A 72089-nucleotide genomic window follows, 5' to 3' on the forward strand; every position below is an offset into this window, starting at 1 on the left:
AAAAGAAAAGTTTCAGCACGGACTACATCCACCATCCATTGTTTTCAAACTCTGCACCTTTGTTTTCAAACAGCAGTAAAAGAAAAGTTTCAGCAAAACGGGAGAAGAGATTGACCGTGTAGATCAAAAACGGGAGAAGAGTTCAATACAGGAGCTGCTTCAAACTGCATTTCACAGAAACTTCGAATTCAGAGAAAGTGATTCAATCCAGTTAGTGTTCAGAAACTGATTCACAGAAACTATAATTTCTATATTTTTTTAGATGTTTGTTGATGTTCATTGTCTGCTTAGATGTATTTTTTTAGATGTTTGTGTTCATTCTCTATTTAGTTTGAATGAAAGTGATTGAATGTATAACTTTCGTGTTCATTCTCTGTTCAGTTTCCGGTTAGATGTTTGTTTATGTATAATAAATTTGTTATAATTATTTTTTTTGAGTTAATTAGTGAAGTAATAATTGCTTTTATAATTAATTGAGTTAACAATGTTGAATAATTGAAATTTATTTAATTTAACTTTCACTAAATAAAAAAAAAATAATGGATAATAATACTATTATTCATTATTATTAACGATAATAATAATATGAACAATTAACACTACTTATATATTTATGAATTATTATTAATGATAATAATACTATTATTCAGTCCGAATTAACAAGTATCATTATTATCAGTAATTATTAGTAGTAATTAATTATAAGTAATTATTATCAATAGTTAATTATTACCAGTAATTAATTATTATCAGTAATTAATTATTGCTGTTAAATAATGTGGGTAAAAACATTAATATTTGGGTCAGCAAACATTAATATTTTGGTACTTACAAATTTCTTTAATAATATTTGGGTCAGCAAACTTTAATTATCGTTGTTAATTAATTATAAGTAATTATTGTTAGTTACTCAGTTCGCTCAGCAAATCATTAATATTTGGGTGTCTTGGGAATTTGAATCGGTTTAAACCAAACCAAAAACAATATAAATCGAACCAAAAGCAATATAAACCAAACAAAAAACTGGAGCAATATAAACAAATTTAATCCGGGCATACCCGACTCGACCCGATCTAGATTCCATCACCATCCTTACCCGCATCTAAACAAAGTTTCACTCGACAGAAACCCAAAAACAAAAAATATAGATATAGGGGCCTTCGAGAGGCCAAATAAATCACCCTTTTCAACAAATAAATTTATTAAATATTTGAATAAACAGAAGAAAATATAATGAAATAAGAAAAAAATAAAAACAGAATCGGTGGTGATAACAGCCGCCTGTGAATGCTCCTGAGCAGCAATACATGGCTAGTATGATCTGAACCTACGGACACTGGCGGTCGAGAAAAAATGATCGCCAGTGGTCGGCGATCTATTCAAACTCAAAAGCAGTTATTACTTCATTAATTAACTCAAAAAAAAATTAATTATAACAAATTTATTATACACAAATTAAGTACTTACATAATAACAATATATTATTACTTAATAATAATAATAATAATAATAATAATAAAAGCAATTATTACTTAATAATAATAAACACGGTACTCCTACTGTTGTCTTGCAGTATCCTAAGTTTTTTTGACAATTGATTAGCTCTTCCCCTGCCGTTAATATCCCTTGATACCATCCCTCTCAGCGGCAAGTACAATGAACCACTCTACAACCATTCCACTCCCTGTTTCTCCGCCACCATTGCCACCACTGCGTCGTCTGTATCCGACCACTTTCGCCAGTGATTTCTTCTTCAATTTTTCAAAATAGAAGAGAGAAAAGGGAAAGAGATGCTGGTTCAATAAAACCCCAACCTTTCAAAACCAGAAGCTTCACTCTGTGGTGAAGACAATGCAAAGAAGCAAAAGAAGAGCAAGAACAGAGGAGCTATGGAAATGGAGGTAAAAATGTTCTTTTCCACCATTGTTGAGCTCAGCTAAAAGCTCATCTGAACTGAACTTCCCTTGAGTTCAAAAGGATCTGAACTGAACTCCACTAAATTCAATGGTTTTGAGCGACTGCTAGCAGCACCGCCAACACCTGCCATAGAGATCGTTTGGATTTTCCAGTGACAAAAAAAAAGAAAAATTATAAAAATATCAAATCGAAGCTAGTGGACGGTGGAGTAAGAACTCTGTCTCTCATGACAAGTTTGTTGCTGTTGGTTTCCACCGATTGTCTCTTCGATGACTAATCCAACGTAGACTTGAAGAGAGGAAAGCAGAACCCATGCAACATATAAACGGGGTCTGGTGACTGACTCGTTCAGTGAGGGGAATCGGCCGGTGAGGCCATGCAGAACGGCAGATACAGAAACAACAGAAATAAGAAGTTGAACAAGAGGATTGATGGCATACAGGAAGAGAGAGGAGAGGGTGGAAGTGGGAGAAGAGGTGAAGCTGGGGATATATCGTTCAGTGGAGAGTCTGGCTAGTAGGAGGAATGAGAGAGGAAGAAGGAGGCTTAAGATGGTCAGGGTGAAGATGTGGAAGGGTTCTGCCAAGATTGATAATGCGTCGAAGTTGAAGAGCTTCTCGCTGTCCATAGAGAGCATACTCAAGAGCCAGATAGCCATGTGTTCCAGTAACTCTGGTGGTGAGATGAGACTCCCCTTCTCTGCTCTGCTTGGCCAGAAACAAAGTCTGCCACCCTTGCTCTCATATCTGCATTCAACAGTATGTTGGTGGCCTTGACGTCTCTATGATATATTGCAGGATTCACCCCATAGTGCAGCTAGGCAAGCCCCTTGGCCACATCCAAGGTTATGCTCTTTCTTTGAGGCCAACTGAGAGATTGCCGGCTACTATTGCTATGATCATTGAATGGGTAGAAGAGGTGATCATCAAGGTTCCCATTGGGCATGAATTCATACACATGATACCTCTGTTTTCCTCTCTCTTCATCAGTCTTATCAGTCACACAGAAGCCTTTGAGGGGGACCAGATTCCGGTGCTTCAAATTGCTAATGATCTCAACTTCATTGCAGAACTCTGCATCCCCTTGAAAATCTGATTCTATGATCTTCTTCACAGCAACAGGAGTTCCATTTGATAAGGTCCTCCTTGTAAACAATACCGAACCCACTACGTCCAATCAAATTCTTCTGTGATAAATTATCTGTAGCCTTCTCAAGCTCCCCGATCTTGAACCAAATTGACACAGTGTTGGGTTGCAACCGGCGCTTGGAGCTGGTCTCCTCCAAATTAGCTGCGTTCCTCCTCCACCGCTGAAGCAGACTGAGGCGAGACCAGAAGGGAGAGACAAAGGCGAGATCAAAAGGGAGAGACAGAGAATCCAGCTTGGACTGGGGATGTCGGGGAGAGGTAGAGGAAGTGGGGATGTCGGGGAGTTGGAAGAGGGAGGTCTCCTTGAGGCGTACAACCAGACGATGCCGAAGAGGCTGAGCAGAGTCTGGCAGCAGTTGGTGTTGTTCCTTGGGAAGCTCGAGCACGATGAGGAGTCCCATGGGACTCTTTCCACATAGCCCATGTCCATGGGGCATGTAGAGGTGTTGCCGGCGGCTGACACTGCACTGTAATTAGCTGCAGAGCACAGAAACACCATTGTTAGAAGCAACAGTTCAAACCCCATCTCTCTCTCTCTGTAATTTCTGTGGACACCGTTGTCGTTGTCGTTGCCGTTGCCGTTGCCGCTGCCGCTACCGGTGCCGGCACCGGTCTCGGTGGAAATGAAACAGACCTGCTCGATTGAAGAGGAAGCAGAGGACAAATTTGACATTTCGTTTCCTTCCGTTAGAAATTTAACGGCAATGAAAATTGTGAGAAAGCTTAAGGATACCGCAAGAAAATAGCTAAACAGTAAGGATACCACGTTTCATTACGCTAAACACTAGGATAGTTTAAGAGATTTATCCTTATTATTATTATTTATTTATTTATTTATTTATTTTATTATTATTATTAGTACTGATTTTATAATTATTAATATATTAATAGTACTGATTATCATCAGTAATTATAATTAATAATATTATTATTTTCCATTAATTATTCGATGTAGTAATAGTTAATTTATTAAACTTTTAATCATTCGACATTGTTAACTTAATTAATTATAAAAGCAATTATTATTTCATTATTTAACAAAAAAACAATAATTATAATAAATTATTACTTAATATATACATATTAAGTACTTACAATAAATTTATTACTTAATAATTATTACTTCATTAATTAACTAAAATATTTAATTACAGCAAATTAATTACTTAATAATAACAATAATAATATAATTATTTCTGATTTTATAATCATTATATAATTATTATTATTACTTATATAATAATTATATAAGTAGCAAAATTATATTATTACTATTAATATTATAATGATTATATAATAATTATTATTATTACTATTATGATTGTAATCTTATAATTATTTCTGATTTTATAATCATTATAATATTAATAGTATTTTAATAATACTGATTATTATTAAAAAAAATTGTAAGTAGCAAATTTTAGTTACTTAAAATTAATTGCCAAAAATACTGGTATCAGTAATAATAATGATATTATTATTAATAGATTTGTAATTATAATGATATTTACTTATAATTAGAAAAATTTTGATAAAAAATAGGTAAAGATCATTAATTTCTTTTAATAATAATAACAACAACAAAAATAATAATAGTAATAATAAAATTTTGCTACTTATAATATAATGATAATAATTACTTATAATTAATTACCAATAATAATTAAATATAATTAATTAATAACGATTTTAATCATGATAATTATTATTTTGTGTATATTCATTTAATATTTATACTAGTTCATAATAATTATTACATAAATATATAAGTAATGTTAATTATTAATATAATTATTATCAGTAATTATAATTAATAATATTATTATTTTTCATTAATTATTTGATGTAGTGATTGTTAATTTATTAAGCTTTTAATCATTCGACATTGTTAACTTAATTAATTATAAATGCAATTATTTTTTCTTTATTTAACAAAAAAATAATAATTATAATAAATTTATTACTTATAAATATTTATACTAAATGTCTATTATAAATAAGTAAAAATTTTGAAATAATTCAGATTAAATCAAATAATTACTTGCTGAATTACTGAATTAAATAAATAATAATAACAATCAGTTATTTATAGAATAATTAATAATAATAAAAATCATCAAGTGTTAGCCGGTCCCCTTACAACTCGTCATAACTACCCATCATATTAACATATACCCAGCTTCACAATATAAAAAACCGTTGACTCACTCTGGTTTTCTGTACCTGAGATCAGTCAAAGACGGTTCAATTTTTCTTCTTCAACATATCTCACAAGTCGAAAAAACCGAAGACCAGGCAAAACCCCAATTTTCAACTCTCTTTATTTCTCTAAAATCTCCACCGATCTCATCGACCAACAATGGATTCAACCTTCCAGGCCGCGCTTGCCGCCACTGCGAGCTTCTTCCTGGTAACCCTTTTCTTCGCCATAGCCATTGCAATCTGCAAAGCAACCAAGAGATCAGACCCTCGAACCCGAGCTCGGGCCGTACCAAACGTCAATCAACCTCTGTCCTCTATCGCCATCGACGAGAGCGCATCGTTCGATCCTTACCTGAGTCGAATTTCCATGAATGAACTCGTCATCGCCACTCGAAATTTCGCCAGCGATGGTATTATCGGGGACGGAAGCTTCGGGCTCGTCTACAAGGCTCGCCTATCAGACAACGTCACCGTCGCCGTTAAGAAGCTCTCCAAGGACGCCTTTCAGGGGTTTCGCGAGTTCCAGGCGGAGATGGAAACTCTGGGTAAGATTCGCCACCCAAACCTCGTCAAAATCCTCGGATACTGTGTTGCCGGCGATGATCGGATATTAATCTACGAGTTCATCGAGAAGGGTAGTCTCGACCAGTGGCTACACGATACATCATCATCACAAGAAGCGGGGCCATGGTCTTCGTCCGTGGTACGCGCGCCTCTGTCTTGGGAGACCAGGATTAGGATCATCAGAGGAGTGGCGAATGGTCTCCATTTCCTGCATACCTTGGACACCCCAATCATTCACAGAGACATTAAAGCGAGCAATGTGTTGTTGGACTCTGAATTCGAGGCCCACATTGCAGACTTTGGGCTTGCAAGGAAGATTGAGGCATTGAATTCCCATGTGTCGACGCAGGTGGCCGGAACGATGGGGTATATGCCGCCGGAGTACAAGGACGGGGTCACGGTGGCCACAGTGAAGGCCGATGTCTACAGCTTTGGCATATTAATGGTGGAGGTCGCCACCGGGAAGCGCCCCAGTTGGCCGATCAAGATTGAGGACGAGCACAACGAGCGAAAGGAGTATGGACTAATTGAGTGGACTAGGAAAAGGGTGGCTGAGGAGCGGCACCTGGAGATTCTCGACCCGTTGATGTCCAAGGAAGGGTTGAGGAAATCGGAAGTCGGGGAGTTCTTCAGAATTGCGTGTTTGTGCACTAGTGAGAGGTCTCGGGATAGGTCTTCCATGGAAGAAGTTGTTGAATTGTTGAAGCAATTAACGTCGTAGCTTGCACAGGTCTTACAGATCTCTGCTACTCGATTGGCTCAACAATTTTCGCCTGCAATTGTATCCCCGTCTCCGATGTAAATTCTTGAAGCGTAAATTTGAGTTAAGAAGCGGAGAATGAGAAAAGTAATAGGTTATTTCCAGATTCGATGTATACGAATTGTAAATGAAATAGTACAGCTTCAATGCTGTTGAATTGATGCTTTTAAAATGTGTATAAGTTTATTCGATATGAAAGAACAATTCAGTAATGGAATCGTGGCCATTGAGAGAAATTGAGCTTAATTTCGGGGGATCTTTTTTCGGATTTTGAGAGGGGAAACCAAGAATTCTATGTTCTTTTTTCAGATTTATGTGGGGATCAGGTAAAGTTTATTTTTCTGAGTTCTTATCATTGCCTTATTTACATGAGAAAATAAAAGAACATGGATAAATGCACTTACTTGGTAAGTGTTTCCCAGAAAAAAATTATCTAATATCTGCATTTACCCGGATAAATAACTTACCGAAAAGCGAACATAGTCTTATAGTTACTAGTTACCACTTCACTGGGTTCTGGGATAGGCATGGCCAAGTGGACAACCACTGTTGTAAGACTTGGATCAGACCAGATGGTTATACCCTTAAAACTACGGATGGGTGGCCTTTTCAGGTCCTGATTAAGTGACGATTTTTACGAGTTGAATGGTGTGTTAACCGCCTAGTTTTGTTTTTTTTCTCTCTTTTATTTATCAACACCTCCACCTATGATTCATTACTTCCTTAATTTTGATTTATTCTCCCACTTGTTATATTGTTCTAATTGTACAAAGTATACTAAACTTATGGGTAGAATATAGTGTTTTAGAACCACCATTGACCTAGATTGGTCAGATCTTTCCACTAAGAACTGTCTAGGCAATTGATTTTGTTTCACCCTTAACTCGGTCTTTGGCCAAAAACCATTGATTTGGTCAGTGATTCATTGACCTGGATGGTCAAACTGTCAATCTGCTCAATCGTTTTTTGGTTGCTTTTCATTTCAATTGCTTTTTTTCTATTTTTTGGGCCCTTTTATTTTTTAAGTTGGAATGGGGCATCCATTCGAATAAGACGGCCAAACCGATGGCCAAAATAGTTTCAGTTCTGAGTCAGTTTTTAAAACCTTGGCTGATAGAACAATACAATCCCCAAGAATGGAATTCATACCCCTTGCCAAATAGTGCAAATCTACCCTTATAGAGCCTACTTAGTTTTAATCATGGTTTTCGAATTGCCATTGACCCGGACGGTCAGACCGTTCAGCCCAGGAAACGTCCAAGCAACCGGTTTCGTTTTACCCCAAACCCGGTCCCTGGCCAAAAACCATTGAATCAGTCAACGACCCATTGACTCGGGCATTCAAACCATTGACCTGTTCAACCCATTTAACCGTTTTTTAACATTTTTAAATTTTAATTATTTTTTTATTTTTTAATTTATTTTGTCCAAACGGATTGTCCATTTGGACCAAATGGTCGAACCGTTGACCCAAAAACTGATGATCAGAATGATTCCGATTCCAAGTTAGTTTTAACAGCCAACCCAGAAAGGGAATTAGAATCGCTTTAGCCTATGGTTTTGGGTCATATGGTCAGCCTCTGATGTTTTAAGAGGGTAAATTATAAATTACTACCTTGTACTTTAGGGGTAGTAGCAATTATTCTCATTAACTTTTATTTGCAATAAAGACCCCTGAACTTTTAGATTCAACAAAGACTCTCTTTTCTTTAATTTGCATGAAGAAAAAGTTAATTACCAAATATAAAATAGAAATTGCAACAAAAAAACTAAGAAACCTCTATGAAAACCTAGAATCTCAACACAATATGCAATTAATATCAATCAAATTGGTAACAAATGGAAATCGAAAAACACTAAAAAAACATTAAAAAAGGGTAATTTAGGGATTTAGAAAATTTTAAATAGTTACATGAGAATTTTTTCAAAGTTAATTGATGAACAACTGAGGGATGGGTTGGTTGGAACATTAACAAGGCTTTTCCAAGAGAACTAAATACCAAAAAAAAAGTTAATTGGTGGAATAGTAAGTCTTTGTTGGAATTCAAAAGTTTAGGGGGTCTTTGTTGCAAATAAAAGTTCAGGGGCTAATTGATACTACCCCCAGAATTCAGGATATTAATATGTAATTTATCCTTTTAAAATTAAAAAAAAAAAACTAAAAATGACCTTAAAAACTGCTCTCCAAGTAAATCAATGGTTTATTGACCAATCGATTCAATAGTTTTTTGGAAAAATCTTGCTCAAATAAAAACAAAACCGGATAAATATCTGATATCCAGGTCTCATTCATAACAATTGGACGTTGAAATGCTTTGCCATGAAAATGCCCTATAGGGATTATTGCCTTTCTTCGAGTGTTCATTTTATTTTTGAAAATGGCAAATTTTTTAAACTATCCTTATAGTTTACCTAATTGACAAACTCTACCTTTATTGTTTCCATATTATCTTAAAGTATTCATATTATTTCTTACAATTGTCTAAAAACTCCCATATCATTAATTTTTCCTTAGGTTCTGTTGGCATGTGACATTACCTTACTGGTAGTTTTTTTTATGTCCTAAAATACCCTTTTAGTAAATTGTGAAACCAGATAAAAAGAAAGGTCGTCATCTAGAAAGAATAGTTTCCAAAGAAATTGAAAATTCCACTGAAGTCTTTTTGGCAACTATTCCTTAGAAACCCGAGACAAACCAAGCGGATGCTATGGAAGATGTCATTCGCAAATTGCTAACAGACGTTTAAGGTGGTGGTTGAGGAAGAGTAATTCCAAGGGATTTACAGAAGCCATGGTTCTTAGGCGGACATGTATTCTCTAAAGTCCCTAATGGTTCTCTCGCCTATACGTTACGGCTCAATATTAGGCATGGCTTTGCTGGGATCAAACTAAAATTATAGAACAGAACTAGGTTAAAAGCCAAAAGGATCCAGCGGCAAAACAACAAAGATGTGCCATGAGAAGTATGCGACATAGAAAGCTTCAATCTCACTGGTTTGAACATGTTGATGGTGACGGCGTGATGGCAATGAAAACAGAAATTGCTGAACAATACAGAGAAAAGCTTCACTGGTCTGTGTTTTTTCATATTTGCACATTCTTTTTAAGTTTTCTTTTCCTGAGATATAGATATACCCATTTCGTTGTTTCGGCCTCTGTTATGTTATTTACGATGGGCTATATCACATACCCTGATAAACTTTCTTATCGGCGATCAGTCTTAACTTTTTCCTTGTATTTTGCAGAAGATGTCATCACAAGCCTATCCGTTAGAAAACTGGGCTTCTATTCCTGACGAGGATCAAAATTGACCACAAGGGTGTCACTTCGTCTCGGAGTGTCACCTTGGCTCAGTACCTCATCTCGGTACCTTGGCTATTAAGAAAGACTTGCAATCATAAGAGACATCGTGGCCCCAAGTCATCCCAGGGGCGTGAACCCCGACGGTTAAGTCAGTAATCGCCAAGGAAAAATAAAGTGAACTTAAAGCTTTGTGAGTTGAGGTGAGAGCTTGTGTGGAGAGCTAGAAAGCTCGTGAGAAGAGCTAGTGAGCTCTACGTGATGAGCTGGAGAACTCATAGGGAGAGCTGGAGAATTCCACGTGATGAACTAAAGAACTTGTAGGGAGAGTTGGAGAGCTCCATACGATGAGTTGAAGAACTCATAGGGAGAGCTTGAGAGCTCGTAGGGAGAGCTAGAGTGCTCCATGTGATGAGTTGAAGAACTCGTAGGGGGAGCTTGAGAGCTCCATGTGCCAAGGTGTCTGGCATGCCTTGTTCATAGTAGCATACTCCCATGTTTAGTTGTGTCCAAATGAATGGAGGACTCATCTCTTTATAGGAGAGGGGCTTCATCCAAGAGCTGATACGTCTCTCACACGTGGTTGAAACTCAGTCCACTTGTCGCACCCTTTGTTGACACATTGTGTGCACATGGTAGATAGTGGGCTTGCATGAAGTGCATTGGCACTAATATTCTAATCAGCTCAGCCACGTGTTACTTGTGAATGTTATGAGTTGGTGTTAGATCAGCTCGTAGTTCGTTAGGGCCATGTCAGCTCATAGCTCGTTAGGACCAGGTCAGCTCGTTAATTGACAATCTTACCCCCTTAACATGCTGCCACTTGACGGTTTCTAACTGTTGGTTGGTTTTGGCCTTATTAATTCCCATGGCAGGTTTGTAGTTCCGGCTTAAATGGAGTCTATTAATCTTTTGTTAATTTGTCCCCCTTCTATACACCGGTCTACTTCCTTGGATTATGCCGATAGAACATAGTGTTCAAGAGCAAACCTAGTCAGGCAAAACCCATAAATGACGCACAGATACAGATAGGAACATGTACAAAGCAAAGAAAGGAATGAGGGAGATAAACAGCAAACGAAGTATGTATAGGCAAAACTACAGAACAAAGAAAGGATGTACAGACAAAACCCATAAACCTGTTGGCTTCTGCTTTTTCTCCACTCCCAAAAACTTGAATTTCCAGCAGCGATGCCATTATAGATCGGCGTCTCCTCCGTCATCATCGACAATGTGGATCTTCTTCCACCACGGCTCTTTGTGACCTCTAGATTGTCGAAGAATGGTGCACGTCTGTCCATGAACATAAGCCCTACAGTGTGGAATGCAAGATGGAAGAGGAGAGCAAAATTTTCATTAATTGGTTTTATTTTGAAATTTTGAGTAATGGAAGGGAATTTTGAGATTTTGTTTCTTTCTGTTAGCAATTGCCGACGATGTCAATTGTCAGAAATAATAAGGGTATTTTTAAGACAATATGGAAATAATAAAGATAGAATTGGTCAACTAACTACACCATAAGAGTAGTTTAAGAAATTTGCCCTTCTAAAAAAGCCTTCTTTGAAAGTTAAAAACGTTGAGATGATTGGAACATTTTACAGAGGCAAAATCTATGATACCGGAACTATCATAGTCAAACCCCTTTAGAGAATGTGATTGATAGAAGAAAATGGATTTTAGGCCCTAGATTTACACCATTCCATAAGGGTTTCAAGAGGCAGATTGGTTGGGTGAATGCTTGAGAATTAATTACTAGCTTCCGCACTTTTCATACTTGTTATATGTCAATGTTTTCATAAATATTGTCACAAGGACTACTCTTTGGTGGTTGCTTTGCTTTGTGATGTCTCACAAAACTTCGAGGAAGGTTCGACATTTAGATGTGTTGTGATGACTCTTGGGCTAAACTTTTGAACCAATAGTTTCAAGCATCCTTTTTGAGTGAATTTAATTGTGTTGTTATCATTAAGCTAAGCTAAAGTATATCATTTTCTGTGTGGAAATATCAAACACTATAAAACTTGGCGAGTGAGAAACTCGTTTTTCTTTTTGACTCTTTGGCTTTGTTTGGTATGAGAGAATATAATAGAATAACAGAAAGTTGTTAATAGACTGTAGGCGTGTGGACTCCACAGAGGTGGTGGTTGAGTCTCTAAAGTTCCAAGGAGATGGAAAATGGTTAGACCTCCAAGGGTAGCCTGCTGTTTGCCACCAGCGCAGCCCACAGTTGTTTAATTTAAGACTTGGCTTGGATCGGGCTGGTTCAAGTTGGATTAAGTGGGTCTATTCCCTTTTATACGTCTATGCCCTTAGGCCCCTTATACAGATTTTGTGAAATTTCTTAAGAATTTTTTCTGTTTTTCTGATCCTCTCTTATGTTATGTTTGATTTGAAGGAAAAAGTAGCGAAAAGAAAGGAAAGGGAGCGAAACCTCTTGTATAGATTTCTTTACCTTATCTTTCCTTTCTTTTCCGTACATTTTCCTTCAAACCAATCATGACATTAGTTTCTACCATACCAAAAGCAGCCTTAAAAGTTCCGAGGTGGGATGGACTTATTTCGTAATTGTGAAGTATTGAGTTTGAATGGGTCCGAGATGGGATGGACTTATTTCGTAATTGTGACAGCTTAATCAATAATTCGTTGACTCATCTTTGTGGTTGTGGAATAAAAAAACGCGTTGAAACTGAAACTGAACCAAGTGAAGACGAGTCTGGATCTTCCGATAAAAAATTGTTCCAACAAATTCCAACGCTCCATGGCCGTTTATCTCATTCACATATGGTGAATCCCAGTCTAATGGTGACTGGTGAGATGTGTGGACTCTGGTTATGTTGGAAAGGTTTTTTGTCGGGAGGAGATCTTGTGTCGTGTTTTGTGTGTAACCGGGGTGGGGGGAGAGACTAGATAAAGGTGCACTGGAGGTCTATTGTAGAGCTGCAAACAGGAGATTTAAACTCTCTCTATTATTTACGAAATTGACAAACTGTATCTTTACTTTTTATGTATTACCTTAAAGTATTTTTTATTTTTTAATTGATTGTCTAAAACCTCCCGTTAATTTTGTATCACACTCCATCCAATATATGACATTATATGAATAATATTTATTTTAAAATTATTAAAATACCCTTATTATTCACAATTGCAGCGGTGGCAGTAGTTTTAGTATCATTGTCGTAGAAACGGCGGCCACTGCGATTTCCAAATGGCAAATTGCACTGTCGATGCCAGTGCTTTGGGGAAGCTTTACGATCCCGTTCTCCACTAGTTCTCATCTCATCCCTCACCCCTCACCCCATTGTGATCAGCTCGACATCCCTTGCATTGTCCTCTCTACTTCAGAAGACCGTTTATCGCAATCGACGGGGATTTTAGCATTTAGCAGTGCTGGATGCAGCTACTGGATCACTTGGGTCTTCTCAAAAGCCTGAGATTTATCCGACACTTAGTGCAATATCATAATCAAGTCTATGGGTCGGGTGTAACTTTTCTAGTTTTTCCATTAATCTCCAAGGTTCAAGGCAATGCTAGAAATCTGGTCCAGTTCAAAGATTCAATTAATCCTACACTGAATGTGCCTAGGGTCTCACCCTGGCAGCTGAGACAGGCCACCCCAACCGACTTGGTGGCACAATAGTGTCAACCTTATCAAGATAGATCTCCCTAGACCAACCCACTGGCTGTGAACATTCTAAACTAACACGAGTCTCATTAAGTGTCCAGTTTAAGGGTATTACACAGAAACATACCAAAGGAACATGAATCAAATATGCACTTTTATTCATTTATAATAAACTCATAAAGTACATCCTTCTGATTGAAGCTAAGGGCATACAAAACTGTCCAACAACTCCCACTTGCACTTAGGTCCAATTAGGAACAAGTCGGAGTCCCATGCTTTCCACGTGTTTCTCAAACACTTTCTGTGATAGTGGTTTCGTCAATGGGTCTGCTACATTTTCCGTTGATGCTACCTTCTGAATCAGGACGTCCCCTCTACCAACAGTCTCCCGCAATACGTGGTACTTCCTCTCGATGTGCTTCGACTTCGAGTGGGCTTGTGGCTCCTTAGCCTGAGCAATGGCTCCATTGTTGTCACACAACAACGGGATGGGTGATGTGCTGGACGGAACTACTCCCAACTCATGAACGAACACCCACACGGCTTCTTTGGCAGCCCCACTGGCCTCGGTCATGGAGTCTACAGTGGTCCGTTGTTTGCTACTTTTCCAGCAAACAGCACACGATCCTATCGTGAAAACATATCCAGATGTAGACTTTCTATCATCTGGATCCGACTGGAAATCGGCATATGTATACCCTTGGATCTGTAGTGAGCTACCGTCGAATACTAGACAAAGCTCTTTTGTCCTTCGAAGGTACTTAAGTATGTTTTTCGTAGTAGTCCAATGCTCCTGCCCTAGGTTGGCTTGAAATCTGCTTACTATACTCACTGCCTGAGCAATGTCAAGATGAGTGCATAACATGACATACATGATGCTCCCTATGGCAGAGGCATAGGGAACGTCTTTCATGCCATCAATCTCCTCAGAAGTCTTGGGAGACATCTTCTTGGAGAGAGTGACTCTGTGCCTAAAAGGAACATTTCCTTTCTTGGAGTTTTTCATGCTATATCTTTTGACTATTTTGTCAATGTAAGCAGATTGGGATAATCCTATTATTCGCTTCGATCTATCTCTATGGAGTCGAAGACCCAGTATATAGGAGGCTTTTCCAAGATCTTTCATGGAGAATTGCTGTGAAAGCCATACTTTCACCGTAGTTAACATTCCTACATCATTCCCAATGAGTAGAATGTCATCTACATACAGAACCAAGAAGGTAACCTTATCTCCACTATACTTCATGTAAACACAGGGTTCATCCGGATTCTACTTAAAGTCAAACGATTTGACAGAAGAGTCAAAACGGATGTTCCAACTTCTAGAAGCTTGCTTAAGTCCATAAATGGATCTATTAAGTTTATATACCATGTTTTCCTGACCTGTAGCAATGAAGCCTTGCGGCTGCTGCATATAGATATCTTCAGTAAAATCTCCATTCAGGAATGCAGTTTTGACATCCATCTACCAAATCTCATAATCATGGTATGCTGCTACAACTAGCAGGATCCTAATGGATTTAAGCATGGCCACAAGCGAAAAGGTTTTCCCCTAATCGATGCCCTCTTTCTGAGTGTACCCTTTTGCCACCAGATGAGCTTTGAAGGTCTCAACCCTACCATTGGGGCCCTTCTTCCTCTTGTAAATCCATTTGCAACCGATTGCTTTTACCTCGGAGGGATCTACCAGAGTCCAGACTCCATTGGTCTCCATTGAGTTCATCTCTGCTCTCATAGCCTCCACCCACTTCTGGGAGTCTATATCCAACATAGCTTCCGCATAAGTCACAAGATCCTCCTCACTAGTCAAGGTTTCCACCAGGTAACTATCCTAGTCATAACCATAACGAACTGGTGGCTTGGATACCCGAGTGAATCTTCTAGGTTGGTCACTACCTGGAACTTGTGGAACATCTCCCAGTGCTCCTGAGCTCTCCTCATCAAGAACTATTTCCTGACGATTGGTGTCCAGGATGTAATCAGTTTCCAAGAATTGTGCATTTTGGCTGTAGAACACTTTCTACTCACTTGGGTCATAGAATAGGTAACCCACAGAGCCTTTTGGGTAGCCTACAAATAGGCAACAACTGGTCTTAAATTCCAACTTGTCTGCACTTGTTCTTTTAACATGAGCTGGACAACCTCAAATCTTCAAGTGTCTGATACTTGGTTTCTTTCTGGTCCAAAGTTCATATGGAGTGTTCGGAACTGATTTGCTTGGAACCCGATTCAGCACATAAATCACAGCCTCTAATGCGTAACCCCAAAAGGATGTGGGTAACTCTGAGTGTATGAGAAGTGACCGGACCATATCCAATAAGGTCCTATTCCTCCTCTCTGAAACACCGTTAAGTTGTGGTGTAGCAAGAGGAGCTAACTGTAATACTATCCCATTGTCTTTTAAGTAGTCCCTGAATTCGTTAGAGAGATACTTGCCACATCGATCTGATCGAAGGGCTTTAATTTCTCTCCCTAAATGTTTCTCGACCTCTTGTTTGAACTCTTTGAACTTTTCAAAGGATTCAGACTTGTGTCTCATTATGTACACGTAACCATACCATGAAAAATCATCGGTGAAGGTGATGAAATACACGTGTTGATTCTGTGTCCTAACACTTAGGGGACCACACACATCACTATGTATAAGCTCAAGTGTGCCTGTACATCTTTCAGGCATACCGTTAAATGGTCGTTTTGTCATCTTGCTTTGCAGGCAAGTCTCACAAGTGGGAAGATCTTCTACAGTTAGAAAATCCAAATGACCATCCTTTACCAACCTTGTGATTCGGTCAACTCCGATATGGCCAAGTCGGTAATGCCATAGGCACGTGAGATTAATTGTATCACGGACTCTCTTCTTGGGGATTTCAGCTGACGTAGTTTCGGTTATGTTAGTTTCTAGAGAAGGATATAGAACATAGAGACCGTTCTCTAGTTCCCCGTGTATGATGAATCTGTTATTTCTTTTAATAGTAATCGTATTACTAAAGAAGACAGAATAACCATCTGCACACAGTTTTGAGACAGAAATCAAAGTTCTCTTTAAATTTTGCACATAAAGACAATCTTTCAGTACAATAGTTTCTTCTCTAAAAAGTAACTCCACGGTTCCTATGGCCCTGGCTGCAACAGTTGTAGTAGTCCCCAAGTAGAGTGTGACTCCTCCTTCACTCAGCCTTCTGCTTACCTTGAACCCCTACAGTGAGTTACACACATGAGTTGAAGCCCTAGAGTCAATACACTAGGATGCAGAAGCTACCAATAAGTTGGTTTCTATAACACAAGTTTCAAGATTACTTTTCTTGGATTCCAGGTAGGTAGGACAGTTCCTTTTCTAGTGGCCGGTCTTCTTGCAGAAGTGATAGGCATCCGATGCCTTGTCCTTCCTCTGCTTCTTGGGTTTGGCAGACTTCTTTTGGGGCTTTCTCTTAGCTTTCCTTTTCTTGCCCGATCTGCCAGTTTCAACAAGCATGGCAATGGGCTCATCCTTTTTAATCAATTCTTCGACCCTTTGCAACATATTGCTGAGTTCCTACAAGCTGACGTTCAGCTTGTTCATGTTGTAATTCATGATGAATGGATTAAATGATGGAGGCAGAGAGTTGAGAATAGCATTGATCTGTGTTACTAGATCCAGCCCAGATCCAAGAGCCTCCAGTTCGTTGATATAACCCATCATCCGGAGACAATGGTCATGAACTTGTTGGCCCTTGAACATCTGCGCGGTCATGAACTGTTTCAAGACCTTCTGCCGAGTATAATGATTATGCTCTTCACACATTGTCTTGAGACTGTCCAATACGTCCTTAGCAAGTTTGATCTGATCGAACGCCTCTGAATTGGATTGTCTAAGGAGGCAATGATATAGCAGCAGGCAAGGGAGTTTTTCTCCTCCCATTCTAGGTATTCTCTTCTCTGGGCCTCAGAAGCCCTATCTCCCGGATGATCCGGGGCAGGATTCTTGGCTACCTTGTCCAATTTCTCAGAGGTTAAGACCAACATAAGGTTCTTGTACCAGTCGACATAGTTTGGGCCCTTCAGCTTGTTGTCATCAAGCAGCTTTGCAAATTGTCCGTTTGCCATTTTCTAATAAAAGAGCAAACATCAGTCCACGACCTAATTTGATTCATGTTCATTACATAAATATGGATTTTAATCTACGTTCCATTTCCATTTATTCATCTCTGAGATTTTCCTCCTTTCTCAGTGATGGAGACTGCGAGTTGTCTCTGAAAATGTAGAAAATCACATAGGATGCATGGAGCCAACTGTTTCAGTTGCAAAACCCCACCACCTTTCTATGAAGGATCATATCCACTCATCATATGAGCTTTCCCTTTGGCCTCTGTCAGACAAGGTTCAGAGCTATTTTCAGGTAAACCTTTCTGTCCAGTGAGTGCTTACCATCATATTCGTGAACACCAAGGTACAGTGAGAGAGTTCCCATTTTCTGGTGAAGCCCCTCCCACATCGGTCTATGACGTCCCTATCATCTTTTGAAACACTTAGACAAGCCCAATAGCAAATGGATAGCCCATTTTCTGATGCGTTTCCTCATTACTGAAGGACCCATCCTCATGCTAATGATGGAAGGCCTTTAGAGAGTTCATCATATGAATCTCCCTATCACATGCACTCATATTAGCTGGAGGGAACAATCAATTACGCCCTAGTTTGATCTAGGTCAAACCCAAGTGGCTCCCACTGACTTTCATAAAGTCAGATTTCGGTGGGCCCAAATCGACTAGGGTCCCGCACGTAACCTCTCCATGAGGTGTGGGGCCCACCACTGAGTGAGGTCATCCAATGACCAAAAGGGACACCATGGCAATGATGTGCATTCAGCCATGGTGTGCGCAAGAGCCACTGTCGATCGAGTATGGGCCAAGTACTTATGCCCCATATACGTAGCACATCACACATCCATACATCACATGCAAGGATAAATTGATCCAATCAATTGATTATCTATAAAGCCCATTCGAAGCCCATTTTAAATCCATAATATTAACCATTAATATTATCTAGGTATATGGGCCGAATTTGGGTTGATGGGTTCGGCCCATATATCTTTATCCGCAGAGTGGGCTTTATCAGTTTTAACCATTTAAAACTGGGCCTTTACAAGTTGGGCCGAATTAACCATTTAATTAAATATCAATCCTCAGGACCATTAGTGGGAAAAATAGGGCTGACTTTCAGCCTAGATAGAACCCTAGATTTGGTCCAAACAATTTGAACCAATCTTGGTTCGAATGGGTCTAGGGTTTGATCTTTAATTAAATCTTTAATTCAAGAAAATAATCTGAAATTAAATACTGATAAAAGAAAAACAATAATCAGTCTCATAGGGCTGTTCGCACACTCCATCCTGCAAAACAGAGGTTAGATCACTGGTTGCAGTTTCATAAACTGCAAATCGCAGATTATAATTCTCTTATCTGTGAAATATCCTTCTCTACGAGATCTCTTTTTCGGTGCTGCCATCTTCGATCCAAAATAACATAAATAAAATCCTAATTTCTATTAATAATTACATCATATCGAATACCTATACATTTAGTCTAAAAAATAAAAAAAAAGAAAATTATTTTACAGACCAAATGTAACAAAATAGTCCATAATCTGCAAAATCGTAAGTTTCCTGCGCAAATCAAGATTTCGATCTCCTCTTGTAAGAACAACCCATAAATCAAGAAAATCATAAAGAACAATTCTAAACAATAATCAGATTTATATAAAAATTAATTTCAGATTATTCGCCCATAATTTTGGGAACAAATTTCCCAAAACCCATATCTGCGCAAATTGGGTAGAACGCCTTCTGCCCATTTGCGCAGGTTCAGATCTGAAACAGATTGGTTCAAGATTTGAACCGTGGCTCTGATACCACTGAAGGGATGAGGGATCCATCGTATGGATGCCCAAATCTTGCGGAATAAGGGGCAAATTTCAAAACTTTTTCTCTCCCTTCAACTGGGAATCGCATTCCCTATTTAGAAAATCATATTTTCAAGGATCAATCTTGAACCATAAACTGAACCAGATCTGAACAAAAGGAGTATGAGAGAATTATACCTGATATGGAGAAATAATATCTCCCAACGAAGGTGTTCACGCCCAAGGAATGATCCAAAGATTGATCTCATTGAAGATGGCGCGGTGTAGGATGGAGCAGAATCAGTAGTGTTCTTCTCCAAGAACTCTGTCATTCGCAAGAAACAACAGGATGGCATGTGAGCACAGCTTCCAATCAATTCTTTTACAAAGAATTGATGTCAAGATCGAATCTTGACTTCTCCCACAGAGTTGGAGATCAAACTGGATGTCTGGCAGCTGCAGGAAGGAGGCAGCAAAAAAGATTTTCATAGGGATTGCAGAAATCTTTCTTCTAGGATTTCAGCTCTGAAGAGGATGTGAGTATCTCTCTCTAAAGGCTACTGCCCCCTCCTTTTGTAATCCTAAAAGATTAGCTCCTAATCCAATTAGGAGCTGCTGATCCAAATCATATTTGGATCAGACATCCTTTTAGATGATAAGGATAAACCCTTATCTTATCTGTAGATTAGATCAGCCTTCTCCTAATCTCATTAGGAGGTTTCTAGATCTGAATCATATTCAGATCTGGACTCTCTGAGTGGATAGGGTTAAGACCCTATCCTATCTAATGATCCATCTCAGAATTCGCCCATATTTAACTTATTAAATTAGTCCAGTTTGAAATGGGCTTTAGGCCCATTAAGCTTATGTGCTCACTTAGCCTTCCTAAGTGCTGCCCAGTTGGGCTTCCTTGTATGGTGTGGGACCCAAGCATTGATCTACACATCAGTCACATGGGTTCAGCCTAGCCTTTGTTACAAGGCCGGGCCGAATACACTGTTATGGACAGTGCACCCCTTGAAACCCATCAAATGGGCTCTATGGGCCTAACACTTACCCTAAGTGGTCCCTGGGCCAAGCCACCTTGTAATACCCAGGGACTGTGGGCAGATGCAAGATTAGCCCATCATGTATTATCCTCAATGGTCTTACACTTAACCTCTCAGCCCATAATGATCAAACATTGCCCGACAAGAGATGACCTCTCTCTCGGCTGCAAGGAACAGTATTGCACTCTCTACTTATATGGATCATAGGAATTAAAACCTTTTGCAAACATTTTAGAAACCATAATATATATATACTTTTATATCTCATATAAAATATACTTTACAAAACAAATCTCAACGATTGAAATCAGCTGCAAGCAGTCTTGGTTTCCATCAGTGAGAGCGCATCCCCGATCATTACCTTTGTCCGACAAAGGGGCTGATCCTGTTACTATGATCACCTGCTCAGATGAATTCTCAGACTGTCCCAACATACCCAGGTTTTGACCCCTGCTAAGGATCTCACTGATTAGTACATCAAAGGCAGTCCAATCCGACACCTAGTGCGGTATCATAATCGAGTCTAGGGGACGGGTGTAACTTTCCAGTTTTTCCCATTAATCTCCAAGGTTTAAGGCAATACTGGAAATCTGGTCCAGTTCAAAGATTCAATTAATCCTACATTGTATGTGCCTAGGGTCTCACCCTGGCAGCTGAGACAGGCCACCCCAACCGATTTGGTGGCACAACAGTGTCAACCTTATCAGGATAGGTCTCCCTAGACCGACCCACTAGTTGTGAACATTCTAAACTAACACGAGTCTCATCAAGTGTCCAGTTTAAGGGTATTACACAGAAACATACCAAGGGAATATGAATCAAATATGCACTTTTATTCATTTATATAAACTCATAAAGTACATCATTCTGATTGAAGCTAAGGGCATACAAATCTGTCCAATAGAGATGCCCGGTATAGACCCCGACCTTATAACTCACAAGTTGAATACCGATCCTGTAGTTAGGCCCGTTAGACAGAAGAAACACAACTTAGCCCCAAAGCGGTGGAAAGCGATCGACGAGGAGGTCGAGAAGCTCCTCGTAGCTAACTTCATAAGAGAAGTCCACTACCCTAACGGGGTAGCCAACCCCGTCCAAGTAAAGAAGGCCAACAGCAAGTGACGCATGTGCGTCGACTACACCGACCTAAACCGAGCTTGCCCAAAAGGCTGCTTCCCGCTCCCCAGAATTGACCGCTTGGTGGACGCGATCTATACTATTACAAGGTTATGCCCTTTGGGTTGAAAAACGTAGGGGCAACCTTTCAAAGACTTGTAAATTAGTTGTTTATGCCATTAATTGGCAAAAAAATAGAATGTTATGCAGACGATATGGTCGTCAAAACTCAATTTTCACATGAATTAATACAAGACTTGAAGTCTGTTTTTGAAATTTTGCGTAAGTTTAATATGAGATTGAACCCAAACAAGTGTGTATTCGGTGTGGCCTCGGGCAAGTTCCTAGGACACATCGTTAACCGGCGAGGCATTGAAGCCAACCTAGATAAGGTTAAGGCCATCTTAGATATGGGACCACCCAGAAGTTGAAGGAGGTTCAGAGGTTGAATGGCCGCATAGCCACCCTGAGCCGCTTCATGTCCAAATCGGCGGACCGTTGTCTGTCGTTCTTTAAGGCAATCAAGAGCAAATGGTTCGAATGAACCCAGGACTGTCAGCTCGCGTTCGATGAGCTCAAGAAATACCTCTTTAGTGTGCGATCTTAACCCGGCCCGAGGAGGGCGATGTTTCAGAACTGTACCTCTCAGAAAGTGATGAGGAGCCTTGGATCCTTCACGTAGATGGCTCCTCGAACCAACAGGGCAGCGGAGCTAGAATAGTTCTACATGGCCCAAGTGGCACGAAACTGGAGGACGTGCTACGCTTCGAGTTTGCGGCATCTAACAATGAAGCGGAGTACGAGGTGTTGATAGCTGGACTAGCTCTAGCCAGAGAAGTAAAAGCCAAGCACATCGTTATCTGCAGCAACTCCCAGCTCATGGTCAACCAGGTCACCGACGAGTACGAAGCTCGCGAGCCAACCATGATCGCCTATTTAGCCAAAGTTAGAAAGGTCCTACTCAACTTCTAGTCACACTTTATTAGGCAAATCCCAAGGTCGGAGAACGCTGAGGCCGACGCCCTATCGAGATTAGCCAGCGCCAGCGACATCACCATGAGAACCATGTACATAAAGGACTTGCCTCAGCCTAGCATTCTCGGGGGGGCAGAGGAGGTCACTCCCGTCATTCAAGCAAAGCCGAGCTGGATTGACCCGCTCGCGAGCTTCCTGCTACACGAAACCCTCCCTGTAGATCGCAATGTAGCTAGAAGGGTGCAGCACCAAGCAGCCAAACACGTCATGATAGACGAACAACTGTACTGGAGATCCTACACGCTCCCCTACCTACGTTGCTTGTGACCTAACGAAGCCAAACTCGTACTCCGTGACACTCATGAGGGGTTGTTAGAAAATGTGACAAATGCCAGAGACATGCCGATATTCACCACCAACCCGCTGCCGACCTCAAGTATCTCACTAGCCCGTGGCCCTTTGCATAGTAGGGCATCGATCTACTCGGGCCATTCCCGCCAGCAACGGGCAGGAGGAAGTTCTTAGTAGTAGCAGTGGACTACTTCTCCAAGTGGGTGGAAGCCGAACCCCTTGTAACGATCACAACCCGGAATGTCCAAAACTTCTTTTGGAAGAACATCGTGTGTTGCTTCGGATTACCTTGGGTATTGATTTCTAACAACGGCAAGCAGTTCGAGGATGTCAAATTCCAAGACTGGTGCCAAGACATGGGAATCCGACAGAATTTTACTTCAGCCGCACACCCTCAAGCAAATGGTCAGACAGAAGTCATGAACAGAGCCATCCTTCGCGGACTAAAGGCATGACTGGACCGAGCTAAAGGATTGTGGGCAAATGAACTACCCAGTGTTCTATGGGCCTACCGGACCACGGAGAAGACCGCCACGGGAGAAACACTCTACAATCTCACCTACAACACCGAAGCAGTGATTCTCGCAGAGATCAAAGTACCTACACTACGACTAGAAGCATACAGTGATCAGACAAACGAAGATGAGCTACGTGCCAACCTCGATCTACTCGACGAAGTAAGGGACCTCGCGTACATCAGGACTACAGCCTACCAGCAGAGAGTAGCTCGGTACTATAATGCTAGGGTCAAGAAGCAGAACCTCCGCGTCGACGACCTGGTCCTTCGTAAAGTTATGGTACCTGAGCCCGACGCTGGCAAGCTCGGGTCCAACTGGGAAGGTCCTTACCGAGTGAAACGAGTGCTCAGGGAAGGAACGTACGAGCTCGAGACCCTTGAAGGGAAACAAGTACCTCGAGCATGGAATATTGTCAATTTAAGACAATACTATTTGTAAGAACTGAGTAGGCCACGAGCCACTCCCAAAGCCTAAGGGCCAGAATACCGAGCTAACATGACCTCGGCACAACAGGACCCAGCCGCCTCTATGGCATGGGCAGACTTTGAGAGTGGGCCATGAGCCACTCCCCCAGCCTAAGGGCTAAAATGCCGAGCTAATGACAGGACCTCGGCAGCATACAAGACTTAGTCGCCTCATCAGAATGAACTAAGTACTTGCAACGCCCAAGGTGCAGACGGTTCGAGCGCGAACCCTGTAACGAATAGTCCGCCTTGGCATGCAACAAGTTGAACCTGTTAAGGACAACTGATGTCAACTTAACCAAAGTGCAGACAAGTCGAGCATGTACCCTACTATGTCACTCACCTCGGTGTGCCCTATCGCATCACCCTTGCTAAACATTAAGAGGCGGTTCGGGCTGATGGCAATTGAGGAACACCCACTTCGAGAATTTAACTCGATAGGATAACAGCTTGGAGTGAGACAACCATTCCAGCAAAAAACAAATTGCACAAGCACTTGGCAAAAAATATTCCTTCATTACATTACTTAAATATGTATAGTATAAAAGAGAAGGGGATTGAGGTCGCAGGCCCAAAATACAAGGAGCGCCTGATTATTTGGGAGGCTCATCAGCCTTACTCGGGGTTTCTTCAAGGATCTCCTTGGAAGAATCAGTCAGATCGGTGACGTCAGCCTCCCCGTTGTCGCCATCATCTTCAGAGTCTGGATCATCCGCGGCCTGACGTGCCATGTCATCCGTGATGTTGAAAAAAGTGAAGGCACTTATATCTAGGTTGGGGTAGGCACGCATTATCCACCACCGGTCGAGCTTGAACCCCCTACGGTAGGCCTTTGACATTACATTGTCGAACCTCGAAGACTTGACATAATTGATGACGGACTGAACCTTGGTCTGTTCTAGAGCGTCGTGAAAGATCTCCATCTTCTCCTCGATATCAGCCTTGAGAGACTCCACCTCGCGTTCTAAGGCCTCCTTGGTTTCCTTGAGAACCTGCATCTCGAGCTGCGAAGCCTTCTGGGCCATTTTGAGGCTTTCCACCTCGAGCTTTATGGCTTCTTGACCAACTTGGAGCTCGTTCACCTCAGCCTTTAGTCTGTCTCGTTCACAGGCCAGCTCCTCCCTCTCTAGCGCCAAGGCGTCATTCAGGCTCCTCTGAGCAGTGGCGGCACCCTCCAACTGATGGACCTTGTCCTGTGCTGCCTTCAGCTCGGCATGAGCCACGCGAGATGACTCCTCGACAGCCAAAGCACGCCTTAGGTGTCTGTCAGATTGTAAAGTCAAGGTGTGAACGACAATGTTCACCTGACAGAAGGAGACTGGTCAAAAAAAAAAAAAAGAGAGAAGAAGAATCCCAGGGGAACGTGAACTTACCACCATGATGTGGGTTGCAGCGCGGCCCCCGAGCTGACCTGGGGAGAGTTCATCCCAACTCACGACCTCTGCATTAATGACGCCCCTCTTACTTCGGTCAAGGCTGACCTCGGGATCCAAGATGGACTCCTCCTCTCCGGTCCCCAAACTGGATGCCACCGCATCTGTAGCATGGTGAGCTGACTCTTCGGTGGCCTCAGCAGCCACCCCGGCAAAGCTCGGAGCCTCAGCGGCAGCCCTGGCTGGCTCGTTCACCAACCCCTCTGCAGCCTCAGGCTTTTAGGGCGGAAAATCATCCTCTAGATCTATCACTGGAGGTGCATTGTTGAGCTCGGCCTTAGGGGCAGGAGCCCGAGAGTGATCGGGTTTAGGGGAAGGGGCCCTTGGTGACCCCACACGGGCCTTTTTGGCAGCCTTCTTGGCAGTCTACTTCTTCCTCCTCTTCATTTGGTTGAGGAGCCTAGTGGTTGTGATTCTCTCTTCCTCATCCATGGATCCTACAACAAAGTTGGCGTCAGTAAATCCAAAGTGATCGAGCTCAGCCTGAGCCCATGAATGGAAGGTCTCCCACGTTTGCTGGTTGAGGGCGATGCTGGTAGCCTGAGTAGCCACCCTCCAGTTGGTGAGGAAGGGCCATCCTATGCTGGCCCGAACCATGAAGTAGTCCCGCTTCCAAGTTGGGACCTTGCTTGGGAACTTATGCAGCAGCTTAAAGCCTGGGCGAGGAGACAAGTAGTAGACCTGCCTATACTTAGGGGGAGCGCTAGAGGCGCTCTTTTTATCAGCAGTATGGAGCAGAGTATGCCCGCATCCAAGGAGAACTGCTTTTCGTGGTAAAGGGAAATGGTTCCCACCAAATTCCGAATAGAATTGGGGTGGAGCTGATCTTGCGTGATACTGAAACGCCCCAACACCTTGGGAATAAGGGGGTGAAGAGGGAGGCAAAGCCCACCGACGAGCTGTTCTCTGAAGATCACGATCTCGTTCGGACCGTACTCCCAAGGGAAATTGCCGGTGGGTAGAGGGACCAAACTGGTCTGGCACTTGACCTCGATGGGAGGTGGATGCCAACTTGCCCGAGGTTGCTCGTGCCTCGCGGGAAGGTTGAGCCGAGGAAGGATCACCATGACCCGAGGTGCCTGCCTCGGGCTCATCCGAAAAGCTACTCTAGCTAGACATAAGGGAGAATGGACTGAGAAAAGAGGTAAGGAAAAAGAAAGAAGGAAAGACTCAGGGACTCACCGGACATAGGCGAAACCAAGCTGGAGACCTTAGACGCGAGCTCTAGGCGAAAAATGCTTAGCAGCGAAGAGAATGCTAGAACCCCACTATTTATAGACGTGGGGCCCGAAGACCAACGATCAAGATTGGATCAATCCAACGAACCTCAAAGAGACTAGCTGCGGGACTCTCAATGCGAATTTGATTTAGCGCATTTTTTGGCATCTGTGCAGCATAAAGTGCTTGACGTCCACGCATGAGTTATACGAGACGTGGGCTTTCCCCCGTAAAAGAATTGAATACCTAGCCGGTTCAGTCGTTAAACCGGCTAACGTGGCACTGTGAGTAACCGAGCCAAATCTGCCCGGTGAACTGTGAACTCCCCGCACTGGGGCCCCATCCCCAGCACGGGGAGTGGGGGGCAATTGATGGAGGACGATTTGGCCCAAACCCATGGACCAAGAGCACGTGCGCATGACCTGGCCTAGTGAACAGTCCAGCCTGGTAGCATGATCTCAACCCGACGGGAAGGAAGCGCCAAGTCAAAGACTGACAAGTCACCGAGGACTAAGACCTCGGTGAGACTGACTCTCGCCTAGCTCGGAGAGCCCGGGTTCCCCAAAAGGAACCCCAAGCTTTCCCCCGTCTGAGAGGAAGCACTTCGGTGCTTCGAGGCAGGGACCGATCTGCCCCGAAGCAACTCGGTATGTGGTAGCTTGGCAAGCTGCATGAAGGAGGGTAGAAGGATCTCCTACCCAACCACCGTACCCAACACTGCGATGATGGCCCCGCGCGTGCCACCTCAGCCTTGCCAATAACGGCTGCAGCAGGTTGACAGTGGCAGTTATACCCGCCCTATCAGAGGCTAAGGGGCTAGGGCAACCGATTTCTGCTATAAGGAGTTTAGTATCAAGGAGAACAGGTATGATCTTGATTATCTTCATCCTCAATACTTGTGCTATCTGCACTCTTAGCCTTCATCTTCTCCTTGCTTCTCCTACCGAGTACTAACTTAATCATAGGAGTGTTCCCGCCGGGTAACTCCCCCCGGGATTCTTCTTCTTCTCAGGTATCTTCCAGGAGCCACGTGAGTGCCAGCTAGGAGTGACTAGATTGCGCTACATCAACCATTATTAGACATAAATTACCAATATTTATAAAAAATACTAAAAATAAATCAAAAGAAACTATCAAAAATTAGTAGACTTAGGATGATAATTACTTGAAATTATCAACTAATATAATCCTAAATACATTAAAATAATTTGTCGAAAATTATCATATATTAGTAGAAATGTCCAAAAATAGCCACTACATTCCATAAAATTGATAAATTACTAGAATTTACCAATAAACTATCAATTAATAAATATAATACATTAGTATATATTTACCAAGAAATTAGTATATAATAGAAATTACCAAAAAATTAGAAGAAATTATATAATAGAACTAATTTCCAAAAATTGACCAATAAACTATCATATAATAAGTATAAAAAATAAGTATATATTGACCAAGAATTCTCATAAATTAGTAAAATAGAAACTACCAAAAATTAGTAGAACTTAACCAAAAATAACCACTAATTTCCATAAAATCTTATATTTACCAAGAATTACCATAAATGATTATATAATAGAAATTACCAAAAATTAGTAGAACTTAGGGAAAAATAACCACTAATTTCCATAAAATATGATAAAATAGATGAAATTAGTATAAGTTTGTAAAAAGAACTTTTATATTCCAAAAATTAGTAGAACATAGCATGATAATCACTTCAAATTATCAAATAATATGAACCTAAATAAATTACAATAATTTGTCAAAAAATGCATTTCATTTTCCCATGCATCGCACGGGTCCCTGCTAAATAATGGTGAGCAATGGGAATCACGATTCAAAATGGTGTTTGGTTGTTTTCTTCCTGTTTTATCATGATTCAAAGTCATGTGTGGTAATTTCTAAATTCAGGACCGTGTTGGGTTTTCTCCCTAAAACACTTAAAATCTTAAGCTGTTAAATGAGGTCATTGAATAGGTTTTATTCTCTAACACAAAATCAAAGGAAAAACAGTAAGTTTTTACATATGTGATGAATCTGCTATATACGATGGTTGCTCTAATGGTTGTAGGAGATTCGAAAAAATCAAAAGAGAAACTCTTTCCTAGGTCATGTGTTTCGGTAAAAAGATAGAAGGGAGCAGTTAGAAATCTAAAATAGCAGTTAGAAATCTGCTATATACGAGGTTGCCAAAAGGTTTTAACTTCGTGGGAAGACAAAGAACTTTCAAAAAAATGACTAAAACTTCTGAGTAAATGGAGAGCAATGGGAATTGCGATTCAAATTGGTGTTGGGTTGTTTTCTTCCTGTTTTATCAGGATTCAAAGTCATGTTGTGTTGTTGTTTCTAAATTTAAGACCATGTTGGGTTTTCTTCCTAAAACACTTAAAAGCTTAAACTGTTAAGTGAGGTCATTGAATAGGTTTTATTCTCTAACACGAAATTAAAGGAAAATAGTAAATTTTTACATACGTGATGAATCTGCTATGTGTGATGGTTGTAGGAGATTCGAAAAATCAAAAGAGAAGCTCTTTCCCACGTCATGTGTTTCGGTAAAAAGATAGAAGGGAGCAGTTAGAAATCTAAAATAGGGGATAAAAAGGTCATTTTTGACAGTAAGGAGGTTGCCAAAAAGTTTTAACTTCGTGGGAAGACAAAGAAGTTTCAAAAAAATGACTAGAACTTCTGAGTAAAACATACCAAAGTGGGAAACTTCTATGAAGAATCATCAATGAATACTTCGCCCCTGCTTCGTCCAGAATGGAGAGCAATGGGAATCACGATTCAAAATGGTGTTGGATTGTTTTCTTCCTGTTTTATCAAGATTCAAAGTCATGTTGGGTTGTTCTTTCTAAATTCAAGAATGTGTTGGGTTTTCTCCCTAAATTAATGGGACAAATAAGGGCAGATTTCCATGCCACATGGCAATTCAATGAGCTTATAGAGGGAATCTTGCACCCCTTTAGAACTGCTCCCTTGGGGGTAATGTAGCACAAAGAGGGCCATCTAACGTGGCATAACATTGCTTTTGTAAATACAAGGGTTTTCAACGCTTCATTGATTTCAGCCAATCATATCAATGGCCAGTTACATTTTTGGGTCTAGTCTCTATTCATTTATTTTTAAAAATAAATTGTGCATTTTTTGTATTAAATGTATTTTTGTGTACATTGGTATTACATAATACACAAAAGAGGGGATTTATAGGGGTGGGAAAAAAAGCCAAATGCAAGGGAGGCCCAATGGCCATATCACAACAAGCCTACAGTTGCATTATTTCGAACCCTATCTCCATTTAGGCCGACTTGCCATACCACATAGCTGTAAGGCTGTCTTCTTTTTTCAAGAACTGGGGGTAGGTAAGTTAGTGGGTCCTGCAGAAAGGAATTAAACCTACATTCTTATTTTGGTATTAGTGGGTCCTATGGAAAAGAATGTTTCATGAACGGCTCATTTGCTTGGACAAGTAATATCCTCCTAAAATTTGGTAAATCACTTATCCCACTAGTGCCAAAAATTGTTAATATGTGATGGGACAATGTTGTCCCTTAAATAATGTCACTTTTTTGGATAAAAAATTCACTATACAAATTTACATGTGAAACAAAAGAGCACTGATAAATAGGGAAAGGATGGGTTTTGGGATTCTATAACCCATACAAGTACAGATAGGATTTAGTATTAGGTTAAACCTAACCCTCCCTGACCTGACAATTGATAGTTTATCTTTTTTATATGCCTTAATCAAATAATTAGAAAATTTGTTGTTTATTTATATTATTTTACTTAATTATTGCTCATCTATAACAAGAAATTATAGGAAATTAGATGTGATTTCTAAACCCAATCTGCCTTTACTTACTTAAATGCAGGGAGGGTTTTGAATTTTTCATGTGCAGAAAGGTTTTGCATTTTAATGTGCAAGAATATTTGTATTCACAAAATCCAATCCACTACCGGTTTTAGCATTAGCCATCACTTATCAGTTACAACATATCGAGACTCAACATTGGGGGTTTTCTGCAGATATGCACATGTAAAGGATAAAAGGGTAAAGATATAAGCATTAATATGATATGATACTCTGATTTAACTTTTATGAGTTGTATAATATAATATATAGATATAGATTTGAAAAAGATGGATTTCATACATTTTATTTACATGATATAAGTGTAGTGAATACATAGGCCGTTCTCATTTGTTGAACAGACACGTAGTCACTGTTTTGGTGCAAAAGATCCGGGCTCTCTGTAAGGCTCCAACTTGGGTGGATTGTTAAATTTGAAATGGGTCTGAGCCCATTTGTATTTGAAATTCTTTAAAGTGAGCAATTCTAGAAACTTTTGAACATTCAGGCAACCTGACTTGGAGCCCTAATTATATCTTAATAAAAAAAGTTTTTTTTTTTTTTTCCTACCACTCTCTTAAATAAAGCCAAATTAGAGGCTAGTAACACTTTTCTGTGCAGGCCCATTTTTGGTCCATCTGATCTTATTAGCTGGACAAGGCTGATGGTGAGCTCCAATGCTCCAAGTTGGCTATACGATAATAGTCCACTGCATTTGTTAAGATGGGATTAGCCAAATGCAGTGGTTATGGAGAAGGTTGTGAAACTAATGATAGCCGCCCACATCAGTCACAAAATATAGGGTAAATTGCTGAAACTTTTCTGGAGGTTCTAACTGTTCTTGCAATTACTATTAAAGCCGATTTTTATAGAAAAGCCAATACAAACTTTATGAACAATAAAAATAAAAAGAGATTTTAAAGTTGTAGTTTTACCTTTGAGCAATTGATAGGAATGAAAAGTTTAGAAAATAAATCAATTTTGAAAAAGAGATTGGAGTGATTTGGGGTAAATATTGATATGAAGAGAAAATTTAGAAAATAAACATTTTGATTAAAAGTAACTGCATAGGTATTTTGGACATTTTTATACCTCTTGTTAGAGGATTTTACAGAGAGTGTCTATTTTCAGTGATATTAGAAAGTTTAGGGGAGTGATTGCAACTAAACTTCAGGGGAGGTTTTAACAATGATCATAAACTTCAATGGAGGTTTCAATAATTTATCCTAAAATATATACAGTCTACAACCATTCAATCCAGACCGGATCAAGTTGGCACAATATTGTAAGCACGTTTAATGAGCACTTACAAAAGATTTTGGCACCTATCCCTTAATACACCCCAGCCTACCCTTGAAAAAGATTAAGGGTCTGTTTGGTTTGCAGTTGGAATTGGAATCAGAATGGTTTATTCCTATAGTTTGTTTGATTCAGAATGGAATGAGACTGAAAATTGGAATCAGCATGAATGGAGATATCATTTCCAAGGGAGGGGCAGGGAACGGTCAATCCCTCAAATGGGGGAATGGCATTCCAGAAGGAATGGGAATGGGATTCCGATTCCACCCAACCAAACAATTAGAACTAGAATAGTCCATTCCGATTCCAATTCCGGACCCCTATTCCTACAAACCAAACAGGGCCTAAAATCCACTTTTAACAATTGTCAAAATATTTATCAAAATTCTCATTGGAAATAGATCTGGTCTCTGTTCAATCTCTCACTATATACTGTGCTTACTAGATCTGGTCCCTGTTCAGAGATTGGCTTCACTCGGTGTAAGGCCTATTTGAACGGTGCAGGCCTTGCACCAGGAACATCTACGTACTTCTGTGCTTTATTTCATAGGGAGATATTCCTAATGCAAGACTATAATTGTGCTGGCGTGGTACACTATCATTAGTTCTACAACCCATTACACAGCCATTGCGTCTAGATAATCAGATCATGCATTTGTTTCAATGGATAAAAAATTTATTTTATTGTCATTTAACTAAAACAACCTAAAAATTAATAGCAGAGAGATGGTCGCTCGGCCTCCCTGCACATATTGCAGTGTAGAATCAAACCCGTATAACCGTTACGGTAGGCTCTCCATATAAGGTTGATGGATCTCACGTGCATCCGGCTTTGCCCTCTATTAAAATATAATACTGAGAAAATTAAAAAAGGAAAGTGAAAAGAAAAGAAAACAAATGTTTTCCTGCGAAAGGGGTGAAAATAATAGCCAAAATATTCCAGTCTGAAAATATTTTTTATGGAAAAACTGACACAGCCTTAGGGATCTAATCCTTGTTATCCTTGAATCAATGAACAGTCTCTATTTAAGCCATTAAAGAGCTCTGCTGTGGCTATTAGAAATTAGAATAGGTAAGGTGAGAAACTTTAGAATTTTTTAAGGGGTAATGAAATCCTTTACAGATCATGTTTTAATGTGATCATCATTTTGCTAAGTAGTTTAGCACTGGGATTTCTTATCAAAAGAAAGAAGAAAATTTCTGAACATGGGAGCCACCACTGAGGACCATCAAGACATGTGAAGCTGTGAACAATGGGCTCAGCCAGAGAAACTATATATTTTTGCCTTTGTTTTTGTTTCAAGCCTCAACCACTACTCATTCTCCCATGAGACTACAAATCTGTAAGCGTTTAAAATTGTCGTATTCTATTTTGGATAGGTATCTGTTTACCATTAACATTTCTGATGCATTTTGAATAACAGAACTAGTTTGATGCAAATTCTGACACCTTTTTTCTTTTTTTTCTTTCTTTCTTTCTTTATTTTTTTATTTTTTATTTTTTATTTTTTTTGCCTTGATATTAATTCACTTTACCACCATGTGAGAAGGCACACTGATCATAGCCTGTAGTTTCAGTTACACTTAGACTTGTTTGGCAGGGCGTGACTATGCCTCTTTATTAATAGAATACTAGCGGTAACTCGTGAGATGCATGGGATTTGTTAAGCAGCTAAATCAAAGAAACATATAATAGTATACAATTGTTTTATGTTTTTAACTTTTTAAATAATTAATAATTATTTATATTTTATATACTACTTTTAATCATTTTGATAATACAAAAATAACAATAATTAATTTTAGCTATGGTTGTATATTAAATTGATGAAACCGATCAACCCGATTTCTAGTATTTCCAATTTGAGTATTATGTTATAATTATTTTTCTACTTTTTAAGAATTTTTTAAAATTTATTACATAATTATGTTATTTAACTTTTAAAATCTAGTTATATTAAATATTTTGTTATTTAAAATAATATGTAAAATATTTATAATTTTTTGTTATTTGAATTTTATTTATTTTAAAGTTATTACATAATATTAAATATTTTATTATATAATTATTTACCTACTTTTAATATTTTTTATTTAAGATATTTAGTTACTGAAGTATTTAAATAATATTAAATTTTTAATGTTAAACTTTTATTATTTGAATAACACTTAAAATGAATAATCCCAAAAATCATAATTTATATTGTTAGTACAAAATTTCATGATAAAATTTGTAAAAATATAAAATTATTAATAATATGAATATTATTAAATCTATTACAATTATCTTTTGTCTTTTAGAGATAAAAATATAAAATTATTAATAATATAAATATTATTAAATCTACTTAAATAATTCATAATTTTTTAATTCAAACTTTCTTTAGATAGATGTAAATAAAAAGTGGGGGAGAGGATAAATAGGAATTAGAGATAATTTAGGAGAAAGTGGGGGATGGTGGGTGAGGTAGCTTAGGAGAAATTTTAGGAGAGGAGATTATTTAGATTATTGGGAATGTGTGTGTGTGTCTGAGAGAGAGAGAGAGAGAGAGCATCTCATTGGTCACTTTAAAAATGACATGGAATAAAAAAATAAAAAAAATCAATAAAAGGAGAAAATTCCTAGACTTCCTTCTTCCTTCTTTTAATATACACTAGCATGGATCCGTGTGATGCATGGACTTTGTTAAGCGAAAGTTAAATAATAGAAATACATAAGAGTAGACAATTGTTTTATAATTTAATTTTTAAATAATTAATAATTATTTATATTTTATATACTATTTTTAATAATTTTTTTCAATACAATAATAATAATAATAATTAATTTCATCTAGGGATGCTCATCAAATTGATGAAACTAACCAAACTGACCCAACTTGACCCAAGTTGGACACTTTCTAGTATTTCCACTCTACTTCGGTTCAACAATTTCCCAACCCGACTAAGTAAAATTAGTTTTGGTTTGGCCATTTGAAATTGAACCAACTCGATTATAAATATATTAATATTTTATATTTCAAATATAATTTATAATATAGGAAAATGGAAAAATTCTCATAATATCATTGTGTTTTAAATGTAATTTAATTTTTTAAATTTAAATCTTTTGAACTGACCAACTAAACTGAAAATTGCCCCAAACTGATACTAATGTTTTCAACCTGCCATTGACCCAACTAATTAAACTATTTGAACCATCACGCAACCTTGATTCTAGGTCTAATTCTATTGAACTTGCCCTTCAGTCAAAAACCATTGACTTGGTAAAAAACCACCCAACTTGGAGGGTTCAATTGTTGACCTATTCAACCCGGTCATTGAGTTATAGGTTGCATACTTAATGCATGCACAAACTTTTGGAGGCCATAACTTTGCACTCTGATGTCTAATTGAGGTGATCTTTTTTTTTTTATTTTATTTTGGGTAACTTTCAAGATTTATACATCCAAAGGTGTTGCGTGTGCCTTTCCCCACTATTTTTTGTGAAAAAAAACATTTTTTGTTCTCAAATCATAATTTTTAACATTTTTATAAACAAAAAATTAAAATTGAATTAAAAATATAAATAATATATATTGTATGTAAACCATAATTATACATTATTTATTGATAAAAATGTATTTGCACACATATATACATATATGCACATTAATATATGTATATAAATATTATTGTGTGATTTATGCACAGTTAATTCAGGCAAGTGTACCTTAGTCAAATGTGCGTATAATGATAAGAAAAGTGTCAATCCCACAAAGACTAGATCACAGTACCAAATCAATTTTAAACTAACCTAAGTTGAACTCGTGAATCAATTAAATAAAAACTAAAAGAATTAATGCAAATCCAAGAACTTAATAAAAACTGAATTGATGAATGAATGCAACTAGGGTTTAAATTTCATTGAATCAAGGTTACATAATTACCTATTTAATCCAACTCAAGACTGAAATTACCCTAAGGTATATTAAAGTTATTTGCGTGTGATGGTGGATTTCCCTAAATTAATTAATAAGCTTTCTCAAGTCATATTAGTCCTTTATTAATCCAATTCTACCATCAAATTTCTGAGTGGTTGTCAAAAGGAAAAATAAGTATTAATTTCTTTGGAAACCTCTAATCGTAGAAAGGGATTTGACTCACTGAGCTTCCTTGATTCTCACATATGAGCTAATCATCTTTCGATATCATAGTCTATCATGCGATTTTTATTGCCTAGGGATCTAATTCATAACAATACTTTGGTCAGTCATGCATGAATCATCAAATCATTAAAAGATTGGCCAGTTCTTTTAAAGTATTAAGTATATAAATAAAAATTCCTCATGCAAATAGTAAATGTTTTGAGTTGAATTAAACAAATAACTATATAATCTTAAGATCAAAATCCATCTAAACCCTAGCTAAGAGAATTTAGCTAGACATCATTAAATTCAACATACTCAAGAAAATTAAAGGGGAAACACAACAAGAACACATCAAAGAATGAATAGAATAACAAGAAAACTTTACCCTTTGAAGGTCGAAGACAAGTGCAGCAACTAAGCCTTCCTCCCTCTTGAATTTAGATTCTTCCTCTCCTTCTCTGGCATGCTGACTAGACATCATTAAATTCAACATACTCAAGAAAATTAAAGGGGAAACACAACAAGAACACATCAAAGAATGAATAGAATAACAAGAAAACTTTACCCTTTGAAGGTCGAAGACAAGTGCAGCAACTAAGCCTTCCTCCCTCTTGAATTTAGATTCTTCCTCTCCTTCTCTGGCATGCTGAAATTGTTTCCTTTTCTCTTCTGATGTGCTGGGACTGCTTCCTGTTATCTTCTCTACTGAATTCTCTCTAAAGATGTGCCCCTTTGCCTTGAGCCTATGGTCATTTTTATAGTGCAGCCTCTTCTCAATTGCTTCTCAATGTATACTCCTAATTCAACACAAATTAGGTCTCTTAGTCTTTATCTTAGTTGAATTCCTATCTCTTTTGCACTGCCAACTGCTAGACCCAAAACTTGAATATTGAATTTCACTTGGTTGGAGGCAGAATTAGGTTGAGTGATAAACATAAGACTTTTATCCCTATCTCTTATCTTTAATTAGCCATTTGAATCACCTCAATCCGAGTTGTAGGCAGAAAGTTATGCCCAAAATACGGGAACTATATCAAAACAGAAAATTTCCCGATTTTTGTACATACATATCAAATCCGATTTCAATGAATTCTCTCCTTCATGGCTACATCCTAGAGCATCATTGCTGCATGGTCCTTCCTCTATGATTATCTTGATCAATTAAATCGAATCCTCCTTAAAATTGCACAATTATGATCTTAGTCATCCTGCAAGACAATTTTATCATTATTAATGCAATACCATGCTAATTCTAAAAACATTATTATCAAAATCATCAAGTTAGAGGTATGAAAATATGAACAAATATAGGCTTATCAAATACCCCCAAACTTAGCTTTTGATTATCCTCGATCAAAATATGAATAAAATCATACTTAAGCTCATGAATTGATCATGCTTTGCTTATCTTGATTTTTTAAAGTATATTCCTCAAAGATTGTATAAGGTATATAACTTAGAAATTATTCAAAATACCATTCAAGAATTATCATGAATCTTATGCTAACACAATCTCATCATGAAAATTAAAGTGTGTGTGTGTGTGTTGCCAATTTTCGAGTGTCTTGCATGCTTCTTAGCTCAAATTATGCAAATCAATGGATCTTTGAAATTTTTGGATATTCCACAAACTTGCTCTTCATAGTCCTTCTCCACTAATGTAGACAATCATAAAGCTTTAGATCAATAGGTCTTTATTAAGCTTGTAGTGTGAGGCCTAAGTAGGGGCTAACAAACAAATGATAAGGAATTATAAAGCAAGATAGCATAGAAGGGTATGCACATATAAATGTACTTTCCAGATATCCCCATATTCTTTATTTTTCACATGTATTACAACCTCCAAACTTATTTCTTTTGATCTTCTTGGGTAGTGAATAAACTTTTTAGCACATAATTTTTGGCTCGTGATATATTTTTGAAGCCTTTTTTTTTTCTCAACACTTTTTTTTCTTTTTCTTTCATCTTCCCTTATTTCATTCATCAACATCATTGTGCAAAATTAAGCTCTCTTGAATGGTAGATCATGGTTTTTCGGGTTTGACAATTTAAGTACAATGAGTGTTAAAGAAAAGAATTTGAATGGTGGTTAATCATATGCTTTGCTATGCCATTCTTTTGAAAATGCTCAAAAGGGTAAGTAAGGATTGAAATATATCAAGCTTGGCTTGAAAAGGTTCAAATGATCCAAAGATTGCCTAAATCATCTCCAAAGTAATATGTTTTATAGGATTTTGCCTCAAATATATCTCACATAATCATTCACCAAGTTGCACACAATTCACAAGATCATGGCATAATATGCTCAAGAATTTCAACTTTCATGATACAATAGAGTAAACACAAGAATCAATCAGTCCTTAGGATTATGATTTATCTTTCTTTTCTAAGTCATATTCGATTTCAATCAAGAATTTATCATAAGCTTTTAGTCATCAAGAAAAATTCAGCAATCACAAACTTAAGCTAAAGCATATTTCAAAAAATTTGGTGCAATCATACCATGCTCTCGGGTTCACAAAAATTTTCAAAAAAATTGCAATCTTCTCCCCCCCAAACTTAAATTTAACATTGTCATCAATGTTAAGTAAATTAAATAGCAAAAAGAAGGGAAAAAAACTTCCTTTCGAGTTGGTCTTGGTTTCAACTATACATGCTGAAACTTCTTGTCCATAGACTCCAAAATTGCATCATACCTTTCATCAATCAAAAGAGAAGAAAGAAACAATAATAACAAGAGAATGCAAAAATTAAAACAAAACTTAAAAGGAAATAAAGAAACATGAAACAACTAGAATTCCTAAAGTGCATAAATGAAAAGTATAGTTCTAAGTTGTAGTCGTTAGTTTGACTCTGTTTCCATTTTCATGGATCCTTCAAGTGAATGGTGGACTTGAAAAAAGGATTATATCCACCATCAATGTAAGGCTTCAACCTGTTCCCATTGACTTTGAAAGTCCCCTTAGTTTCATTAGATACTTCAATTGCACCATGAGGAAAAACTCTAATTACTATGTATGGACCACTCCATCTTGACTTTAGTTTGCCGGAGAAAAGCTTCAATCTAGAATTATAAAGAACATTATCTTCAATTGTAAACTCTTTCTTTTTAATGTGTGCATCATGCCATGTCTTGGTTCTTTCTTTATAAATTTTAGAATTCTCATAAGCTTGGTGCCGCCATTCTTCAAGTTCATTCAATTGCATATTTCTTTATTCACCTGCAACTTGCAAATCAAAGTTAAATAGTTTCATTGCCCAATATGCTTTATGCTCTAATTCATTTTTTACTACAATGGTCCCACCCTTTTTTGGCACAACTTGCACAGGACTTACCCAAGAGGAATAAGAGATAGGAAAGATAATACCTGAATCAAGTCATTTTATCATATCTTTCTTTACTATCTCTTTCATATTAGGATTTAACCTCCTTCGGGGTTGCACCATAGGCTTGAATCCTTATTCCATCATGATTTTGTACATGCAAACTGATGGACTTATTCCTTGAATGTCGCCAATGCTCTATCCAATCGCCCTTTTATGTTCTCTAAGCACCCTTATCAACTTTTCTTCTTCAATACCTGTCAAGTAAGAAGAAATAATCATAGGTAAGGTAGATGAATTCCCTAAATAAACATATTTCAAATGCGAAGGAAGACGTTTAAGTTCAAGATTAGGAGGCTTCTCGATTGATGGCTTGGCTTTTGAAAAAGATGAAGAAATATCCAAAGGCAAAAATTTTTCTCTTTTTGTCACGAATCCTCTTTGCTTTTCTCCCAAATAGCCTATGGCCTCCTTATGCCTCTCATCTAAAATTTGTTCATTCACATTAAAAGAGTTAGCAATGCAATTTTCTATAAGATCATCTAACCTAAATGCATGAAATTTTCTTTCTACTAAATCATCAATGCAATCTATCATTAAGACTTCTTTTTCATCATTGGAATGTTTCATAGCCTTAAACACATTAAAAATAACTTCCTTATCATTAATCCTAAGGCTAAGTTTTCCTTGTTGGACATCAACTAAAGCTCTTCCTGTTGCAAGAAAAAGTCTCCCTAAAATTAGGAGCATATCATAATCTTCTTCCATGTCCAAAACGATGAAGTCAACAGGAAAAATAAATTTATCTACTTTTACCAAAACATTTTCCACTACTTTCCTTGGATATTTTATACTTCTATCAGCCAATTGTAGAGAAACAATGGTAGGTGTTGGCTCCTTCAACCCAAGCTTCCTGAAGACAGAAAAAAGCATTAAATTAATGCTTGCACCAAGATCACATAAAGCCTTATCAAAATTAATTTTGCCAATGGTGCACGGAATAGAGAAGCTCCCTAGATCCTTGAGTTTGGAGGTAATTTATTTTATAGGATTGCTGAGCATCCCTCATTAAGTTTTACCATCTCAAATTCCTCAAAGTTTCTTTTGTTTGAAATTATTTCCTTCAAAAATTTGGCATAAATTGGCATCTGAGAAATAGCATCAAGAAGAGGAATGTTAATATGCAACTTTTGAAATACCTCTAGAAATTTATCAAATTACTTATCCAAGTTAGCTTTAAGAAATCTTTTAGGAAAAGGAAGAAGGGGTTTGTAGGATTTTAAATTAAGAGTAGAAGAACTTCCCTTTTTTCTCCATTGATGACTCGTGGTCTCCGTCTTTGGCTTCAAGGTTTTGGCTTTCTTCCTCTTTTACTTGTTCATCATCTTTTTCTTCTTTTCTAAGTTCTTTTCCACTTTGTAGAATGATGGCCTTTACTTGTTCCCTGGGATTCTTCTCGGTATTGCTAGGTAATCCTCCTTGTGGCTTTGCCAAAATTGCTTGATCAAGTTGTCCAATTTGAGTTTCTGTCCCTTGAATTCTTGCCTCCGTACTATTGATAAATTTTGCCATCATATCCTCTAAACTTGGCTTCTTCTCTTGTGGATTTTGTTGTGGTTGCTGCTGAAAGCGGGGAGGTGCTCTCTGTTGGTTATTACTCCAAGAAAAATTTGGATGGCTTCTCCATTCTAGATTGTAAGTGTTGGAGTAGGGATTGAAATTGGACTTGTTGCCACCATAAGAAACAAAATTAGCTTGTTCAGAAGAAGAAGAAAATGGATTTCCTACTTGATAGTCTACACTAGCGTGTCCCCCTTGCCAACAAAGCTCACAAGAAGGGAAGGGAATAGAAGAAACACTCGTAGCTGAAACCCCCAAATTTTCTAATTTCTTATTTAATGCAGCAAGTTGAGCCGATAAAGTAGTAATAGAATCAACATTATAAATTCCAACTCCCTTTTTATTTGTTCTCTCATTGCCCCATTGATAGCTATTGGCCATCATCTCCTCCAAAAGTTCATATGCTTCTTCGGGAGTTTTTCTCATAAGGGTACCACCTACAACTGCATCTAACATTGAACGATTAGATTGATTAATGCCACTATAAAAAGTTTGCACTTGCATCCAAACAGGTAGACTATGGTGAGGACACTTCCTAAGCAATTCCTTAAATCTCTCCCATGACTCATTTAAGGTTTCATTATCAAATTGAGAAAAAGTTGTTATGTCATTCCTTAATTTAGCCATTTTAGCAGGTGGAAAATACTTAGATAAAAACTTTTTTGCCAAGTGATCCCATGTAGTAATCGAACCTGCAAGAAGAAAGTTAAGCCAATCTTTTGCTTTGTCCCTTAAGGAGAAAGGAAATAACCTAAGTCTAATGGCATCATCACTAACTCCATTATGCTTAAAAGTATCACATATTTCAAGAAAATTAGCAATATGAGAGTTAGGGTCATCATTGGAGCTAGAAAATTGCACACTCATCTGGATCATCTGAATAATTGCAGGCTTGATCTCAAAATTGTTTGCTTGCACATTCGGCCTCCTAATGCTTGATGTAGTACCATCCAGAGTAGGTATAGCATAGGAGATCAATGTCCTTGGATTATTTTGGTCTTGAGCCATCTTGTTCTTTTTCTCCCTCATTCGCTTTTTCAAAGTCCTTTCGATTTCTTGATCAAGGGGTATTAATTTTCCACCACTAGTGCGTGTCATGGACTAGGAACCTACAAAGGAAAAGAAAAAAATTAAAAATTTACTAAAAAATTTTATAAAGCTGAACTCAATAGAAATTAAAATAGAAAAGAAAATTTTAAATCCAAAAATAAAACAAATAGATGTTCAATCTAAGGCTAATTTAGGTAATTTTGATATGCAATAAACTAGTCCCCGGCAACGGTGCCAAATATATAGAGTGTAGATGTGGAACAATCTAATCCATTTGTCCAAGACGATTGAGCTGGTAATTATGACCCAGATGCAAAAGCGGATTGGCCTTTGGGTTGGTTTTTGAAACATTGACCGATACAACTTGATTTGGTTGGTTAGTTTCGAGTGCCAACTCCCCAACCCGACCAGGTTAGTTTGGTTGGCCAAACAATCTGCAATCGAATTGAACCGCCTAGTGAACACTCCCAATTTCAGTTAAATTGATAGTCTAATCTCTAACAAATAGCAATAGTTGAATCACCAATAAGTATTGAAAATTTATAGTGAAAACTGTTTCAATTATTTATATTTTATATTCTTCTCATTGAATATTATTAAATCTATTATAATTAACTTTGTGTCTTTGATGATTTTTTTAAAGTTATTACATAATTTCATTATTTAATCTATATTTTTGTTTTTCTAAATAATGTTTAAAATATGATAAGTATTAAATTTGTTGACTATTTAAAACATTTAAAAATTATCTATGCATAACATTATTTAGTTAGTTTGTAAATTATTTATATTGTATATTATTATTATAAAATATTATTAAATCTATTATATTTTGATAATTTATTAAGTTATAACATGATGTCGTCATTTAATCTATTTTTTTCTTTTTGAAATGATCTATAAAACATTATTTAGTTATTAATTTTTTAATATTTAAAGAATTTAAAACATAGTTATTTACAATACTATTTAATTATTCAAACAATACTATTATTTAAAATTTAAAATATTAATTCTTTATTAAATTTAATATTTCAATAATAGGTAAAACATTTAAATTTTATTTCTTTTAAAGTTATTATATAGTATTAAATATTTTATTATGCAGTTTTTTATCTACTTTTAATATTTTGTTATTTAAAATATTGAGTTATTGAAATATGTAAATAATACCTTTTTTCTATTTTTAATTTTTATTATTTGAATAACATTTATATAATTTTTTATTTATATTTTTAAAATATTTTTTAGTTATTAAATTTAATAATATATAAAATTATAATTTATATTGTTATTACATAATTTCGTTATGAATTTCATAAAAATATAAAATTATTGATAATATGAGTATTATTAAATCTATTAAAATTATTTTTTGTGTCTCTAATAAATATTTTAAAATTATTACATAATTTCTTTATAATATTTAAATAACTATTAAATTTGTTATTTGAAACTTTCTTTAGATAGATATAGTTTTTTATTTTTTTGAACTGCAATTAGAAAGATATAGTTGAAAAGTGGGGTAGAGGATAAATAGGAATTAGAGATTATTTAAGAGATAAATAGGAATTCAAGATAGTAAGAGATAATTTATGAGAAGTGGGGGATAGTTAGTTTCTTAATAAAAATGAGAGGAAAATGGGAGATAAGCCATGCTAAGGTGGCAACTCCATGGGCTTCTAAAGGCAATTTTGAACCCCCTCTAGAATTGTTCCGTTCGGGTAATGGAGCAAGGTGAGGCCATTTGACGTGTCATGTTTTACTTTAGTATATAACTAGTAGGGACTCGTGTGATGTACGAGAAAATCTGAAAGATTTAATATTTTATTTTTAATTTAATGTTGATTTATAAAAAATAATTATTTAATAATTTTTATTCTTTTTATTATTTTAAAATGAAAATTTGATTAATTTTAAATAAATAAAAAATAATTATAAAAGCTAACACTTTTATTAATTCCACTAATAATTAACAATTATATAGGAATGACAACAGGGTGGGTTCAGGATAGGGCACCCCATCCCTTTCCCTACCACATAGTCAAGATACTCTACCCCATCCCCGCCCCATCCCTAGTGTCACGCAGGTTCAAGGCAATTTGATATCGATTTAATTTTCATTTACAAAATAAGATGATACTACAAAATTTTTGACAAAAAGAAAAAATTACTAGTTTTAAGCTTAATTGTTATTAATTTAAATTCCCCTAATTCATTGGGAATGTCACAAATTCTCTTTATTGGGCTTGGAAATGTTTAGCTTTGTAGCCCAATTTTCAGGGTAAAATAGATTGATAATATGTAGATATGCATATCATAAAATGTTAGTTCAAATTGAGTTGGAACGACAGCTTGGGCTACTCGATACCTTAATCCAAGCCCAACCTAAGTTTAGGTTAGGCTTGAGATTTTTGGCCCAAGCCTAGATTGAAGTCTGAAAATTCAAGCTGAACCTGTGCAAAAGCTCATTTGCCTCAAATTCTTTTAACAAAGCCCATGCATCACACGGGTCCCCGCTAGTATGAATATATATATTTGATATTCTATATACAATATAAGAATATACAATATATTATAATATATGTATATATATTTATAAAATATAATATATTCAGTTTTGAGTTTTTAAATCCAACTTGATCTCATCGAATATTTAATCGAATCAAGATCGAATCAGTAAGTAAAGTTATCAAACTCAAACTCAAACTCAAGCTTAATAGTATTTTATTCAAACTGATCCAAGCTATATAGAAATTCGGCTCAACTTAGCTTGATTCATCCTCTACTAATAGTGAGTATGATCCTGCACCTTCCATGCTAAATGACTATCTCAACTACTAGATTATCGGCATACTCAAAGTATCCATATCACAAAAAATAAGGCCAATTTTAATAGATATATTGGAATATACTCTGAATAATACACTGCAATAGACAAATTGGACATGAGCCCAAAATACATAAAAACTTACTGTTATAAATTAACCGCCCAGGCCCTATAATGCACAGGTTTTGCTAAGCTAAAATTGAAGTAGAAGGGCTTTTCATGTTCAAATATGAAATACTAACTTTTATTAATATAAACACAAACTAATACTAATATATTAATTAAAGTATTGATTGTTTTTATTTATAAAAAATAATATTAAATAAAATTGTAACATTAGTGTCATTTATTTAATACATCTAATAATCAAGTATTAATACTAGTTATTAATTAATATATCATATTAATTGATTTTCATTTATATGATTTATTATTAATTAATTATAAGTTTAATTTGATCTTAGATCTTTGTTTTTGGTACAAAGTCTTAGAAATGTCCTAACGTGCAGGATATTAGGGAGAGGTGTTGAAAAGGAGGAGAGATTTAAGTAGAAATTTTCAAGGATAAATTAAAATGATAGTGAAGTGATTATTGCTCAGTGGAACACTAATTGCAAAAGAAAGTTTAAATTTATGGCTTGTTGGTTTTCTGGATTTTGAAGGGGGGAAATTGGTCAATGGGATTTTGGTTCCCACAACCAAGATATTCATGTTCTTTTTCATATTTATGTGGGGTTCATGGAAAATTTATTTTCCTTATTGGGTATCCCTTACCTAAATAAGTGATACTCGTTTCCCAGGCCGCGGGTAAGTCACTTTCTCATTTGGAGAGAAGGTTGTCGACTTTTGGATGGGACAAAATTGACCATTTTAATAATGGCTTTTTATGGATAAAATGGACATTATCTTATTTACATGGAAAATAAAAAAATAAATAAATACAATTTCCTGGATATATAAATATTTCTTATTAGGAAATACTTACCCAGAATAACTAACTTCCCCAAAATCAAATAAGACCTTAGGTAATTACTCTAGAATGACGGGCAAAGAATGCCCACATGGTCAAATGGAGACCTGTTGCATTAGCCTCTTAATAAAAAGATAATTGAATTGATTGTGGGTGAGTTTAGATACACTACAAGAAAAACGGGTTAGGCCAGCTTAGGTCCTATATGACTGCCACTTTTGGTCTTAGTAATGGGTTAGGCCGGCGGACTTAGATGGTTAGACCGCCACCTTTAATCTTGTTAATGGCTAAGCTAAAAAACAGTGACCGCCGCCTTAGGTCCCATTTAACCACTAAACTAGTGGATAATGACCGCCGGCATAGACCTATTTTTTCAAATATATATATATATATATATTGCTAAAATCCACAACCCATTACCACCATTTTCAATCCATTCCTAGAAAGTGCAGAAAATGCAAAAGTGGTTATTCACAACCACTTCTGTCTACATTCTATCAATGTCACTTAATCATTAACCCTCTACGTATCATAACAAAAGAAAATTATCCATTCTTTAATAATTATTGAAAAGCTTTTTTTATAATTTTAATAATTATTTAAAATATTAATAAATATAAATTTAACAGTATTGATTCCCTAATGTAAATTTAACATTACTGATTCCTCATAATTAATACGGGTCATACACTAGTAGATGCTTAATTTGAACATTTCTTTTGCAAGCAAAGAAGAAAATGCCTCTAAAATTAGGGGCTGTCAATGGGTGAGGTCTGGGTCCGGACAGGGTGCCCTTGTGTCCCAATCCTCAAAATGATGGAGAATCATCCTGATTATTAATCAGGCCTGACCCGAGAGACCCATTATCACTTACATTTATATTTATTTATAAATAACAGCTAAAATTTTGATATATGAAAAAGTGTAAGTATTTTTAATTAAAATTATCTTATATATTATTTATCAAATTTACATTTTAGATATAAATAATCAATTTAATATAGGAGAGAACCAGAATCGACCCAATAATTAATCGGGGCAAAAACCTATCAATTGGGTAAACCGATCCACTGACAGTCCTATTTTCTAAAATAAAAATATGGGCGGCTATGGATGTATCCTCTTAGGTCGAATCTCGAATGGCATGAGATTTGGGATGACGCATGCATATCTTCTTTTAGGATTACAAAACAAGACTTTAATACAGGCAGGTACAATGTCAATAAAGAAGTCGAGTTAAAAACAATTAATTCTCAGTAGGGATGGAATTGGAACCCTTAGAGGGGATTTGGTAGTCATAGTTTATTCATTCTTGGAATGATGCGATTCCACTATGTAATAGTTGCAAATATAATTTCATTGAATCTAGAGTTCCCCTCTTCTCTAGAATAGACACTTCATCATATAGCTTGGGTTCATTATTTCCTAGCCAGGCTGTTTGTTAGTACTCTCAGACTTTCTTATCAAAAGAAGAAGTAAGACAATGAGAAGTAAAAGGACTCAATCTTAGCAATACAAGTTCTCACTTTAGCTTCAAAGTCCCCACATGGCCAACTAAAATAAGTATAATAGTAAAATGATCTCTGATCTCCGACCTATAAAATTTTCTTACATTTTTATATTAGGGCTATCAATAGTATTTGAAAATCTGATTTTGAATTTGAGATTCGGTATAATTGAATCAAATTTAACTATGACCGTATTCGATTTGATAAATATTTGAGTTCGAACATTGAATTTATTTATCCATTGGATATCAAATTTTTTAATCAAATTTGAATTCAGATATTACCTAATTTGATTGGAAATGATTTTTTTTACATCCATACTATCCACAGAATATAACAGTCATGCATTGAAAATATCTCCTTTATAATTGATGGAAAGATCTTCCCAATACATGAAGTTAGTGTCCTGGTTATGGAAAGAGTTGACTTGTAGGAGATCTAGAGAGGAACAATATAAATATACAAAAGTAACAAATATTATTTATGCTTTAAAACCTTTCTTTTTTGGTTAGTGGTTTAATAAGATAATAATATGGTTTTTTTTTTCTTTTTTTTTTGTGGATAGTAATTTAATACAGAACATTTTGTAAGCCTAGAAACCTCAAACTGTGCTGATGATCTAATAGCTATATTTGGTGTTCTAGTGCAAGATCAAACGCACATAACTTTAGGCTCTCCGCGCGTGGTACCGCCATGTACATCCTATTCAAACAAAGGCTAACTCTAACCGCCTATATGACAGGTTCAAATCCTTGATAAATCTATTCATAATATAGGCCAATCATGGTGTACCACGTCATCTCCATACACATGGGTCCTACACGTTCAGACTGGCATGAAGAGTTATGATTTAGTACAACAGTACATTGATTGTGACTACTGTTTCTTGGTACATTTATCTACACTTTAGCAAGCTTTGCCCATGATTCAATAGTTGAGATGATGAATTGGCAACCCACAATACTACAACCATTACACAATACTACAACCATTGTATGTTCATGATTTATTTTTTAGAACGAAAAAGGTGAAGTTTTCATGAATTAAGTAGGTGAATTCTAAGGCCCTATTTAGCATCAATTCTGATTTTAAGAATCCTTTCAAAAAAGAATGAATTATGATAAATTTCATTTTGAGAATCACCAATCTTATTTGACACAATCATCCAATTCTTGTTTTTCAGACATAGAATTATGTTTGGCAGTAATCAATTTTTTTGAATCAATTCTCTTATCATTTGATAGATAAAATCATGTCAATTCTAAAAAATATAAATTCAAAACAAAGGGATAAATTGAAGATGAAGGGTTATGGGACTATGGTGAGATTGGTCAAAGAGCTCTTACTGGGAAGGAGCCTCTTAGGTCTATGCAAGAGAGGGAAATGTATTTGGTTTTATATTCCTACAGTTGTTGTGCTTGGTAGGGGTGCTTACGGTTCGGTTAATCGAACTGTGTACTGATTTTTGAAACCGAACTGGGGTTACCGATAACCAAAACCGAACCGAAGCCAATTAGTTAATCGGTTTATTGGTTTGGTTTATTGGTTTTTTATTATTTACAATATATATATTATAAATATATAATATATACAATATACATAAATATACATAAAATATATAAATATATATATACTGGTCGATTTGGCTAACCGAAACCAAACCAACATGTGTGGGTTTTTTCGGTTGGTTCAATTTTTCAAATTTTCTTGCTCACCCCTAGTGATTGGAAATGTGTGGGTTGAAAGAAATAGAAGACAATTTCAGTAAACTGAAGCTAGATGAGCTTATCTCTATTCAAGGTTCAAAGTAGTGAGGATCATCTAAATGATGAATATGGAGAGTTTGGATGTTCTAGTACTTTCAAATGTTAATGCCCATATCCTAACAATCTAAGGGTGTGTTTGGTTCATGGATGGGACCGGAATCAGAATCAAAATCACCTATTCCTGTCACCTATTTGGTTTAATTAGGAACCAGAATCGGATTTCGATTGTTGCTGTTTGGTTCAGTTAGAAGTTGGAATCAAAATGAGCCAAAATTTTCAATTCTGCCATTGTTAAAATAACCTCAAAAACAGCTCACTTATTATAAATTTTCAATATATAAACACAATGGCAACCTACTAACAAGTGCATATATGGAGAAAATATGAAAAATGAAAAGAAAACTCATAAACAAACAAATATCACAAAAAAAAAAATCATTCTCCACCATAAAGAAATGAAAAGAAAAACACATAAACAAACAAAAATCTTTCATACCGGTGGAAATATTACTGGAATCATCATATATATCCATGTACATAAACACATTGGCAACCTTTGATGGTATTACCTCTTACAGACCATTGAGATTTGATGTCACTCAATTCAGAGAACAGATTAATGTTTTTATTACTAGAAAAGCAACTAACATTATTCAAAACACATTGTATGACTGTAAAGTAGAATGCTTCTCTACCTGAGAAGAGAGCTCATTTTCCATTTAGTGGGTTTTCTCTAGTATGCACTCTTAAGTCTTAACCATCGGAGTTACTGTATTATGTATGGTTCAAAGTGTTATATATTTACTTTACAGGTGAAGGGCTGAAATCATAAAACATAGTCTTCCTTGGTTTAGCTAGAATATTGTTGGCTAGCACTTTCGGCTCTTTGCCTCTTTTTGGTTGGGCTTGAATTTGAGTAATTTCAGAATTTTCAAAATTCATTAAACTCATCTGAAATCCAACATACTAAATTGGACCTTTATACTGCCTTTGGTTTGACAAAAAAATAGAAGAAAAGGGAATCATAAAATACTTTTCCCCAACAACTTTTTATTTCTCTCTTATGTTCTATATCAAACCAAACATAGACTTAGGTTGAACACCAAAGCTGGTCATCTTGGATCTTTGGGTTAGCTAGGAATAACACCTAAACCAAGTTGGGAAAACATTGTGGAGAATTTACCTTCACCTATTGGTGTTTTCCCCACCTTTACTAAGTTGATTATCAAAGGATAATCTGATTATCCCCAAAGAAGCCCAACCAAATATTGCACTGATTATTAGAGCCGGTTTATTTCTTCAATGCTTTGAGCTGGTTGGTCCTTGTTTGGATCCTCATAATTTTTTTCATATTCAACTAGCTCCTTTCTTAAGTTCTTTAAGCTTAGTTTGGAAGGAGTACAAATGCAAATTTGTAGAGTGCATATACATACAAAATAATACAAAATACAAGGTTTTACACTCTACACATTTGCATTTGTGCTCCTTCCAAACTGAGTCTTAGAAATCAATGATGCTTTTTTATCTCCAGAATGGTGATCCTCTTCAAGGTGGATAAGACAGATGATGAACCATAACATGCCAAAATTATGATGATGTTGAAAAAGAAACAAATAGTCATTGACAGAAAGATGTCTTTGTTGGGTTAGCAACTAAAATTCTAGTAAAGAGCTACTTGCAATCTGTTGAGCCACATGTGGTTGAATATGGAGTATTGAACCCCCATTATTCTCTGTTAAGCACACTGTAGAAGATCAATTTGCTGGTAGAATCAACTATGGATTCAAATATACATATCTTAAGGGTAATAACTGCAATGTGTTCTACAAAAGAATTCACACTAATGGTATTCTAGATATTTCTAGGATCATTAGGATCCTCAAATGGATATTCTGTGACCAACATGACATAAAGTGTCACACCATAGGACCAAACATCCGCAATCTGCAATTGAAGAAATGCCAAAAAAAACCATGAATGTTATAGATAAACAACCTAGATCAATGATATACAATCCATAACATGCATCTCTTTGATCATTGAAATCATCTTTGAGTTTTGTCATGGAAAACTCATTCCTGAGGTTGTAATGAAAGACAATTGTAAAAGAATGGAGTGCACTTGGTCTCTACAATCCATAATATCCAAGTATCAAGCTTCCATGCCATTTCATCACCATCTTCATATAAGCCCTACCCCAACTATATAGGGTTGGCCACAAAAATCCCGTTTCATAATCTTCCAAGCCATTTAAAATATTAAAATCCAAACTACAATCTGAAATGCTTTTTCATATCATGTCTTTATTGAAAAAAATAAAGTTATGAATTTTTTTGTTATGTGAATATTGAACACATGGTCATACAATCTGAAATGCTCCCCGACCCCCAATAAAAAGAAAAGAAAAGAAAAGAAAAGGTCTCTCTAACTGGTTCGCAAAAATATCAATGAAATGGCAATGGATGAGATGGTTTTGATGAAATGTAATTGCACTTTTGTACCATCACCCCAGTATTGTTCATATTTAAATGGTTAGAACTAGTATCCTCTCTACCATGCACCAACCTAAAGAAATATCAAAATCCTAGCAAACTTCCTCTTTTTCTTTCACTTGTTAAAGAGAAAGTTAAATACCTTGTCATCATATTCCTTTTTTGATAGAACTTTTGGAGCAATGCATGTAGATGCTCTTACTGTTGATTTCGGTTGTGAGTGCAGTAAAGTTAATTGCAATGTAAGGAGAGAAGAGAAGAAAAAGTTGAATAGTCAAAGTTCTTATTCATGAAACCAAACACAAATCCAGAACTCGAAAATTACAAACCTTAGAATAACCGAAGTCAAATATTTTAAGATGTGGTGTAAAACAAACCGAAATATAGGAGGAGGATGGGAAGAAGGATGGTCGACGACAATTTTACCTTGCCGGAGATGTGATTGGTGGCAATGGCTGCAATGACTAGTGGAGGCTGAAGGACAGGAGTTCCTTACACAGCAACTTTCATTGATTAGGGGTTCGAACAAAGGGTTTTTTTTTTGTCCCCCAAAAAGACCTCAAAGACCGGAGTGGGAATTGCATTCCGTGGGGGGAGTCGGGAATCACCATTCCCCCGTATAGAGGAATGCCATTCCGCCTGGACCCATTCCAGTCAACCAAACACTGGGAATTCCGATTTCAGGCTCCTATTTCCTCAAATCAAACACACCCTAAATTTTAAATATTCAAATCAAGGTTCAAATTTTTGATATGGTATATAAGCATATTGATAGTCCTTGGAAATTCCAAATAAAAAATATTTCGGAATTTGACCACTTTCAGGGGATAGTGATGCCTAGAACGACCCCTTTGAAAAAAATTCTAAAAAAAACTAAAAAAATGTTATTAAGTATTGAAATTTGACCCATATTGTTCATATTGGATGTGTCGATACTTTAAACTATGTTTCAAACTGAAAAAGAAAATAAGAAAAAGTATGGTGTGTATGTGTGATAGTTTGAACTAAATGATTGGATCAACCATCTATGACCTCAGTTATTTGTATAACAAAGTTATAATCAGGATATGTTTGATTTGAAGGACAAGGCAGCTGAAGGAAAGGAAAGATAAAGAAACGTATACAAAATTTATAAAAATTTCCATGCATTTTCCTTCGGTCAAACATAGCCTAAGACTACCGCTCCCTACGTCCCTTGTACAAAGCATTGGGACCCAATCACAAATACCGATCTTTTCCTTTTAATGAATAGAGGAATTATATTGCAGTAATCTTTTCCTTTTTTTTATTCTTTAGTGGTATTCACTTAGATGTTTGGTTTTTCTAATACATGAATTTTAATCCATTTAAAGTTAAAATTTTTAGTTTTAACCAATTTAGAATATGAATTTTGAACTCATTAAAAAATAATTCCAATGATTTTCACAAATCTAAGCTTAAAAATAGGAGTATAATCAAGCAGCCGAACTTTGCCATGTTTTGAATGTATGTATATTAATTAACCCTAGTTAACAAATTTTCCAGCCCAACTTTTATTGGTGTAACTTGCGTTCGAATAACCAATTCAGTCTACCTTAAGGTTGTATTTGGAAACAATGCAAATATGTAAATCGTAAAATGGTTAATTTAAATTATAAAGTTGGATTAATTTTGCATTGATAAATTTATCTTTTTATTAAACAGATTTTTAACTATAATGAATGCAAACACGAATTCTAATAAAGCATATGTTTTTCTTTATCAAAAGCCAATACAAATTTACTTCTTTTTTATTCATATACTTTTACATCATATTATTAATATAAATATACATTGATCTATCATTTATCAATACAAAAATATAATGTTACCAAATACAAATAAAAATGAACCAGAGTTCAAATTTATCTTGAACCAGAATTTACACTACATTTTGCATTGTTTTCAAATGCACCTGATGTTAAAACTCAAATCGAACCTAGTGAAATTCTTGCCCAGATTTTGATTATAGTCATTCTTAAAGTAGAATTAAGAAATTATCATAACTAATTGATGAGGGCAGATTTGGCCCGCCAGTGAAATTGTGACACGTGGCACCTCGTGACAACTAGGCAAATACCCAAGCAACAACATACCAAATTGGTGTCCCACCCGGGCACCAGTCTGGCCGGCCTGGTGTGGCCTAGCGTGGCCTGGTGCGGCTTGGCGCGACCTGCACGCGGCCTATGGGCGGCCTGCACACGGCCTGCGCACTGCCTGGCACGGCCTGCACGACCTGGCCGACCTAGATCAGCCTGGCACATGATCCGACTTGGTCGACCTAGCCGCCCATAAGACGCCCACCGATATACTCGACATGCATACCCCACGAGATCGGTAGCTCACCAAGGAGCTCGGTAGCTCACCAAAGAGCTCGCCAAGGAGCCAGGCATCTCGGCAGAGCTTGCCACAAGCAAATCGACATAGCTCCCCCTGGCAGCTCGCCACTTGTAGGGTAGCTCGGTACAGAAGAGTAGTTTGGCGTATCGCAGGAAGATCTCCTGCCTGACAACCTGGCCTAGACACCGACCCGCCAATTGACACAAGTGCCAACTTGACAACCTGGCCAAGGCACCGACATGGCCGCCTGACACAAGTGCCAGCCTGACGACCTCAAGGAGTTCACCACCGTACCCCGGTTCTGACGGGATGTGATGAGTCTTACCGTTTGGAGGCTTTTCACCCACCTAACCCGTGAGGACTCCGGTATATAAAGACCTCACCCCCCAAAGGGGGGGGGGGGATGGAAAAAATAGAGGTAATCCCTACTCTCTAGCTCTCTCATTTCTCCAATATCATCTTCAAGCTCTCTACAATCAGAGTGCTAACTTAAGCGTCAGAGAGCCCCAACTGGGAAAATACCCCCGGGTCCTTTTATTCAGTTCTCGCAGGTCCCTCAGCTCTTGTTGCCTACAAAGAGGAGGAAAAGATGGAGTTCTCGTAGGTCCCTCAACTCCCACTACCTACAAAGGAAACATCACATCATGCAAAAAGCAGTTGGGTTGCGCTACACCAGGGAGCTCCACCATTCTCTAAGTCACAGGCCGCCTAGGAGTAGGGAGTTCGCCACCAAGCAACTCTCCACCAGAGAGTTCGCCACCAGGCAGTTCTCCACCAGGGAGCTCACCACCGGGTAGTTTTCCACCAGGGAGTTCGCCACCAAGTAGCTCATCACCAAGGCACTTCACCACCAGATCAAATAAGGAAGTACTTAGCCAAAAAAATTAATACAGTACGTGACCATAAACGGTTATGATGAGGGCAGATTTGGCCCTCCAGTGAAATTGTGACACATGGCACCTCGTGACAACTAGGAAAACACCCAGCCAACAAACTTACGAAGTTGGTGACCCACTCGGGCACCAGTCTGGCCGGCCTGGCGCGACCTGCGCGTGGCTTGACGCGCGCCTGCAGGACCTGCGCGTGGCACACACGACCTGACCCGCCGACTGACACAGGCGTCGACCTGACAACCTGGCCTAGACACTGACCCGTCGACTGACGCAGGCGCCCCCCTGACAACCCGGCCTAGGTGCCGACTTGGCCGCCTGACATAAGCGCCAGCCTGACAACCTCGAAGAGTTCACCACCGTACCCTGGTTCTGACAGGATGCGACGAGTCTTACCGTTTGGAGGCTTTTCACCCACCTAACCCGCAAGGACACGGTATAGAAAGACCTCACCCCCCAAAGGGGAGGGAGAGGAAGAAAGGGAAGTAACCCCTGCTCTCTAGCTCTCTCATATTATCTTCAAAGCTCTCTACAATAAGAGTGCTAACTTAAGCGTCGGAGAGCCCCCGCCGGGAAAATACCCCTGGGACCTCTGATTCAGTTCTCGCAGGTCCTTCAGCTCCCGCCGCCTACAAAGAGGAGGAAAAGATGGAGTTCTTGGAGGTCCCTCACCTCCCGCCACCTACAAAGAGGAGGAAAAGATGGAGTTCTCGCAGGTCCCTCAGCTCCCGTCACCTACAAAGAGGAGGAAAAGATGAAGTTCTCGCAGGTCTCTCAGCTCCCGCTGCCTACAAAGGAAAGAAGACCACCTCATGCTGAGGGCAGTCGGATTACGCCGCACTAGGGAGCTCCAGCATTCTCTAAGTCACTAGCCGCCTAGTAGGCAGTTCGTCACCGAGCAGTTCGCCACTAGGCAGTTCGCCACCGAGCAGCTCGCCACCAGGCAGTTCGCCACCAAGCAGTTCGCCACCAGGCAGTTTGCCACTAAGCAGTTTGCCACCAGGCAATTCGCCCCCAAGCAGTTCGCCAGTAGACAGTTCACCACCAAGTAGCTCATCACTAAGACATGCCACCACTGGGTCAAATAACAAGTTAGTTAGCCAAAAAATTTACATCACAAAACATTATTACGTGTCCGAAAACGGTTACATCAGGTTACATCACTAATCTTATAATTCTTATAACAGCTGTAATGCCAAAAGAATTCTCTTTTTTTGCTTTTAATAAATTTTTGCTTTACAGCCTAATTGATAAAATCTGTGAACCGTTCACTCTGAATAATCTCAATAAAAAGATAAATAGATAGACACAGAGCGTGGCTGGTGACCATAGCCACACGACTTTTTTGTTGTTTGAATGATATTCCACCACCTGGTTTTTACTTTCAAAATCTGTGTGCCTACCAACCCAGAGTCCCAGACCCAAATAATGGGAGAGAGACAGACAGCCGGACTCAGAACAAACACATGGAGATGTGGCGAAAATCAAAGCCTTAGTTAATGAGCAGCAACTGATCACGGAGATGAAAGATGATGTGCGGTCTAGATTTCTATCACTTTATGCCAGCAGCCTCAGAAGCCTCCCACTTTCGATTCAATTCAGAATATCATTACTTTTGAATCCCAAGACACTTTTGTCTTTTTGACTATAAATGAGCTCCCTCTCTCCTGTGTCTGGCACAATCTCAAACCATGGCTAGAGCTTTAACCGGTTCTTCCTCTTCTGCTCTGGTCTCTAAACTTCTGATATCGTCTCTACTGCTGGGTTGCTATTGTTTGGTGTCTGAGGCACAGACCACTCCTCCCTTGGTGAAGGGACTGTCATGGACCTTCTACAAAACTAGCTGCCCCAAGCTGGAGAACATTATCAGGAACAGACTCAAGAAGGTCTTCAAGAAAGACATTGGCCAAGCTGCAGGCTTGCTTCGTCTTCACTTCCATGACTGTTTTGTTCAGGTAAATACGCTGAATTTCTGATTTGGGGAGCTGTTTTGTGTCTTCATGTGAACCCAAATCAACAATGCTCGATCGTTTTTAATTTGCTGGCTCATTTCTTTTCCCTTTCTGGTTGCTCCGTCCATATCACATGCGGATGCGGTTAGGGGGTACTATACTAACCTGCGCAGGTGGAGCGATCTTTCCAAAGGGGACCCAGATGGGGAGATTGCTGAATCTACTTACCCATTTTACTGTTTTAGTAGAATCCATAGTTTCATTCCCTTTTACTTCTCATTCATTCATTGCATGCTAACGTGCGCCGCTGATTTCTTCTTTTTTCTTGGCGCTTCATGCTTCAAAGGAATTTGGTTGGTGGTTCAGTACTCATCTTATACTCTGCTTCTTTAGTTTCTACAGAGGGAAAAAAAACAAACTCTGTTTCTTTAGTTGATAACTTGATATTAATCCCAAGTTGAAAAAAGACCAAGGGGTATGCGTAGTGCGCACCACTGGCCTTCATTATTATGGCATATTCATTCATTCGTTCATCTACTACTATATAACGTAGGGATGTGATGGGTCGGTTTTTCTGGATGGATCAGCCAGTGGCCCTAGCGAGAAGGACGCGCCACCCAACTTGAGCCTACGCGCTGAGGCATTCCGTATCATCAACGATCTCCGTGCCCGCGTCCACAAGGAGTGCGGACGCGTCGTCTCCTGTGCCGATATTACTGCCATTGCTGCTCGTGACTCCGTTTTCCTCGTACCCCTCTCTCTCTCTCTCTCTCTCTCTCTCTCTTTCTCTCTCTCCGCGCGCTTTTCTCTTCAATCTCTGATCTGGGGTTTCTTTTAAATGCTGTGAATTGCAGTCTGGAGGTCCCAATTACAGAGTTCCACTGGGAAGGCGTGATGGGCTCAGCTTTGCCACCAGGGAGGCTACTCTAGCTAACCTTCCACCTCCATCTAGCAACACCAGCGCCCTTCTGACCTCATTAGCCACCAAGAACCTGGATGCCACCGATGTCGTGGCTCTTTCCGGCGGCCACACCATCGGCATTGGCCACTGCACCTCCTTCACCTCTCGCCTCTACCCTTCTCAGGACTCCACCATGAACAAGTACTTCGCCAGTCAACTCAAGCTCACTTGCCCCACGGCGACGACCGACAACACCACTAACTTGGACATCCGGACACCTAACGTGTTCGATAACAAGTACTACGTCGATCTCATGAACCGGCAAGGGCTATTCACGTCGGACCAGGATCTGTACACCGACAAGAGGACCCGGCCGATTGTTACCAGCTTTGCGGTGAACCAGACGCTATTCTTTGAGAAGTTTGTGTACTCTATGCTTAAGATGGGTCAGTTGAGTGTTTTGACGGGGACTCAAGGCGAGATCCGTGCAAACTGCTCGGCTCCCAACTCTGCTACCACATACCTGTCATCCATCGCCGACGAGGAAGAAGGGACAAGTGCAGCGTTCTAAAGATGTTGATGTTGTATAGTGTGAACAAAGTGCAGAGAAGTGTTGTGTTGCGTAGTGTGTGGTTTGTGTATGAATGAATGAATGGTTACTCCTCTCTTTATGTTTCACTTTAAGCACTGTTGGTAAAGGTGTTTTAAACCAGGTAACTCGGAAAACTCGAACCGAGTCGTAATTCAACTAGTTTAAGCAACAACAAGTAACATATGAAGAGCGTTTTGAATTTGGGATGAACAACACCAGGGCTGGGTATGGCCTACGGTGGGCCTCCGTGGACTTAATTTTGGGCATACTTAGGACTTAGCCCAACTCCTTTAGTCATGCCCACTCTAAGCACTGAATGAGTGAGCCCAATGCCATCCCAACTATTCGTACAGCCATGAAACTTTTAGCCTATGTTTGGTTTAGGTAAGGATACCTTTACAAACCTTGTGTTTCTTTACAAACCTTGTATGCGTTTCTTACTTTTCCTTTTCTTACTTTTTCCTTCAAATTAAGCAAACATTAGGTCCTCCCATATATTTAACATCATTGTGTATGTATGGCCCACCAGTTCACAAGAAAGAGTGCCACGTGAAACAACGTACACCTCTGGTGTTGAATAAAAAAAAGAAAGCTGAGATTCATATTATCAACTCTAGTACTATTGGATTTGACACATAAATAGAGGCACGTGTTTATATTTCTAGATAGAGCCCATCCCATGCAGCTCATTTACAACACAGTGAGTCCAACACATAATCCAGGGTTGTCCAGTTCAGTAAAAGTTCAAGGGAAGAAGTGAAATGGGTTAAAGGTTGTCTGAAGATATTCGAGATCATGGTTGCCTGGACTGGATGGTCGGACCGGAAAAACCGGAAACTGGTGAGGTGATTGATTCCATTTTATTTCTGAATTGTTATTTTGTAAAAAATTGTTTTGTAAAAAATTGTTGATTTGGTCAATAAATCATTGATTTAGGCGGTCAAATCATTCAAACCGTTTAAACCATTTAATAGTTTTTGTCATTTTTATTTTTTTTTAATTTTTTAATTATTGTCAAAACAGGCCATCGTTCAATTTGAACAGCTGGACCATTTGACCTGAGAATCAGATTCCTGACCGGTTTGTTATCCGGTTCGATTTTAAAAACTTTGTTCGAGATCAAAATTGGTTAATGGTTAAGAAAATAAGACATGCAAGGTTCAGTGACTTCAGTCGTTCCGAGCTTAGAGGCAAGGGTCATAGATTCTCATTCTTTGCCTAGTATAAACAAGGCCCAAAAGACCCATTTCAAGTTAAGGCCACTGTGTAACCCTTGGAGAATTACACTTTGTGTATTTAGGAATCCAGGATTGCAAAAGGATCTCATCGAATTTGGATAGGTATATGTTAGATACGATCCAATAAGAATGGAAAATTCAAATTCAATTTGTTTATATATCCAGATATCTGATTTGAATCAATGAATCTGATTCAATTCAAAGCACAAGAAATCCATATAAAATTAGCATAAATCTCAATACAATTTAAGTGTGCCACCAAATACTAAAAAATTAAAAAAATGGGTATTTTATATATATATATATATGTATATACAAATTACATCGGATCAGATCCTAGTCTAAATCCAATTAATAATGAATTACACTTTTTAAATCACATACAATTTGATTATGGCTAAATGGATATCCAAAATCCAACATAAACAACTTAGATTTGAGTTTGAGCTCAAATCGAATTAAATCCAACCCATTTGCAGCCCTGTACAAATTGTCTTTTGGACCATGGAGCCTCCAAGCTCTCGTAGAAATAGATTATAAAAATCAGAGTTTTGAAAAAAAGGAATAATACTTCTTTTATTATCTCCACCCATATTATAGTAAGATAGTTGAGGCAAGTATTTCCATTTGGGCATCCATATGCTGATATTCCAATCATAGCTATTTGTCCATTATGTATGCATATATGTATATATATGTATGTGTGTATATGCATGTTTATACATATATTAATTAAAAAAGGAGCATAAAAACATTGTATATTATTTCTGGGGCCTTGGTTAGGGTGCTACTTGGGTTGGCTTGAATTAACATTTTATACTGCTTTGGTCTCAGGCTTTGGGTTGGTTTGATTAAAATTTTGACAAAATCCTAACCCCAACCCGCCCATGTTGCACCCCTACAACTGGCTACTTTTAGGCTAAAGCCAACCCTCCTTGATCCATATATTGTTGTTGTAAAGCATATGAACTTGTGCATTATGTGTTGATTTAATAATATTTGAATCTCATGTGAAGGATATTTGATAGCTTACGTGTCTTCTACACATTTCAATTAAATAGTTGGAAAATTTGATGTTATTCATGTTATTTTACTTATTTATGGTTTATATTTAATAGAAAATTAGATGCGGGTTCTAGACCCAACCTGCCCTACCCTCAGATGCGGGAAAAATAACATGGGGGAGGGTTTTGCATTTTCATATGTGAAGAGAAGTTGGATTCTGAAAACCCAACCCATTGAGGGTTTTGAGAAAAGGTATCAATTGAGAGGTTTGGAGAAGCTGGAAGGATCTAGAATTTACAAGGGCCTCCCTAACCCGTCTCGTTGCCATCCCCACCTCTGACCTATAAGTCTTACTCTAACTACTAGCACAGACTCCGGATCTCCTGTCCACGAGAACTCTACCCATGTCTACCCACAACACACTACCTCTGTGAATTGAGAACATCTCTCACAGCATAATACCATGTAGAAGGGTATGATGTTTTTCATGTGTGGCTGTGATGTTGTGTCGGTAAACATGGGCAGAATTTGTATGGACAGGAGATCTTGACTCACTAGCACATTGCCCGGCCCACCTCATGGGAAATGAGCTTCAACTAAAATATAGTATTCTTACATATTTAATGATTACAGAGTATGGATGCTTTTTCAACTACTGGTGTTACTCTTCTAGCCTAAAAGATTTTCCCTTCCTCTTATCACAAGGTACCGATTAGCAAAGAGCTGTTGGTTTCCATTTATAAATATTGAAGGCTTTGCGATGGGAAATGATAATAAACTTATAAGTGGGTCTGCGTGATTTGCTGGTCCAATTAATTTGCAATCGGACCCGATTAGATGTAGAGCTGTCAAAGGATCAGATAGAACTGAACCGAACGAAACTGATTATATTGATATTAGATCTGACTATCTGAGTATTGCGTCCAGATTAAAATGAGTCAGGACTGTTGTTTTGCTGTTCTGTATTCGAATCAATTAATCCGAACTGATTATCTCATGGGTTTGGTTTCTACCAGGTAAATTTCAAAGACGTACAGTATGTAAGATGATTCCAGTTAAAAAATATTTATCTTATCAACAGGTAAACTGGTTCACTATTTACTGTCTTTTTCTATTAAGGTCAAATTGAAGTTTCAAATTGTTACATTAGAGGTAATTATAGATGTCAAATATAATCAGATATAATTGGGCCATAGCTAATTAGCCCAATTAATAGTTTGATTTTGAATCTGATTTTATAGAATCGATAGGGTCTGGGTCCATATATATGTCTTATTAGTTTGAGATGGGTACACCCTGTTTCAAACTCAATCCAATCCATTGACGTCACTGATATGCGCATTATAGAATTATATATCATAGTAGCAGGGACCCATGTAATTCAGTTAAGGAAAAATGAAATAACGAAAATTATAATTATTACAAGGAAGAAATGCAATGATATATATGGAAAGAGAGAGTGAGAGAAATAAAAAAGATTCCACGGATATTAAGAAAAGAAAATCTAACCCGCTAGAATTATTCCGTGATTTATCACATTCATAACTTCCTGAGAATGTAATAAGGTATCCTACCAGGCTTCCAATGTTACAGAAAAGTGCTAGATTAATGAATTCTAAGCAGACATAGCATCCAAAGTTAAATAACAATCTATGCCCATCTTCGAATTGAAACGATGAGCCAATGCTTAAAAGTCATCAATAACACGAGATGGTTGTAACTTGTAAGTTTCGTTTTCAGTTCATACCACTCAAAATAAGTTGGTTAATATCGCTTTTTAAGTCATCTTTGAGAGAGCTTAAAAATAACTGTTTATTCAAAATAAATGTTTATTTGGGTTATTAAACACTTATTGGTATTTGGGAAATAAGTTCAAAATAAGTGCTTATTTTATAAATAAGGACTTATTTTTTAAGCTCAAATTTCTAGCTTTTTTTTTCTTAAGTGCTTATACAATAAACACTTATTCAAAAATTTTCTTCCAAAATTATCCCTAATTGAATTTTAAAATACCACTTATAAAATTATCCCTAATTGAATTTTATAAAAGTACTTTTATGAATGCACTTTTATAAAAATATTTTTATGAAAGCATTTTTACAAAATCATTTTAATAAAAGTACTTTTACAAAAGCACTTTTACAAAGGTACTTTTATAAAAGTACTTTCACGAAAGTACTTTTAAGAAAGCACTTTTATGTAAGTAATTTTGTAAAATTGCTTTCAAAAAAGTGTTTTCATAAGGGTACTTTCTTAAAAATGCTTTCATAAAAGTACTTTATAAAAAATTCTTTCATAAAAGTGTTTTCATAAAAGTATTTTCATAAAAGTGTTTTTATAAAAGTACTTTCATAAAAGTGTTTTTATAAAAGTACTTTCATGAAAGTGTTTTTATAAAAGTAATTTAATAAAAGTGCTTTCAAAGGGTATATTTTAAAAAATTGAAAGAAAATTAAGGACAAAATAGTCACAAATGCTTGTTTAAGAGCTTATTAGAGAAATAGACTACCAAAAGCCCAATATAAAATAAGTGCTTATTTTAAAAAAATAAACACTTGAAAAAGTTGGGTGCCAAATGCAAATAAATGCTTATTTGAATAAGCATTTGTTTTTAAGAACTTATTCAATAAGCACATATTTTTAACTTAAGCACTCCCAAACATGGCCTTAGAATGCTTCATTCATCGGTAAGAGATGGCCTTAAAGAATCCTTGACGTGCTAGGCACTTTGGGTTATCATTTTATCATTCTATTATTATGATGCATATTCTATATTCTTATCCTATAATCGTAATCCATATAATGTAACCATTCACATCCATAAACACAACTTTATGGATCCTAGTAACCTAAGAACCCACACATTCCTTTAGGCAGTGCTTGGTTGCAATGCAAATAAATTTGCATTGATGCAAAACCATGGCAGTGCAAATGATTTGAGTGTAAATTCTAACTTATTTTTATTTCAAATTTTATTTTATTTTGTTTTGTTTCAGTACAAATGAAGTAAATTAAGACATGAAGCAAAATAAAGTAAAATCCAAAACAAAACAAGAATTTGCATTTTTTACATTTGCACTCCCTTGCATTTGTACTAATGCAAATAAATTTGCACTGGAACCAACAAATGTGCATGTGCTTTTGCATGTATCAATTTTAGATGGTGATGATGGTAATGATGATGATGATGATAATGTGCACAAATTGTTCTAATTTTCTTATGGGTTGTATCAGGTATACAACATTAAGGCTTTTAACAACTCTCATGATCATGGATTATGATTTGTCCTTTTTTTTGTTAGATAGAATAAAATGGTGAAAAAAGATTTATGTAGCAAACGCCATATAGTTGGGACAAGGCTCTAATGATGATGATGATTTTTATTTAATATAATGAATATATAATACTAGAGATGTGCCAAAATGTTTTCTACAAAATATGTCAAAAAGAAATGGTATCAGAAAATCATAAAACCAATAAACTAGCATCATAAAATTTGAAACCGATCAGGTGGGGCTTTCATCAAAGTTTGTGAGGGTTTTGATTGGTCAAAGTCTTTCCACTATCATGTCTTTTTGGCATCATAGATTTTTCCTACAAAATTAAGCTTTTTTCTGTACCTCTTGTATTTTTATCCTTTTTTTATTTTTATTATTTATTTATGTCACCATGGGTTGACCCATTTGATCATAATGGTTGAATTGCTTGCCTGTCACCTAGACTAAACAATAGTTTCATTTTTGTCTTAGTTTTGAAAAGCATGGGAATTATATTATTAAAATGATTAGATATAGATATAATTAATAGAATTTACTAATGACAAAAAAAAACATTAAATATAGGATTAATGAGAGAGAATGAAAGTTAATACCTTAAATATAAGACTTAATAAAAGGAAATTGAATGAGGTAAAAAGTAATAGTTTAAATTACATTTTAGCCCTCACAATTAAAGAGGGACTAAATTAAAAAATAAGGGTATTTTAATAAAAAAAAATCCCACAAACTCATTCATACTTCTAATTGTAGTATAAAGTTTCCTATTTATATTTACCTTTTTGATGGTATCAGAGCCACCAATGGCTTCCACTGGCCAAGGTAACTCATCTTCTCAGTCTGCAACACCTATGAGAAACAGAAGCATCACATACTTCCATAGGAACTCCTTTATTTCTTACTACAGCCATTTCTACAATGTGAAATGCCACCCACTACTTACATATTAAACTCATGGGTGACAACTAGAACATATGAAGATCTTAGTTCTTTCCTATATTAAATACCCATGGCCTCACGGGTCTTGTTGACAAAGTCAGTGCCCTATCCACCACTGAATATCTCATATCCAAATGATCCCTCAAAGCTGATTGATAATTCATAAACCAATACTTGGTATCAGCTTTGACCAACTTGTACTGAGTTGGCTCATATGATCTTTATCAGAAAGTATGACTCCCCAAGTTGTTGGGCTACCAATAGCATTAGTAGCTTGGAGAGCCCTTGCTCGAATTAATTGGTCTCCCTTTCGAGCACAAGTAAAACTTCGTCTATCTATCACTTGAAAATTGTCTTGTTGCAGTCTTCGATTCTGTATCTGACATCTGATAATGATATATTACTCTACAAACTTGCCAGATGGGACCTAGAGCATGAGCCACTTGTAACTACTCTTACCACATTTATGGATGTAGATTACATTACACTTGTCGACGTCACTTGGACCTTCTTATCAGGGTGAATAGGGGAGTCCTATGTAAGCATATCATGCGAATACTACTACCTCATCATTTACCTCAGCATATCTGAATTGTTACTCAGATTCTATGACATCAAATTTGAACAACATAAATTTACTGTTTGGAGATTGACTGACTATTCCATCTCAATAATTTACTGAATGTACTTCATATTTCTAAAAATTTATTGTCTGTTTCTCAATTCACTTATGACAATAACTTATATTTTATGAGTTTCACCCTTCTTGCTTTTTTTGTTTTCAAGGATCTTATCTCAATGGCATGTTCCTTGCGGGCCTAACATTCAAAGACTCTATCACTTTTCTCCTTTTAACTGTAAATTGATTTGGTGGTACTCTATCAATCTTCTTCTTATGTGCTTTCTACTTCACACCCCTCGGTGGCATACTCACTTAAGCCATCCGACCCTTCATGTTCTTCAAGTCCCTATGTCTCAAAGTGTTTAATTTGTCCAATAATTAATAATGCTATGAGCTCACTTTGGTCCTCTTATTGTCTACAAGCCAAGAGTCGTCAAATAACATTCGACTCATCTAATTAAGTCTCAGTCTAGTTTTCCACTACAACTTGTTATGTCAAATGTATGGGGTCCTTCCCCTTATGTGTTTAATAATGGGTGCCACTATATGTTTCATTTGTTGTTGATTATTCACGTTTTACTTGGCTTTATCCCATTGCTCATAAGAATGATGTCTTCACTATTTTTGTTCATCAGTTCAAACATATGGTTGAGAATCTCCTTTCAACTATCATTAAATTTTTTTAACTGATTGGGGTGGTGAGTATATACCTTCCACCTCACTAAGTGTAGACTTGCTCTTTGCACTCACACTCATCAATAAAATGAGCTTGTTGAATGCAAGCACCCTTATATCGTTGAGACTACCCTAGCTTTCCTGATTAATCATAGGGGTGGCAATTTTTCATCCAACCCGCTTAATCTATCCAATCCACCTAGTATTTAACCCGCCCATTTACTTGGCGGGTTGTGTGACCAACCCGTCACCCAACCCGCCCATTTAAATGGATTGGGTTGGGTTGGGTTTTGGATAACCGTTGGGTTAACCATTACAAACATTACTATTAATTCCTTAACCATTTTTTTATTTTCTTCATTTGAATTAAATAATTTATAATTAATGCATTAATTTTCTATTAATTATTGACTAAATTTAGTTTTGTCTTGAATCAATACACTTCACCCAACATAAATCCAAATCAATTTGACCCAAGCCCAGACCAGCTCAACACAGTTTGACCCGATCCAACATATATCGATTCGGGTCGACCCGAATCCGAAATAGACCTCGGATAGAATGGATCGGTACTGCTTGCTTTGCCCGGTTTGGGTTGTCCAGTCCAACCATTATGCACATAGCCCAGCTCGACCCGTTACAAGCTGATCCGGGTAGACCCGAATCCAAAATGGGTCAGACCAAGTGGGGTCCGAACCCTAAGCCACCCTGCTTGCTTTGTCTGGTTTGGACCATCCAGTTTGGTTCGTATCCGTTCAACCCGACCCAAGCCAATCCACCATTGACTGAACCGGTCCGATCTGGTCCGACCAGATTAAACTGACTTGGTTAGGGTCTGGTCCGACCGAACTAAACCAGTACCGACCCGATTGGGTTTTGTTCGACCGAATTGAACCAGTTTGGGCGGGGTCTAGTCTGACTGGACTGATCCGGATCTAAACGGTTCAACCACTCTTGAACTTGATGTGATTACTTTAGAGACAATCCAATTAGATAGTTCAAGTTGGTCTGACTGGTTTGAACCTATGTGGTTCGTCAAATCCAAAACCCGAACATAGTTAAATGGCTTTGTTGATTGTATAAAAATAACATGCATGTAATGTGATTTGAGCCTTCACCACTTGTGTAAAAGCAACTACTATTACCACTAAGCTATGACTAACTTACTTGTTAAAAAAGGAGTTAGCTTTTTGCTTTAAGTACATAAATATAAGATTAATGGGTTTGGGCGGATTGGATTGGGTTAAAGCGGGTTTGGGATGAATCCAACCCATTTAATTTTATATAACTGGGTTATTAACGGGTTGGCGGGTTAAATGGGTTGGGTTGAAACTCAACCGAAACCAAACCCAACCCAACCCACCCAATTGCCACCACTAATTAATCATATTTCAATAACCCTTTTGTTTCCGGGATGTTGCTGCCATGTATGCCATGTTTCTGGTTTATCAGACTTCCCACATTAGTTCTTGGGGACTATTACCATTTGAGAAACTCTTCAATCAACCCCTTGATTGTACCAAGTTGCATTCACCTTTGGTTGTGCTTGCTATCCTCTATTAAGACCTTATGATTTACTAAGTTTGTTTAAGATCTAAATGCTATATATGTATTCATTTTAGGCTGTGTTTGGTTGCAATGCAAATAAATTTGTACTGATGCAATAACTATGGCAATGCAAATGATTTGAAGGAAAATTCTAACTTACTTTTATTTCAAATTTTAGCTTATTTTATTTGATTGCAATGCATGTGAAGTAAATTAAGACATAAAGCATAATAAAGTAAAATCAAAACAAAATTAAATAAAAATTTACATTTTTTTTCATTTGCACGCATTTGTACTAGTAAGATAAAATTGCACTACAACCAAATGCAGCTTAGTTGCATGCAGTTCAATGCATAAAGGATATTGTTGCCTCTTGCTAGCCATTGGACAAGTGTATATCTTGCAACGTGTGAATTTTCACGAAGAGTGCTTTGCCATTGTTGAAGGGTTTATCACTGCTCCCCTACCAGTTACGCCATTAGCCACCATTATTTCCTATGCCTTCATGATGGGCTCATATTATATATGTTCTTTGTCTTGCTTCCAATACGAACCAACTCATCAATAATTATGGATTCAGGTGTGACACACCTTCTATTGATGTTGAGATGGGCATTGATGTCACGCGATCTAGAAGTTCCCTCGTGTTTAATGATTCAAATTTTGATTAGGATATTTCCTGGTCAGGGCCGAGTTGAAAGGTGGCCGATCTGATGTATACTGTAAGAGAGAGAATTAGAGTGCTCGGGTGTCTTTTATTCGATGAGGGCATTTCGATGCTTAAGTCAAAGAAGTTTGTGAATTCTTTTGAGAATTTGAAAGAGTTAGAGAGTATGTAATCATGCGTACCTTCTCTCAAGTAGAAGTGAGTGCCTTTTATAGGCACCAGTGGTCAGAGCCCTCTTGTAATGGGCTTGAACTTCTCGCAGAATCGTTTCCGCTTCGTTGGGCGCACTAAGATATCAGTTGTGAGATCTGTGCGGGGGTTACAATCAACCCAAGTAACTCTGAGGCATGTGATGCGGTAGGCTGGTCTAACGGTCAAGATATCAGTGCTTCGGGGATCTCAGCTTGGTAACATACTACTAGAACGGGTCAGCGGGCTCTTCCTTGCATGTCACCATGGACTCCTACAGCTTGGCCGAATTCTAGGGTAGGTTGTCGTAATCTTACAGAGTCTACTATTTCAGCCTTGTCAAGGTGGAGGTCGGCCTGGATGAGGTGCTCCAAGCTGACTTGCTAAGCTAGTTTGCTGGTAGGTCGCCGTAATCTTACAAAGTCTACTAGTTTGGCCTTGCCGAGGTGGAGGTCGGCCTGGACGAGGTGCTCCAAACTGACTTACCGAACCAGTTTGCTTACTCAACGCTGAAATGTCACCCGAAGGGCACGTGTCGCTACATGATTGATTGGACCAAATTACCCCTCATCAGGCACAACCTTGTAAAATAAAAGTTTCTCCAAATTTTAATTCCAACCTTGGCTAGTGGTTTGATACAAGTAATTTTTCCCTTTTAGATTAAATAGACCAAAATACCCTTTATTGAAGAAGCAATTAAGAGACCACAAATTAGATGAAGAATAACTGGAGGAGCAAGATAGCGACAAAAGTGTGTAAAAATGGGGTGTCTACACAAGTTACTCAACCCTCCAATTCGTTGGTTCTCTCCCAATGGTAGTACATAGTAGATTTGCTTCAAAAGGTTGAACTCATAGAGGCCAAGCCCATGTCAACCCCTCTTGGTGCAACATCTCGTCTCAAAGATTGATGAGTAACTTCCATCTGATCCCGGCCACCATTTACAGAAGCATCATAGGGTCCTTATTATACATCATTATGACCAGGTTAGATGTTGATTTTGTAGTGAACAAAGCTTGCCAATTTCTTGTTGCTCCTACTCTCCACTCATTGGAATGATGTTAAGCGTATCTTACACTATCTCAAAGGGATAGTTTAATTTCTCATTTTCTACTTCAATCGACACCATCGTTTTAGTTCCAAGTGTTCACTAACACTGATTGGGCTGGGTGCCCAGATGACAAGTGATCCACCAATAGTAAATATATATTGATGGTGACAACATACGGTTTTTCCAGTTGTTAAAAAGCCTATTTCTTGTAGTGAGTTTTGCACATTTCATGGGACCCAACCTCATTTTGTTGAGTGCCAAGAAGCAAGTTACATGCTCCCTTGCTGAAGCGAAACTTCATGCAATTGCTACAGCTACTACTAGACCCATCACCTTCTCCGCGAGCTTTCACATTTCACCTCTTACACCACCAATGATCTAGTGTGATAACATCGGTGCACTTTATCTTGCTACCAATCCTGTGTTAAGGCACGCACCGAACATGTGGAAGTAGATTTTCACTTCGTTTGCAAACCTATAGTGTTGCAGAGTTTTATTGATGTTCACTATATAGAGTACTCCACTGATCAGATAGTAAAGACCCTTCCAAATATGTACAGTAAGGCTCAGTTTGGAAGGAGTACTACAAATATGTACAGTATAAATATATACAAAATAATATAAAATACATGGTTTTGCACTGTAAATATTTGTATTTATAATCCATCCTCAGTTTGGAAAAGAGTACAAACACAAATATGTGTACAGTGCAAATACATACAATATAATACGAAAAAACAAGGTTTTTCACTCTACATATTTGCATATGTACTCCTTCCAAACTGAGCATAAGAGTCTCTCCCCCAGATACGTGCATGAGAACCGACACTTTTCTTTTATTTTCCTGTTTCGTATTTACCTTTTGATATATCAAACGTTTTCTGATAGAAGAGACAAATACTGCTGTATGTATAGAGGAGAGAATCGAGTTTGCAAGTGATTTACTCTATCGCATTCATTCTTCTCAAAATTCCTCAGAAATAGCTTTTTCAGGCTGTTTGTGGTTTGACAGAAAATAAGAGAGAAACAGAAATTAATTAGTAGAGCGAAAGTTCTTAGGAAATTCACAGAAGTCCTTGAGAACATTCCCTCAACATTCTGTCTCTCTTATTTTCTATCAAACCAAACACGTTCTTGAAGCCTCTCACTACGAAATAAGACTCATACTGCACTACCTCACACCCAATTCTCCATCTCTGGCTTTTCATTCAGATGGATGTTAGTCATATATAATGTATTAACCAACAAATCGTTTTGTTCGAATCCTCTATGGTGAAACCGGAGGGATACTAGGGATCATAATACAGCACGTCACCCTAATACGTGGACCCCACGTTTATGGAGGAGCTGATGTGGCGTATGGCGATTGCCCATCCCGTATTTCGAGTAGAACCATAGAGGATTCCAACTCCATATTGTTGCATACAGTATTCAGGCAGTAAGATTATATTCCCACTATATATTATCTTCTCTTCACATAAACCAAAATACTGTCGTAGAAAATTACAGACAGATATTACAAGCCATATTCATTATTTAACTAGCTATTTATTATCGTCCCCTCGCACAATTCTTCCAAGAAAGGGGGGGAGTTGCAGAAGGCTTTAGACTTTAGTACTCGTTCAATCACTAGACGATGAAGTCTGTAATTAGTTATGAATGGGTGTCTTCTTCTGAGCTGGAGTGTAATCCATCACCACCAGGTCTGCTCCATCTTGGTACTCGTTGTCTTTGGCTAGAAACTCACCAACGTGAGTCCCGTGATCTGTTCTCTCGGCCGGACGAGGAGCATGGAAGCCACTGCCACCCTTTGCCGCCATACTTCTTGCTGCAAATTAAGGTGTGAAGAAACTGATGATGTTAGAAACAAAGGAAGAAGGAAACAATTGAACAATGAATTCTTCTCAACTTGGAAACTTGATAGAATTAAAACTATTAAGGTTAATTGATTACCTGCGTGTGTGATGGAGAGAAAGAAGAAGAAGAAGTAGATGATAACAAGCAGAAGAGAACGTTTGCATGGCACCACAGGCTTCATATCTCTTCCTCAGGGAGAGTGGAAAACCAGAAGAGGATTTGTTTAGAGTAGGAGTTTAGTCGAACTGGATTGATTTCTATGGGGTTTCATTCTGATCTTTCCTACCATCTTATATAGATGTAGAGACAGTAGCTTGCTCGGTGGTTGAATTTGCGGTGCAACTTTTATCTTGTAGTAATTTTACGTGATTGTAGCTAGAAAACTCTTCTGAGTACAGAGATTTTGTTATTACTGTTTCTGAACTTCTTAGGTGTTCGATGTGATGTAACTATCAGTCATCAACGAAGAATTATAGGATCAAGCTAAGGTTTATCAATCAAATATGAAGTGATGCTGGCTTTGCTTAATTTCCAAATGCCAATCAATCAGATGGCTTTATATTTCTGTAGATGGGAACCATTAATTATGTGGTGATGATACTCCGTAGTGGTACAATATTAGCTTTGTGAGTAGGTAAGAGAATAGAGAAATCCTGTTCATTGGATCAGCATATGTGCATATATATTTAGTGCCAATGGTCCGTCTGTTGCATGAGATAATGCAAGGTAAGAGAAATTTCACACCCTTTGGCTTACTGTAATATTTCTAGAAATTTATTAGCTTGGGGCGGTAATTAGTATTTAATAATGTCATTTCATGTTCGGGTCGGGTCAAAAGTAAAAAACAAAAAAAGATTTAGAAAGAACAAACCTGAAACAACCGTCAACCAACCGGGAGAAAGTCAGATACACATGAATAGTTGGTGTTAGGTCGGGCTGACAGATGATATGATTATGTACT

The 72089-nt window shown here is 37.5% G+C and overlaps 3 protein-coding genes, 2 long non-coding RNA genes, 1 other non-coding gene and 1 pseudogene across 6 annotated transcripts; 3 read left to right on the forward strand and 4 right to left on the reverse strand.

Moving 5' to 3' along the window:
• Nucleotides 1–2228: 2228 nt before the first annotated feature.
• On the reverse strand, nucleotides 2229–3509 carry LOC148876305 (putative receptor-like protein kinase At1g11050 pseudogene; annotated as a pseudogene).
• Nucleotides 3510–5137: 1628 nt separating this feature from the next.
• LOC148876306 (leucine-rich repeat receptor protein kinase EMS1-like) lies at nucleotides 5138–6827 on the forward strand. The gene has a single exon (XM_088947603.1). It carries the CDS (start codon nucleotides 5425–5427, stop codon nucleotides 6550–6552), a length of 1128 nt encoding a protein of 375 aa, XP_088803729.1. The 5' UTR covers nucleotides 5138–5424; the 3' UTR covers nucleotides 6553–6827.
• A 32503-nt stretch (nucleotides 6828–39330) lies between these two features.
• On the reverse strand, nucleotides 39331–41781 carry LOC148876307 (uncharacterized). Its single transcript, XM_088967148.1, has 3 exons — nucleotides 40570–41781; nucleotides 40212–40280; nucleotides 39331–40098 (listed from the first exon to the last, which is right to left on the reverse strand). The coding sequence occupies exons 1-3, from the start codon at nucleotides 41779–41781 to the stop codon at nucleotides 39331–39333; spliced, it is 2049 nt and encodes a 682-aa protein (XP_088823274.1).
• On the forward strand, nucleotides 41267–41373 carry LOC148876308 (small nucleolar RNA R71). Its single transcript, XR_016106038.1, has one exon. It is a non-coding gene; the product is annotated as a small nucleolar RNA R71 (small nucleolar RNA).
• Nucleotides 41782–50641: 8860 nt separating the features above from the next.
• On the reverse strand, nucleotides 50642–51933 carry LOC148876309 (uncharacterized). Its single transcript, XR_016104252.1, has 2 exons — nucleotides 51795–51933; nucleotides 50642–50820 (listed from the first exon to the last, which is right to left on the reverse strand). It is a non-coding gene; the product is annotated as an uncharacterized LOC148876309 (long non-coding RNA).
• Nucleotides 51934–55734: 3801 nt separating this feature from the next.
• LOC148876310 (peroxidase 12-like) lies at nucleotides 55735–58147 on the forward strand. Its single transcript, XM_088966527.1, has 3 exons — nucleotides 55735–56571; nucleotides 57122–57316; nucleotides 57423–58147. The coding sequence occupies exons 1-3, from the start codon at nucleotides 56308–56310 to the stop codon at nucleotides 58038–58040; spliced, it is 1077 nt and encodes a 358-aa protein (XP_088822653.1). The 5' UTR covers nucleotides 55735–56307; the 3' UTR covers nucleotides 58041–58147.
• A 12554-nt stretch (nucleotides 58148–70701) lies between these two features.
• LOC148876311 (uncharacterized) lies at nucleotides 70702–71654 on the reverse strand. The gene is made up of 2 exons (XR_016107881.1): nucleotides 71225–71654; nucleotides 70702–71099 (listed from the first exon to the last, which is right to left on the reverse strand). It is a non-coding gene; the product is annotated as an uncharacterized LOC148876311 (long non-coding RNA).
• Between the last annotated feature and the right edge of the window lie 435 nt (nucleotides 71655–72089).

Source organism: Nelumbo lutea, chromosome 1 (genome assembly GCF_056320005.1).
Source record: "Nelumbo lutea isolate HS-2025 chromosome 1, American lotus-T2T, whole genome shotgun sequence".
NCBI lineage: Eukaryota > Viridiplantae > Streptophyta > Magnoliopsida > Proteales > Nelumbonaceae > Nelumbo > Nelumbo lutea.

Excerpts from the sequence above, each read along its gene's own strand:
- LOC148876306 (XM_088947603.1), top strand. The coding sequence starts at position 5,425 with ATGGATTCAACCTTCCAGGCCGCGCTTGCCGCCACTGCGAGCTTCTTC.
- LOC148876307 (XM_088967148.1), bottom strand. The coding sequence starts at position 41,781 with ATGAGGGAGAAAAAGAACAAGATGGCTCAAGACCAAAATAATCCAAGG. Across the intron at positions 40,281-40,569 it reads AGAAGAATCCCAGGGAACAA|ATGCCAATTTATGCCAAATT; the intron begins GTAAAGGCCATC and ends GCTATTTCTCAG. Across the intron at positions 40,099-40,211 it reads ACTTTGAGGAATTTGAGATG|GCTTTATGTGATCTTGGTGC; the intron begins GTAAAACTTAAT and ends AATTTTGATAAG.
- LOC148876310 (XM_088966527.1), top strand. The coding sequence starts at position 56,308 with ATGGCTAGAGCTTTAACCGGTTCTTCCTCTTCTGCTCTGGTCTCTAAA. Across the intron at positions 56,572-57,121 it reads TCCATGACTGTTTTGTTCAG|GGATGTGATGGGTCGGTTTT; the intron begins GTAAATACGCTG and ends TATATAACGTAG. Across the intron at positions 57,317-57,422 it reads CTCGTGACTCCGTTTTCCTC|TCTGGAGGTCCCAATTACAG; the intron begins GTACCCCTCTCT and ends TGTGAATTGCAG.